This window comes from Acanthaster planci, linkage group LG15 (assembly GCF_054643075.1).
Source record: "Acanthaster planci isolate LZ-2023a linkage group LG15, COTS_SCS, whole genome shotgun sequence".
Taxonomy (NCBI): Eukaryota; Metazoa; Echinodermata; class Asteroidea; order Valvatida; family Acanthasteridae; genus Acanthaster; species Acanthaster planci.
Window position 1 is genome coordinate 7,608,135 of NC_141791.1, and position 72,089 is coordinate 7,680,223.

General features: G+C 38.8%; 4 protein-coding genes and 1 pseudogene across 12 annotated transcripts in view; 3 read left to right on the forward strand and 2 right to left on the reverse strand.

The window, feature by feature from the left end:
- Window positions 1-3,954: 3,954 nt before the first annotated feature.
- LOC110984647 (guanine nucleotide exchange protein smcr8a-like) lies at window positions 3,955-40,320 on the reverse strand. 4 transcript variants are annotated; one of them, XM_022245023.2, is made up of 22 exons: window positions 40,238-40,320; window positions 35,453-35,777; window positions 34,932-35,032; window positions 34,763-34,832; window positions 34,149-34,231; window positions 33,598-33,728; window positions 32,903-33,066; window positions 32,006-32,174; window positions 31,050-31,228; window positions 30,699-30,823; window positions 28,161-28,239; window positions 27,428-27,525; window positions 25,830-26,005; window positions 25,101-25,262; window positions 23,570-23,680; window positions 20,201-20,309; window positions 19,628-19,681; window positions 18,622-18,802; window positions 17,516-17,676; window positions 16,204-16,236; window positions 8,096-8,195; window positions 3,955-6,717 (listed from the first exon to the last, which is right to left on the reverse strand). In XM_022245023.2, the coding sequence occupies exons 2-22, from the start codon at window positions 35,666-35,668 to the stop codon at window positions 6,595-6,597; spliced, it is 2,625 nt and encodes an 874-aa protein (XP_022100715.2). In that variant the 5' UTR covers window positions 35,669-35,777; window positions 40,238-40,320; the 3' UTR covers window positions 3,955-6,594. The 4 variants fall into 4 exon arrangements, with proteins under 4 accessions (XP_022100715.2, XP_022100716.2, XP_022100714.2 ...); XM_022245024.2 differs by having other exon boundaries at window positions 32,903-33,063; window positions 40,189-40,303; XM_022245022.2 differs by having other exon boundaries at window positions 40,189-40,303.
- On the forward strand, window positions 29,212-30,017 carry LOC147796650 (uncharacterized; annotated as a pseudogene).
- A 283-nt stretch (window positions 40,321-40,603) lies between the features above and the next one.
- LOC110984666 (uncharacterized) lies at window positions 40,604-55,762 on the forward strand. Of its 2 annotated transcripts, none has more exons than XM_022245063.2 (5): window positions 40,604-40,710; window positions 46,449-46,556; window positions 47,229-47,303; window positions 47,893-48,008; window positions 48,911-55,762. In XM_022245063.2, the coding sequence occupies exons 2-5, from the start codon at window positions 46,458-46,460 to the stop codon at window positions 52,977-52,979; spliced, it is 4,359 nt and encodes a 1,452-aa protein (XP_022100755.2). In that variant the 5' UTR covers window positions 40,604-40,710; window positions 46,449-46,457; the 3' UTR covers window positions 52,980-55,762. The 2 variants fall into 2 exon arrangements, with proteins under 2 accessions (XP_022100755.2, XP_022100753.2); XM_022245061.2 differs by lacking the exon at window positions 40,604-40,710 and adding an exon at window positions 46,070-46,342.
- Window positions 55,763-57,569: 1,807 nt separating this feature from the next.
- LOC110984683 (uncharacterized) lies at window positions 57,570-67,128 on the reverse strand. The gene is made up of 9 exons (XM_022245099.2): window positions 66,941-67,128; window positions 65,221-65,472; window positions 64,198-64,245; window positions 63,579-63,655; window positions 63,242-63,296; window positions 62,505-62,691; window positions 61,274-61,380; window positions 60,359-60,463; window positions 57,570-59,433 (listed from the first exon to the last, which is right to left on the reverse strand). The coding sequence occupies exons 2-9, from the start codon at window positions 65,419-65,421 to the stop codon at window positions 59,395-59,397; spliced, it is 819 nt and encodes a 272-aa protein (XP_022100791.1). The 5' UTR covers window positions 65,422-65,472; window positions 66,941-67,128; the 3' UTR covers window positions 57,570-59,394.
- Window positions 67,129-67,345: 217 nt separating this feature from the next.
- The window catches only part of LOC110984628 (D-beta-hydroxybutyrate dehydrogenase, mitochondrial-like), a 13,407-nt gene continuing 8,663 nt past the window's right edge, over window positions 67,346-72,089 (forward strand). For all 5 annotated transcript variants that reach the window (XR_015427778.1, XR_015427779.1, XM_022244989.2 and 2 more), the window contains exons 1-3: window positions 67,346-67,500; window positions 68,631-69,003; window positions 69,947-70,099. Coding sequence is in view for 3 of the 5 variants with exons in the window: in XM_022244989.2 (XP_022100681.2) it covers window positions 68,652-69,003; window positions 69,947-70,099 (505 nt within the window). In the remaining 2 variants the exon portion in view is untranslated. The remainder of the gene's footprint in view (window positions 67,501-68,630; window positions 69,004-69,946; window positions 70,100-72,089) is intronic.

Here is a 72,089-nt window from a genome sequence, read left to right on the forward strand (position 1 = left end):
TTTACCCAACACCTAGGCCTACATACGTTGGGTAAGGGTAAAACCCATTATATAAATTAACATCTCCCCAATGCAAAAAAAAAAAAAAAACACACAAAAACAAAAACAAACAAAAAACAAATCTTTAAAATAGTTTGCGGTACCCGCTCCTTCACCTGACTCGGACCGGCCAGCCGACCCTAGCAAGCTCGGTGGTGGAGTGGTTAAGACATCTGCACTAGTAAGCAGGAGGTCGTTGGTTCCAGTCCCACCCGAGTAAGCTTGTGACTTTTTTCGCAAGCTCTCGGACAAGCACTGAGTATACAGTGTTTATTAATATATACGTTGGGTAAGGGGAAAAACCCGTTATATAAATTACCTATAAAGAATAGGCCTAAATGTTGTCATTTAATCTTGTCCAGAAATTTAGTTTACCCTGTATATCCATTGTATCTGAATTAATTTCTACTCGTTTGTACAAATAATTTTGTAACTATGTCAGCATTTAATAAATGTCTCATCATCAATTAATTACACATTTTCATAAAGACTCAATTTAAGACAAATGGGTGAAAAAAGTAAATAACGAAAAAAAAAGACTTATTGACATTTTCCCTTTGAAGGTGGACTTTGATGTCAAGTTATCGTGCCATATTGCCTATCACATCTTAAGAGTGTAGCTCATGTGCCCCATTTCCTTGGCGAAATTTTGATTTGAAGCATAATTCGACTGACATCTACGCTGATTGGTCAGAGCAACATTTCCGCACTGGCTATCAAGGCCACATCTGATTGGGTTTGGGCGGTTCTAGTCAGAACTCTAAATTAATCCATTTCGTTTGGCATTTTGTATTTACTTCTCTGCCACATGGTTTCGACACAAGGTTGTAAAAAGTGGGCTTTCACGATAAAACGTGCATGGTGTTTTCTTTGTAGTTAAAACAAGTTCATGGTTCCAAATGCATTTCAGGGAATATGAGCACGGAAGCTAGTAAAAACAATAAATATATATTTTCTGACTCAAAGCAGAAGTTCTATCCAAATAAATCTTGAGTTTACACATGTATTTCAATGATTAAATTAAACTATATTATACAATACACAATATTATACGATTTTTTAACACCTCCGTCATTATTATAATCATCATCATAATCGTCGTTTCTTAATCCATGTTTTAAATTTGTTATAAAATGTTTAATTGGATTTGTGTGTTTTTTGTGCATTTGCTTTGTCCTTGTCTTATATGTAATATTTTAGCTGACCTCTTTTATTCTGTATTTTATGGATAAATGTTGTATGTGATTCATATTTGTAATTTTACTTATTGTTAATTTTTTATTTCAGTCTGTACCAGTTTATTTATATTTTAATGTTTGTAAACTGTCTCTAAATTCAGCCATCTGGCTGCAATTAGCAGGTTTTTAATAAACCAATAATAACAATAAAAACAAACGCTTCTGTATCTCAGAGTAAAACATGCATGCCGTGTTCTCCTTTGCCTTAAATTTCCTCGAGTGGTAATAATTAAACGGAAACGGGTATGCTCAAAACAAGAGCTGCCTCAAATCTGAGCATATACGAAGAAACATGACGCCCTTATTTTCACTTGGTATTGAAGAGCAATTGGTGGGAATGATTTGATGCTTGCTTTTGTTTATTGGGTGTTAAAATCTGAATTTGTGCAAGAAACACAAGGTAACTTCTTCAACCTAGCCCTAAGGTGTGTATGTATGTGTAAACGTAAAATTTAATGGTAAGCTTTTGTCGTTAAACAGTGCATTATTGACAAACAACTTTGAGACTAACTCGTTTCTTGTATGCAATTATTTTTTTGCTAAGATTGGTATTTGATTGGCAAGAACACATTTTGCAAGCGTGTGGCCGACAGGTGCATGACTAGAAGTTATATACCGAACTGTTTTGCATTGTTGATTAATTACATGCTAACGAAATATAACATTATATCAGCTGAGATAAAAATTTCTGCAAATGGGGTTTTTCTTTCATTGCAAATTTCGCAGTTTGTGTATTGTCTGCGTCGACTTTACTGTGAATTAAAACGCATTTGGAATGATTCGTTTTTCCTTTTTTTCTGGTAATTCTTTATTGTACCCTGAATGCAACAACCTAGGTTTCGTGTATGATCGTTACACCCCACACAATAAAGACTAATACATCATAGGCTAATTCATCGTTTGCATGAGCGTTCGGTTGAAGGGGGGGGGGGTAGAGTGAACGGGAAACAGACCTAGAACATTATGACAGAATGAAGTGACTGTGATTGGGTGTAGAGGGAGGAGGTTGAAAATGTTTATTTGGGTATGTGCGTGTTTATATGTTTATAAACTCCAAGAACCACATGCCATGTGTAGGGAACGTGAAGGTTATCTTTGATTCGGGTTGGCTCAAGACACGAGAGGCTGAAGAAAAGTGACACAATACGAGCCAGTCAGTACTCAGGGGTTGATGCTACATTCCTTTCATAACGTGACACGTGACTCTTCCAAACCAATGACACTGCAGTATTCAAGCAACGACACAACTGTTGTCAGGCGGGCTCTTTATATAGGTTTACATTACAAACTGCAAGCATTCTGGACCAACTTACGTCAAGAATTCAAAACTACGGCATCATCCCTTTTTAATTTCAATTTTAACCTGCACCTTTAATTCCAGATATTCCACAACACTCTTATCCTTCAATGAACTATATTCAGTTCTCGAAGCGGTGTTTCCTTCCTAAGTTCCTGAGAGCCTCTAGGCTGAGCGTGTCTTGTCATTTCACGCGCTAACTGCCTCAGAGACCTCCCTGATTGCTAGCAAATGGCTGTCACTGATCCCATTACTGCATCTCATTTTCACGAGCGATTGGCGCCCCGTGCGTGCTCTCATGAAGTCAGCCGAGGGTCCACGGGCTTGATTTCCAGGGCCCGCAAGATAGATCTTCTGTCCGGCGATCCTCATAGAACATTTTCCTTTGCTTGATTTGGTGCGTTGCTTTAATTTATCCGGTGTTTCCGCGCGGATCACTCCTTCAAGTTGCCAACCCAGGGCGGAAATTGACTGTTTGCTGAGCCTATTTTCCGCCCAGTAGCGTTGTCAAGTGTAATGCAGGCATTTAATCCAAGACTGAACCGTTGGATTTACTGATCTTTATTTTTCTGTCCTGCAACAGGCAATGATATTTTGACTTTTTTGGTTAGTCAGCACAATACAAGACTGTTTGTCAATAAACTTCATTTATATAAAACTCCCCCAACGCATGGGTCTGTGAAAATTCTTGCGGAAGTGTTTCAACAGGACCGACGTAGGGCCTATATACCAGAATGAAACTGTGATGTTTGGAAACGTTCGTGACTGAACTGGATTTCATTCGAAAAGATATACATGTATAATTCTCTATGTGCATGCGTGTTAATTGTTTACGCTGACAAATACATTTCAATGATATTCTTTTTAAATCGTGTTTGTTAGTAAACCTCAAAATTTCGATAACACCGGCACGATCAGATTAGATACGAGTGACGTCAATGGTGAAAACTTCTCAAAGTAATACTGTTCACCATAAAGGAACACAAACACCAATAAAGGTCTGCTAAAAGGAATCACCAACGGTAATCTGTGATCCCACACTGGGAGTCGCGTATTTTATAAGGCCATACCAACACGAACTGCAAACACGTAACTACAGAAATGAGAAAATTTCACAGAAAATCCTGACGTGTATACAGGCGGCTAGGGTAAGGAAACCCAACAAAAGCCAGTTCATGTTACATGCAATTATGCGGAAGGCAACGCCAATTCGATTTAAAGCAACATCGGCAGAGAGGTCATACGTGTTCTGCTTTGGCGAATCCACGACGCGTGAGGTCACATTTTCGCGTTGAGTTTACTTTGGATCGGGCAAAATATTATAGTATTTAAGGCATCGACTTATTCACGCCAAAATAAGCCAGAATGAACATGTAGCAATGACAGTTTTTGTGCGGCAAAAAGGCCTTATTTATTTGCTACTTAAAAATTTAATTAATCAAATTCTAAATTAGTTAGAATCACAAGTCAAGAGTTACAGTACTGGAAGGATAATACTGAGTATTTAAGGAATGCACAAAAATATATTTGTTTTTAGAACAATTTCCTCAGACAATTAATTCAGACTTTTGGTAAAGCAAGCCGGAGCACAGTAAAAAAATATACGGTGAGGCGGCTAATTGAGTGGTAGCTCAGTTTGTATACCAAATCTGGTTTGTTAAAACTGCAGGAATATCCAAAATATTCATCACACCTCATTAGCCCATAAAAATAGTGTGTTTGGGCAAGATAAAACGACACCAATTCCAATAACAAACACACTTTAGGACGAGTGAAAGTGTTGTACGATTACATTTACAGATTTGATTCGGGTGTCTCGTTTCAGCATAGCAGGGCTCTAGTTTGCCTCATATTTTTCTTCTTATTAATTCAGTGAGTGTTTTCAGCTGAAAACAGTCACTTTCAGAAAACTCAAAATTCCAAAAAAATTCTCATTATGTATTTAATAGAGTTAAATTTGAAATGAATTAGCAAAATCCGACCCATACCTGCCACAACTGCATTGTGTGTTATATAGTGTTAATTAACTATGTTTGATTTTGGACCTAAATTTGGGCAAAATTGGGTATATACACACGCACAGTTTGTTGTGCATACACGAATCTCATTTCTTTATGAATTTCAGATAGTTATTTTTTATAACACTTTACAGTAATCCCAGGTGTCAAATGCATAAATGTCTAAAGAAATTTCACTAACCTGTGGTCAGGAAATTTTTTTTAATTACCCAGTGAAATACATTATTGCAACAGCTGGAAGGCTAGAGAAAAGTGCTTTCTGTCAAAAGAAATTTCATGGAGATGTATACTATTCAACTTGAAAAGAAAAAGCATGATTTCAATACCTATGCCCCAGGTTTTTTTTATACATGTACACAACCAGTCAATTAATACAGCCTCAGGAGATGTAAATCGAGCAGAGCATGCTAGGCACTTTGGGTAATGTCTCTAAGGGAGCTGTCGCAGCTCACAGGTATTAACTGCTTACGTCATTGTGGTCAGTTTCCTGTACAACATGGGACAGTTGCATGGCAGTCTATACTCTAGGCTCATCACTACCATGAGAATGCTGGAAGAGGGCTTGACATTTAAATGTCATCAAATAGGAAAACACATGTCTCGTCATGAAGCCAATTTACTTGAAGGGTTTTTCCTTTTTCTTATGCAAAGCAAATCGAAAATTAAAAATGACTTCCATTTTAGCACCATGGCGTTTCGAAAAGCATCAGCAATCACAATCAAACAATCCAACATAAGCGGACAAAGTCACTGATGTTTTAAATTTTAGGAAAAAAATAAGAAAAAGTACATTTCATCATGAAGTTACAAAACCAGTTAGCTTGTTAATCAAAACAAAGTAATGACATCAGTCAGCCAACACATAAACAGACGTGAGAATTTCTGCAGCTCAATAGATCGTTGCAACTTGATAATGATTGATGTCAACATGGTTGCCACTCTGGAACAATATGAGGGTACACATGGACCACTTCTTTTGCTAGTGAATTTTCTTTTTTAAAGTCAACTGACCATTTCTGTTATCAAGCAACCCTGCCAGGCAAGTTAACAGCCACTGGATTATTTGTTTTCCCTCACTTCCCTTTGTAGGGAGGGAAACAAGAAATTAAATGACAATTACAACAATCTTTACATCATTGGCTGCAACACAGCCTCAAAATCTCATAATCTACATGTATCACAGAGCGCTTTGTGAATTGTGAATCTGGCTACATGCTGAAGGACTTCAACAGTAACTCAACACAGCCAGCCATTGTGGGCTCGAGTCGCCTTGCCCGGCAAGTCTAAGCACCAAACTACTCCAACAATCAAGAGCCTCTAGCAAACCCCCATTAACTGTGGAACATACTCCATACAAACATCAAGGCACTGATTAACTTCTGAAAAGACAATAATGACAAATTGAAATACTGTTGATCAACCGTACGAGTTTCTTTGCTATCAAACTCCAATAATGATGACAATTTAAAAGCAGAGAATTCAGTTACATGTGAAAATGAAATATCATGCTGCATTTCATTACTTAATGCACCATTCTTGCTATGATATAAAGACTGAATGATAAATTTCTTTGAAAAATCACGTTATGATGTTGACAAAGGAAAACATTTCAAAATTGACGAGGACACACGTCACATCTTGTCATTGCATACTATGTCAATATTTGAGGGGCTCCGTCAGCCACCAACAGCGCATATGAACTCCCTCAATCTGATGTCATGAAATACAATACCACGTACGTTCAACTCAATTATCCAACATAAACAAATTTCACACTTTCAAATACTGCAACCTGACAATTTAACATTAGGAATTTCACAGTATTGATTTCAACCAGTTTCCAGCAAAATTAAAAAAGACTTACTTTCCAAGAGATTATCCTTTATGTATAAAAGGAAACATGAATCTTTGCACAGATTGATTGGGTTACTACATGCATGTCATTGCACTGGAGGGAGTAAGTAAGATCCACTGGACTCACTTGTTGAGAGCAGTGCACTCTTCAGACCTGGAACATCTTGCACTCCTTATGTTCTACATGCACAGAGGGTGGAAGTATTATTGCTGACCCAGCCTGCAGGCCCAGCTCATCATCAATCTGTTGTTGGATGATTTCCACCCAGTACTAAAAAAAGGAAAACATGTACCAAGGGAAATAGCCACAAACAGTTAAAGAAATTCTAGAGCTTCTCTACTCTAAAATTTAATGAGTAAAAGCCCAAAGTAATGTGATCAAAATCTTATCAAAACATGGCACAGCCATTGGAAATTGTGTATAGAAAAACAATAGGACAAAATGTAAGTCTTCAATTTTCAGCTCAGTGACAGGGATTTGAGTTCAATTAATATCTTTGTAGTTCCTTTCTTGGGTAAGTTACAAACAAGCAAGCCAGCTTGAAGCGGGTAATTTACAAACAAGCAAGCCAGCTTGAAGCAGGCAGTGGTTACTTTTGCAAAGACATGGAATGTACAGTATGTGGTATTATGCATTTGAAGATAAAACAAAGGATGTAGTGATTGTCACATAATACACCAAGGCAACCTTATGAACAAAAGTTTGAGTTGGAACATGATATATGTGCAGTATTGTAAAACCAAATTAAGTTCCTTCAGTATCCCTAACCATTCTGAATCCAACAAGCATATGCATGACGTCAGTGATCCCTAGGGGTTCAGGGGTATTAGTCAGGATATCTTGTTCTTGATACAATAAGGTGCATTTTGAAAATAATCCGTAAATACATTCAAGTGGCACTGTACATTTTATTCAATCTGTCATGAATTTCTTAAAATACACTTATTAAATGGGTCTTTTGTTTTGACTTGATAACAATGCTTTGTGACTAAACTTTTTACAGTTCTTTATATAAAAGGTTTCACTGACTACAGAAAAACAGCATCTTCATATAATTTGTCCTATGATCAATCCTGAATCTTCCCAGGCAAGCAAAGTTGTATTAGACAGGTTTCTCCATGATGCATCAATCAAAGACAGTCTGCGTGTAACTGGGTTATTGTTACAGAATCCTATCTTCCATTGACAAAAATCTGCCATAACTGAAAATGAAAATGTGGTGTTTCTTACGGCCTTCCAGCAGTTCATAACGCCAGCCTGACAGGTACATGCAACTATTGAGCTTGGCAAGAAAACCAGTGGAGCTTTGTAAAGTGAACTTTTTTCTGGACACTGAGACATTTTAATGGCAGAGTAACTTCTTCCAGGGAATACTGTCTAAATTACTGCAAAAATCACTCAAGAATAAAACAACTCTGATTGAAATGTAAATTGACCTGATCTTTTCCTAACTCAGTACAGCCTCAATACAATTCAATACAAATTGAAAGAGAGACAACTTCCTGCTTGCTTACTTGACTGTCATTTTTGGGGGGCTAAATTTTGTTGTATTAAATTGGAATGCACAAGATTCTCCGTCCTATGCTTACGATAAATTTCACATTTGTTTTCAGAGATAACAACTACATTGTTGATTTCATTTGCTTACCTCTACAATGTCTACATCTCCATCTGATATTCCCAACTTGCTGAGGTAAGCGATGGACGTATTTCTCATTTGGTCAGTTCCCGTCTTTGACGTATCACTCCTACATGTAACAGGTAAAAGAATGCACAGTAATTTACTGAGCATGGAAATTTATGTGTTTTCAACAGTGTTGGTCAGATAATGATTGTGAAAGAAAATTAGAAAACAAATGCTTTTGAGAGTGATTTAAAAATTTTCTGAAACTTCCAGAAATATTCCTTCCTTTCTTTCATTTTTAACAACTAAACAGTCATTATTAGCAAATACACTGTTCACTGGAAATCCAAAGACTTTATTCTGATGAGGTGGTGAGACACAATAGTTGAAAATTTAAGACATCGAATGGCGAAGGACTTAAGATGACATCACTCATACCCACATTCACTATTACCAGCTTGGCAGTCATGAAAGAATTTTACACTGGCAGGATATATGACAGATTCATGTTCTCTCTGCATGATTGATGAGAACTAAGCTCCTTAATTTCAAATTTAACGAACAAAGTCATCGTGACTATGGTGATGGGTCGCCAAGGCAACTGGCTAAGCCCACATCAATCTCCCAAGTGCTAATGCTATTTCCTCAAGCCTCAAGATGGTGCAAGCATTTTTATGATAACCCTACATACATGTATGAATGTACACTGTACATGTACCATGTGCAGGTGCTGTGATTTCTTCAGCTTTATGATTGATGTTGACAAATAGTAACATGAGATGCAATGACTGGCAATCCAGGTGCTCTCCTGATTTAGAGGTTTGATTAATGAAAAATCCACCCTCTCTCTCCTGACACCATGACACCATCACCTTCATCAAACTGATGAAGAGAGCCATTCAGGTAAATATGACTATGAAAAATGTGACTCAATTGTAAGAGGTTTAAAATATTCTGACGGAGTCATGACATAAAACTCAAGCACTAAAACCTAAGGTAATGGGCTTAATGTGAAACTTCTGTTTAGATACAACAGACAGCCTGGTGCCAAACACCACAGGTATAAGTATGCTACATCTGAGGTGAGTCTGGATGTGTTGAATATGAGCCAGACTGCGGACTCCTTTTGGCTCTGGTTATTCTATTCACAATATCTAGACATGTACTTCTCACAAAGAGCAGACAACATCTTATACAAGGAACATATGGGCTACGAGATATCTGTGTTGACCAAACTGTTAATGTAGATGTACCTTTTAAGATAAAGAAATAACCAAATCTAAGAACAGGACATTAAAACAATAATAAAAACATGCACATTTTTCAACATCAAGATTTTACAAGACTTTTTGACATAAATCATTTGACTGTTGCTCAATGGAATATTTTTTTCCTGCATGTAAATGAAATGCTTAATGGAGCTGCAGGTGCTTGTATTATTTTGGAAAAAAATTAACTCAATTCTACTACACAGTTAGTGCAGGATGTGTTTATGATGAAATCTGTGGCTGAATTCGACACTGAACTGCTCTAAATGTAAGTACATGTATATGTACGTGTGTTTGCAGAGTGCATGCATGGGGATGTGCATGGCATTGCACCATGCTTGTTTGGCCAATGTTTAGCCTGAGACTTTGACATCACAGTGAGAATGGCTGTTGAAGAACCGCTGTGAGTGTACACAACAAGATTGATGAGGGGGAGTCTCGACTTGAGACATCCACCTGATCTTTACTCTTTTAAGGGGTTTGGCGAGATGTACCATTTTTGTCTTGGACAATGTAAATTTAATATCTGCCTTGCTAAACATAATCAACAGCAGGTGTATTGGTACAGTTTTCACGAGTTTACAGGCCACACATCTGTTTTGTTCATAAAAATTTGCTTGTGGGTTCGAGGCCCAGCTAAGTAAACAGTTTTCGAAATCTGCCATGTTACAAATATACATGTATATCAATGAAGGGTTAGAAACTCCAATATAACATTGGTACCTCTATGATGCAAATTAACATCATAAAGAAATGTCTGCTTGTAGTACCTACTGCTCATCTGACTTGAACCAGCTAGCTGGCATCAACAAGCTTGGCAGTCAAAGTGTAAGGCGACATCGCAAAATTGATCAACTGTTCCATGCCGCGGACATCCCACGGGATCATGGAGAGCACGCCAGTCCCTGCCAAACAAAAGACCCCTTGACAACCGGGTACGCCCGCAGACGGAACGCAATATACAAGGCTTATGTAAAGTACTAGTCTCATGAATACGCCCGATATCTGCACCAGTAAAAGTAGGTTATGGGTTCAAGTCACATCCATGTAAGGTTGTGAGTTTTTTCACGAGCTCCTATGTAACACTAAACTTAAGTATGCAGTGTTGTAACTCAATTTTCTGTTTCTAAAAGTCAAGTCACAAGTCCTCTTTCCATAATTCAAATCACTGGTCAATTTTTCAAAAGTTACCTCACAAGTCGACATTTCCACAGTCTGGAGTCATTTTTAAACCTTCTGACATTCATCCTTAATTATATGACCTACATGTTCATGTATGATGTTTAGCAGAACAGATAAGACCTGTTTGCCTGATGGTTTACATGTACATCATAATGTGATGGTATTTCTAAATATTTCTGATGGTAACACAGTCATCTTGTCTCAAGTCAAGTCTAAAGATAAAAAAATTGACCCAAGGCAAGAAAACCCAATACACAAATTAACAAAACTGAAATGCATAGCTGCAAGCCCTCGCCTCATTTTCAGAAATATTTCTGTAGTTTTTTCAGCAAATATCTCAAGAGAAATGTAGCAGTTTGATGAGTCACAAGGTCAGGCCCAATTTGATGTCCAAAATTGCCAGCATATATGCCACACAAATGCAAGAGCCAAAGCAACTAATTCGGGCAAGCGTAAGAACAAAAAACAAAATGCGTGCAATCTGATAACTAGCATAAGGTCACTGATTTTAAAACGATCTCTGCTTCTTATGTGGAGAGAAGAGGTCTGCCAATATTTTGGGTAATCAAAACTGAGAAATGGGACAAGATACGTGAACCAGCCACTTTTGGTCAAGCATCTGGTACTGGGAAGCCCATCCACAAGCCCTACACTTTATCCATAAAGAGAGTGTAATGTATGTATGGGGACATGATAAAGTGCACATGTACTTTCATAGTAAGCCCTGTTGTACACTGTACTTTCATCGCTTTATTTTTAGCAGTTAACTCTGTCTTGGAGAATGAGTATGAGAATGGACTGTTTTTGAAAATGAAACCACAATACACGCTGCGATACTGTTCGGTTCAACTCTCTTACTCCATACATCCAGGCAAACAACTTGTAGGATGATCAGCAGTCTGCCCATACTGTGTTGAGACCCTTGTAATAAATCTACCTAATTACATCTTGTCAGAAATGGATATTGCAGTAGTGGTAGAGGGGGGCTTGTTGTACAAGGGAAACTGGCCTCCGCTTTTAGCAGGTTCTAAAATAGGTTGGGGCTGGGATCAGTCTATAGACGAGTCACCCGATGTTTCATTGGACATTCCTGATGGCCCCCTTGAATGGCGGAAGGCACGGTGTTGGGTTTTGTATGGAATGACTGTCATGGAACAGTGGATCCTAACAATACATGTAGCTGTTGCAATGCTTACCATCATTAAAGGGGGCCACTGCAAATACTCAGTAACAGTGTTACCATAGTTACTGAAAATGTCTATGGCTGATGCTTGATGGTCTCACAACTTTCCCCCCCCCCTACTTTGAAAATCATTTTGCCACTGCTGGGATGTTGGTAGACTTACAGCAATCATTCTACTCTGCAACATTTGGCACAGTGAACCACAACAAGCTGTAACATTCACCTTATCGTATGGTATTAATTAATGGCCAAACCCTTGACTGGTCATGTCAGGTTGGCATGGTGGTTTTTTCCCTCACCTTCCACCTCTGCAGTCCAGGTTTGATTCCTGGCTCAGTCTACATGTGGATTGGTTTTTCAGTCCCTACCTGATTTTATGAATTTTACCCAGAATATTCCTTTGGAGTTTTCCTCCCACCTCTAAAACTGTAACTGCTTCTCAATGTCTCCTCTCTACAGGTTTCTTCAGGCTTTGCGAGATACAGTGCCTTGGGTACTTTTGAGGAATCTTTGGTGTCATTACCAGAAATAAATAATAATAATAATACTTGAGTGATCATCATCAGCTGGTTTGTGTCAGTAATGCTAAATCCAATATTGTTACATTGAAGTACATGTAAGTATGGTTTACCTTGGGGATCGGTTGGTGTTTACCATCTATCTCTGTAGTCTGAAATAAGTCTTACAGTCTCATGTATGTTGCCGCTGCTACACTAATGATGTCAAAATCAATATGATGCTCTGTCAATTCCCAACAAACTTGAGTTATGCATTGATGATATAAGTGCATGGACGGCCTCTGATGCAATTCAACTCAATACTTGTAAAATAAGAATTTATACCATTTCCAGGCTCAAAGTCACAACTTGAGGAGATTAATCTTCATAATGGTAGCATCAACATCAAGGATTCTCCTGTTCATTTCTCAGCATCAAGTATCTCCTCATGATTGTCGATGGCACATCATGTTTCTAACATACAGTACATGTATGTAAATCAGTCCGATTTGAACAATGTACATGTAACTGGGAAACATTTGGAAGTCCTTGACCAGCTCAGTCAGAGAGTAACTTGTTCAGCCCTCATCTCCCCGTGTTTGGATTTCCAGAACTCTGTTTTATCAGTTAGCTTGTAACCAGCTTACTTTTCTTCGATGACTCCAAAATTCCTTGGCTAATATTGCGACCTTGGTTACTTTTACTTCCATAGCTGAGAAGACTACATATACACATGCAGCAGTGAATAACAGTTATTGTGGGACAAACTCTTTATGGAGTCAAATTTTCATCTTGCACAACTCCGTCCCAAGTTATCGTTTAAAAAATTTTCCCCTTAACACCATGCCAGCCAGGGCAAACACCAACTCACATTTAAATTACATACATTACATGTGGGCATTTGTTTTTCTCGTGAATTACTCATTTTCTTGAACTGTGAACACTATTTTGAGCTGGATTTTTGTTTTGGTTATCCTAATACTTCCTCTTCCTTTTTACTAAAATAACCATGACTCCAAAATGCCTAGAGCTAAACTCTATTTTCAGTGAGGAGAAACCCTTATGAGAATCTGATTTTAAAAGTCCACACCAGGTTCACACTAACTGCATTATGTGGACCTCTTTGAACTATTCACAGATCCACACTTAGTATACAAGGCTGACACATCCACACAAGAGGAAAACGTCTGACAAAAAATTCATCCTGCTATTGCAACTCTTACAATTCTTGTCTTTTCCACCACACAAACTACATGAACATGTACATGCATGTACAATGTACATGTACATGCATGTACAATGTACATGTACATGCATGTACAATGTACATGTACGTACACATCAAATACATGTACATGAAATTGTATGTCCAACCCTCACTCCTTTCACCACCTAGGCACATAATGAAAGGCATGATTTGGAAAATCCTGATGGCAAACAAATCCATCTAGAGTGTTAAACTGTGCTGAAATGATTGGTGAGGTTTTAGTCAGCATACATGTACATGTACAGTTGGTCTTTTCCTTTTTTCAAAGTTGAATAACGTGTTGTACTGCTAGGTGCCTTTCATCAATTAATGACTGTGATAAGGTTGCTAGTTTCTTAAAAGCAACACACAGATACATCTTTGTGTGGACATACATGAAGTTTGGGTATCTGCAGAAATTAAATCTATCCAGATTAAAAATATAAATGAAAACTGTAAATCTGTGGAATGCTGTGGCTCATCTGACTTTAATTTCTTGACATATTCTCATTATTTAGGAATACAGCTTTCTTCTATGTCTATGTAATGTCTGGAATTTCAGAGACTAATGGAGTTGGAAATATATGTGGAATTATGAAAACATGTAGTTAGAAATAATGAATGCCATTATTTGGTCTTGGCATTTAAATGTCAAGAACAAGTAGCTCTGGTAATATTCTTTGCATTCTTTTGAAAAGGCCAAAAAGAAGGAAATGGTATTTTCAAATGAAAACCCTACCCCATAAGATCTTAGTTTCCCATAAGATCTTTCATGGAAGCCTTCAGAGCTGTACCTAAATCCATCAATGTGTCATAAACCAATAACTTGTTAACATATACATGTACTTTGGTCCAAGCCTCATAAAAAGCAATAGTGCCAAGTACGGTATCTGCAGCACAAAATACATCCTAATTATAAGTTTTTCACAATAAAGCAAATTCAGGTCTTTGTGGAAAATTTAGAGTTGTCCAAGTTCTCAGGTGTATTTTTTTCTTACATTTTGTTGGAAAGAACATTCATGCTCATGTATACAACTCTTTCCATTATTCTTTTCTTTTTCCTTCCGACACCACTCAAAGTGTTAAGTGCCAAAACATGTTTACTTACATATCAGTGTGGACATGTTTGTTTTCGTGTAAATGTAGTTGTACTAGGACAAACTTTAAAGCTAGATTTTTATTAATAGTTTCCTTGACCGTTCCTTTTCCCTCTGACGCTGATAACCTTGATCCCAAAACGCCTCTAAATCTGTTTTTTTTTAGAGAGGGGAAACCTTGTTACACGTGGGCCTGGCTAAGTCCACACAAAGTTCACATAACCTGCATTACGTGGACCTCTTTTCTTCTTGGGTCCACACTCGACACATGTATGTAAGGTTGCCTCACGCACTTGCAATTGCACACATAAACAATCATGTTTATATTATAGAATGGACTCTCCTTGTTCCGTGTAGTTAATAAAACATGGTGAAATATCTTGTTTTTCTTGCACAGTGAACACTCTGTTTGTTTGATACCAAGAACCCTCACCAAAAAAAGGCCTCTTAAACTCTTTTCCATGGAAGAGGTAACCCTGTGTGGACCTCCCTTAGGCCATGTCTGAATTATGTACTTGGCTGCAGCTTGAAAATATACACAGTTCCATAAGACATGAATCAAAGTGGCTGTCTACTAGCCACTACCATTGACTCATGAGAGATTTCAGCTCCCATTAGTTTTGTACATGCCTTCAAATTGAGGATGTCCTTAATTGGACTACTGACCTTGATTTCAAGAGAATGTTTCACATGATTATTCTCAGTATAGAGGCTTTGCATGGTAGCTATCTTGCAGGCAGTTCATTTGTTTCACAGGAAAATTTCCCTTGTGCATACCCTCTTGAACAAAAGAACTTTCCTGTAATATGGCTACCATGCAAAGCATCTACGTACATACACGTACATGTGCATACTGTATATGGCACGGTATATTGTAGGCCTACATGTAGGCATTTACAAAACAATGTATTGGTAAAATACATGTACATGAGTAATCTCCTTCACCATCTTTTTAACATGCATAGCAGCTGATGTGTGATGTACAGGTATCACGCCATGGCAGTTACACGTAGACAGAGAATAAAGCTCATGATTTCAATGTGTCCCAAGTGTCTATGCAACTACTACATGCAGTACTGTACATATGTATGTTAACTGTGACAAAAGAATCAAAGGCACACACTGTACACTCAACATGTCATCCAATATTGAACGGCAGGTGCAATGCATTTTAAAGAGGTAACAGTCCAGCAGCATTTGTGACACAATGGTTGTAACGAAAGAAAGGAAAGAGACTAATCCTGAGAGAAATCACAGTGTAATCTTTTATGAATGCGAGCTTCCCTCTTGAATGTGAGTGCTTGCTGATAAGCAATGTTGAGGTACTCCCTACTGTGCATATGTGTTGCATACAACATATCTGTGTGATACGAATGAGTTGAAAACCCATTCAAGCTTATGAGCTTGCTTGCTCTCATCAGAAATGCACTGTGTTCTTACAAGTTAGCCCACAAGCAACCAGTACATGTAGACTGAGTTGTAAGAGCTCTCCTTGTAAGTTTTACCCATCTCTCGCTGCTTATGCTTTTTATCATGTCGCAGGCATCATAAGAGCACAGCTAGAATGCCGTCTAAAAAGCAAGAAATTAGTATCCAGCAAAAGAATAGCTGATGAATGAAAAAATCTCAAACAAAATGAATTGAACAAACCAAACCAACCTCAGTGTGATCTTGGTTTTAACTTTGTCAGTTCTTTGAGAGACAACAGAAAACACAGATGAAGTGAAAAAGACACAGTAATGAACTTGAGGAAAAAGTACAGAAAGATGGTGAGTGTTGCAACATGAGAATCCAATAGAATTGATGCGCACATTATCACATGAAACTCTCCGGTAAGCCCAAAAAATGTTGGTCAACAAGAGAGGCTTCAGTGCTATTTCCAGCAAGCAGCCACACTTAAGCATGCTCTCCTCATGTGGAAAAATTATGGCTTTGTACGCATTCCTTTGAAAATTGGCTGCTCGCTCTCTGCCACTTCACACAGGAAAATCAATACAGTTATATGCATCTGTCACCACCGGCCATCATAAATACATGTAGTATGTGTCCTACAAACCCCAAATTCACTTGCATTTCTAAAATTACCACTGCCAGAGAACTGCAAACGTATACTTTAGTAATGTCTGCATCTGGTCATGTCATCAACAAAACTTTCATCCCACTTTCTTTTAATAGAACTTGCGCTTAGAATGTGTGCAACTGTTTATCATTAATTCTCTGTTTCCCACTTAGTTAAACACCATGAACAAACAGTACTGTATTTAACTTTGAGTCGACTTGATTTATTTAAGGTTGAGGGAGGCAGCAAAACAACTTCTTAAGTGGTACTCTCTAAAAAGTAAAAGTAGTAATAGTTAGTAAACATTATTCATAAAGACCTGGGACAGTTTTTCTATTCCCATTGGTCTAAATGCATCACATGACCGTGTATTAATATTTGATAATGCCCGCTGAGAAGTGATAATGCCCGCTATGTTAATCATGTGCTGGCACGTGGATATGAGACAGTTTAATCAGGACTGACTGGTCAGAAGTTTGTCTACATGTAATGCACCACACAAGTGCCAAGTTCATTGAAGGGGATGCTTTTGGACAACTTTCAGAAGGAATATATCATAAAATGGACAGGGGATGTTCGGGTAAATGAAAGTAACATTTTAGACCAAAATCGTTGGAAATCCATCATATATTGACTTCTTTTGACTTTCTGAATAAAAAAGTATTTATGAATGGGAATAACTATCTGCTTGGCCAGTCTTAAACTAACGTTTCAGATCTTGCTCAGGAGAACAAACGCTGATAATGCCCTCGCCTGCGGCTTGTGTATTAGTCAAGTCCATTCTCTTGAGTCGGTCTTAAACGTACATTTAAGACTGGCAAAACACATTGTAATGACCTGATCACTATCATGCTGATAAATAATGGACCCAACTAGAGAATTTCCAAGAGAAAAACTGAGGAATGTACTCACCCTGAGATCAACTGGAGGTTTGGCGAGTTGAGGCAGTAACTGTGATAATATACAAATGTATTTTGTGCTAGTTCCAAGAGATGACTATGGATGAATGCTATGCACGCTTGATCACTACGGAAATGTTTACACGTCTTAATCATGTGGGTCAGATGAAAACCCTGGGGAAGACAGGAAAATTTGGAAAGTAAAGTTAAGAAAGTAAGATTGGTTGCCACCTGTAGCTGTCACCTGGCCCTATCATCCAGAAGTCAAACTGACCAAATAAAAAATGTCCTTAACGCTCGAAAATGGTATTACTTGGCAAAAATGTTGGCAAACACAAACAGAAGATTTGCAGTAGAATCCGGAGAACTCAAACCTCAGGGAAATAGATAAATAATTCACATTATCCGAATTTTCAGCAAACGAAAAAGCATGAGTCAGGGAGTCATAATAGGCTTACATATTACACATACGTCTCGAATGTGATCAAAATCAACTTGCTCCCAAATGGTAACTTTTATGTGGCTATTTTCCCCCTTTTATCCATTCAAATGTTATATAAATTTGTTCACAAATAGTCATTTTTCTGAGATGTAATATTGCTGTGACCTAAAATTTCCTTTTTATTGATAGATAAGCAAGAAACCACTTAAACGTTGTACCTTCACTGGGAAAAACTACTGAGTTGTTTGCTCAACCACGCTTGCAGTGTGATATGCAGTGTATATAGTCAGGGTTGTTTTCACTCAGGGTTTCCTACGTGTGGTCACATGACCTTTCCTTTTGCTGTCACATGGACACCCTAAATTGGACAGCATGCGCACAGCTTCGGTTAAGTCCTTGGTAGCAATCAAGCCTACTGAACAATATTTGCTAGCACAACTGGCTGTTTACAACAGTGAAGTTTAAGTTCAATATGTGGTCAGCCTCCACAAACTCTGCGGCTCACTGAGTTTACAAACAGGATATTTAGACATGCTTGACGCTGTGGCCTGTCAGCTGTGCCTACATTTACACGTCCTCTGGAACAAAGTAGTTCAGAGAAGTTATGTTTCTGGCATGTCTCTCCTGTAAAAAGACTTTAAAAAAAGTCAAATTTTCTCATTTAATGCCCAACTGACCTTATATGGAGGTGTTTTGAGAGTACTTTCATCATAGTCAAACACAGTGCTACGGTCCTGCACTTCATGAGGTATGATAGGAGTGGTTGATTTGTGTCTGGATAGACCAATCAGCTTCATGTGACTCAAATCAGAGAGGCACAGGGGTTGAGTATGCCAGGGGACCACAAGGTGATGCTTACTGAAAAGAGACAAATAAGAAACACTAGAGGACTTACGTGAGTATGACTTTACCTCATACTAAGCCATGACTGACGCAGAGGTTAATCTACAATCCTTCATCCATTTTTCCTTGTAGGTACAAAAATGCCAAAGGGATGCCATACACAGTGCAAAATTACTTCTGCACATATACAAAACCCCAAGTGATAGTTGTTCACATCTTCATTTTACAAAGCAGTCATGAAACTGTTGCAAGGGTTGCCCGCTTGAATAACATGGCACACAGTGTGCATTTTTACTGCAGCAAAATTAACACATAAAAAAGCTATGAAAGTGGTTATGGCAGTTACAACTTCAGCTTGGGAGCCAGTCTGTTGATTTCTCATACCTCAGTAACTACTAAAAGGTATCTCCCTTCAAACTAGTGCATACCGGTCCAATACAACAAAAGAAGAACAGTTCTTGTTTTCTGATAATACTTATCCCCCTGTAAACATTCAGGGTTACAAGTTAATTCTGTAATAATGTTGAACAATATTTCTGCATGGGAATAGCTAAGCACGTTGGCCATTTTGAACTGTATCAGATTTTAAAGATGGAGAGCCCTGTAATGTTGCTGTTACTGTACATTGGGCTTGACAGACTATGAATCTTGAAGCTCAACAAATTTGCCAGTAGACACCTGCACACCAGCTGACTATGGATGATTTGGTAAGGTTTGTGGCCAGAACTGCCTCTAAAGTTACAAGTTGAAGGTACGTTTTTGCACATGAAACGTTGGCAGTGTGAGGAAAATCAATCTTATTCAGACTTACAGGGCTGACAGAATCTTTTGTGAGCCTACCTGGAATGACCTGGCACAAAAAGCCAAAGAGTTCGTATCACAGCTGTCACCTCTCTGGGAAAAAAAAATTTGGTAGAATTGTAAAACCCCATTGATGGAATGGTTATAAGCAGACATGTAAAATCTTTCATGATTCCTATTCAATAAGCAATACAGTTGAAGCTGGGCTTATCCCAAGTCAAGAATACATCAAATCTCAAGTCTGACTAATAATACATAGGGACAACCAATGACGAGGCTATTTCTTCATCACAGCTCATTTTAATAGATTCTGACTTGAGCTATTAATGATTGGACCTATGCAACGAAAGGATTAGGCAACTATATTTACTTGCTCAAGTACCACTTATTTCAGTCAAGCATTTAGTGACAAAAAACTGTATCAGCCTTGAGAAGCACCCCCTCATTGGTTGAAAAGAGCCAGGTTGGTAGGGAGTGTTCATTTTGGGAGCTGCATCTTTTCTTAGTCCTGCTCAGGAGGGACACAGTGGGCCATGCAGTTACAAATCACAAGTATGGAGCTACATATTAGATAAGATAACAGGAGAGCAAGAACAAAGGATGATTCCTTACTTTTCATATTGTGGGCTGGCTACAACTATGACAGTCCTCCCACTGAGTAAGGCATAGACAAGATGAATGGCAAATGAGTAATGACCGATGAAATTACGGACACCAGATCCTGGGGAAAAATGCAAATCAACTTAAGTCCAAGAGTTAACAATGTGGTCAGATCAAACTAAATTTTTCCTTGCAAAAGTTCATACAGAAGTTTACTAAGGGTAATCAGTTGTATTGGTAGGGGCTGCTTAGGTTAGATTGGGTTGATGGCAGTGTGTTGCGCGTGGTGTGGTGCTTTCAGAATTGTATTGATGTGGGTTGGGTTGGGATTGGATTGGGGTTGGGTTGAGCTGGGTTGGGGTTGGGTTGATTGGGGTGGGTTGGGTTTGTGTTGGGTTGAGTTGAGTTTGGTTACTACTGAGAGTGGTGCAGTGGTGTTAGAGTTGAATCAGTGGTGGTGGGTTGGCTGGGTTACATTGGGTTGTTGAGGGTGGATTGATCGAGTTGAGTTGGCATTGGTGGGGCTGCCTGGGTGGGGTTGCCTTGTTGGGCTGGGCTTGTCAGGTTGGGTTGGGTCTGTTGGGATAAGTTAATGGGGTTGGGTCAGATGATGGTTCACAAACCATCAATGTCAGTGAAACGTCCAAACTTGGTCCTCCAGAGTTGGCTATAGAGGACATTTAGCTAGGCCTGTGCCGGGTACCCGGGTACCCGCCCGTCGATTTCAAAACCCGGTTCCATTTTTCCTGGCCGGGGACCCGTAAAAAAGTAAATAAATTAGGAACAAACATTCATGCATAAAATGTCTGCGAAATTTCTTACTGAAGGACAGACTTCATGGAAAACCACCGTGCCGGTGAAAACCCGGTCCCGCGGTCATACATGAAACTTGAATTTGGAGATCGACAGCTAATTTTGTTACCCACTCCGCAAGTACTGCAAGTCGTTTTCCTAGTTCCGGAATTTCCTAGTTCACAAGAGCGAAAAAAACCACTAAAATTCACGGGCAATAGGTCACTCGCTACGTGTGATTTTAATATTTCTTTAAATTGAATAGTCATATAAACCTTTGCATCTAATGTCTGCTTAATCAAAATGACTTTTTTAGAGTTTCCGTTTTTGTAATTTACCGAAAACTGCAAGCTTTTCCCCCACTCTCGGATCGCGCGGCATTACCACGCAAAGTCGTTGCGAATTCAACTACACGGGCGCAGCAGAAATGTATGTGACGTAATGGGTTTGTCAACTGTTCGGCGCGGGGACGGTAACGTTGATAGCTCACTGTACAGTTGAAAAGTCGAGTCAAACCTTACGCAATTTCTACCTTTTTAATTCATTGGAATTCTTATTTTACATCTAATTTTCTCAAAATTAAAAGATTCTCTATTAGAAAAACAACTTTTTACAATGGTTTTGGCTGAAAATGGATTTTTCGTATGGTTGCTTTTTATTTGTGAAGACGTTTTTGTCTCAATCCTAAACCGAACCAGAAATAGGAAAGGTGTCATCGTCACTTTTGTCGATCGATCCTGTGAGTCCAAATATAAAAGCTTAGATTTTGAAAAAAAAATTGAAGTATATCCAAAACACAAAGTTGACTTCTGACCATATTTCACTGGAATTTGAGGATTTTTTAGCTGCATGCTTACTGAATAATTTTCGCGATCTGGAACTAGGAAAATGACTGTAGCAAACCTATATGAACAAGAGACCGAAGGAGTTTTGTCTTATGAGGGTGAAGCGCTGTTGATGTACACTTGCATGACTGTATTTGTAACTATCAAACCCTGTCGGCCTAAATGACTTTTGTTCGGAATAAGTAGTGCTTACTGTTTGAATTAAGAGTATTTTTGTCAAATAAACAATATGAATGAAAATTACTTTATGTCGGAATTGACGACGAAGCGAGAGCGGACTGTGTAATATTCCAGCGGTACTGGGACTCCACACGGCATGCAGTAAGTGGTGATCACGCACAAATTGTGCAGTTGATCGGCCTCTTTTCATAATCAAAGCACTAAATGTGCGCTACAAACCCAAAGAGTCAGAGAACCAGTTTAGTTAAGTTTTATACCAAGAAATATTCCATTTCAAAATTATTTTTAAATTAAAGCAACTTGAATTTCCTCAGTGATTCAGCGGAACTGTGGATGAGGAATTGACCAAAAGAGCAGGAATGATGTTTTCTGTATGTACTAAAGCATTTCAAATCCAAGTATTTTTTCATTCGAAAAAAAGGAAATGTTGACAGGTGCAAGTCATAATACAGTCGGCCAATCAAATGTCATTTGTCGAAGTACTTATACATTAAAATCTCGACAACTGAACCTCAGGGTAATGGAGTTATCCCGAAAAAGTATCTATTAAACTAAACCACTTCATCGTGGTACGTACCTTCGTGTGGCAAAACTTTCGTATCGCTTAGTCATTTAACAACGTGAAGCGCTGCTATTTTTTTCACTTGGACTTCCCTATGTGTGGTCACATGACCTTTCTTTTTACGGTCACATGGCCACTGCAGTGTAAGCAATTGGACTGCCTGAAGGGGACTACAATTGGGCCCGCGTTGCAATCAGGTTAGTTCCAGTGTCTTGAAAGCCAGGATTACACAGTTGCAGCTATGATGATTTATGCAACGTGCTGGTCCTCGTCAGAAAAGAAATGAACTTGCGATGACTCCTGACCCTATTTAGACTTCAGATACTTTCAACGGCGTTTGAAGCATTTTGGTGGCGATTTTTTGAATCAGAAACTTCAAAATAAGTGGATGTAATGGTGTGGGCACTGTTCGAGTTACTGTGGTATTTTTGTACATAAAACTTTAAGCCTTTTAACCTGTGACGTACATAGCACTGATCTGGTCTGCACGTGACACGACCAGCGCTCACCATTTGTGCACGTCACATGCGTTCCGCGTGTACGTGGTCATGCAACATCCGGGACATTTGCTTTGAGCGTTTGCAGGTGCGTATATCATGTAGGTGGTTTGCAGCTCTGTTCTCTTTTCTGACGTTCCCCGTGAAGATTTGTTTGTCTGTTTCATACACCCACAAAAAATTTGCAAACTGAGGGTAACAATTTCGTTTGATAAAAAGGTAGGAGAGATTAACTCCGACGTTTAGAACAATGTTTTGCTTGCTTCCTATGTACCAAAAAGAACCGTGTTTTGGGCACATAATCCACTGGGTCGCGCGCAATGCCATTTGTTATTAGGCGATCTCTTTTCCAGGTACTCGGGTACCCAATGTTAACAAAAAACGGGTACCCGGTTCTAAAAATACCCACAAATGCACACCCCTACATTTAGCAGTTTGACCACAGAGCTTTAATAATTGAAGGTTTTAACTTGACACAGTTTGTGCTATATTCCCAGTTACTTACCTGGCAAGTATTTATTGAAGCTGTTGATTCTACTGGCATAACTTCCTACAGTTACTTTCTTATTTCTCCTAACAACATATGTGTCAGCATTGATTGTTGGCAAGTTGGCGTCTACAGATGAAAAGGAAAAAAAATAACCGCAACAGCAATAAGAGACTTTGAGACGCTCGGTGGAGCCAAACATATCGGTCCTTTTAATCAGTTCTGAGCATGTGTGCATTGTTCTGAGCATGCCTGCATAGTTCTGACCACGTGCAATACCTTGAATAAGGACCAGTATGTCTGCTGCCACATTGTGCATCCTAAGCAGTGATTTTGCTATCACTACAAACTCCAAGCAATAAAAGGGGGCAGTCTGGAGGGCCTTATGAACTGAATGACATGGCATACGTGTATACACAATTCAAGCGCAAATGAAGCAGGGTGTGAGTAACCAATTATTGCCTACATGTGTACAAGACTTGCACAGAAAGAGTACAGCCATGGCAATGACCTCTTAATGTTCAATACACAAACCTCATTCATATGTAGTTCACAGAATGCAAACATACGTGTACACATAACTACACCGTCTGTTATAAAACAGCACTTAACATTGACAGCTGCATCCTTGACTTGTGTGCTTGCTTACGGTATGGTAAAACAACTTGATCTACTATGTTTTGTAGTTGTAGTTGAATTCCATGAAAGGGTTCAATGACTTGATTCAGGAAATTCTCAGTAACCCTCAACTAGATGCTGAAAACTTCATGGTGAATCCCACTGAGATATGATCAGTGGTATGTGTGTGGGGGGAGGGGGGCTCGAGACAGTTCCCCTCCCTTGAAAAATGCTGCGAATTTTTCTGCCCTTTTAAAGGGGAGGGCTGAGGATTCTTCCATGAATAAACAGAGTTGGATTTCCTTCAGGAAACAAATTCCCCTTCTTCAAGACCTGGATATACCACTGGTTTTGTTTTTAAGATACAGAGGACGGGCGCAAGAAGCACCACTACACGGAGCCCCATTCATTACCAAGGGTATGTGTGGCAATTTTAACAAAATGCAGATGCAACATATCTATCATAACATACTTTGAAGAACACTAGGCATTTGGACATTCCCAGGATCAGAACCCAACGATATAGAGTACTGAAGAGTGACTTGACTGTGAACCCAAAAGTACAGTGCAAACAAATGGAGTACACATGCGTGTTGGCTCACGCCCTGGTTCTCCCGCTAATGCCTTTTACACACTAATTGTGTGCGTGGCATGTTCACTTTGGTACTATATGGGAGATCATCAGTGCCAGCCCTGATCAAAGCACTTAATGCTGTGTTTTAAATGCTATTTTTGGTTATCTTTGTATTATCTTTTGTGTCACTTTTTACTTATCAATGTGTATTGTACGGTAATTTGAAAACCAGAATGTTTAAGTCTTATGACTTTATTTTTGTATAAGTGTTTTAATAATAAATCTGAATGAATGAGCAAGTGAATGCAGTACAAACATAATTCCAACGGTAATTCACTTACAATGCAGGTCACTTACGTTCAAAAAGACAACCCTTGTTTTGTGGGTAACATGTCATGTTGAAATCTGCCCTGTAATTAACAGATGTAGCTTCTCTGACTAATGTAGTGTTATCCATGTCATCTACAGGGGCACTGTCTGTTTTGCTGACTGATCTGCCCTTCCGCTTCAGGGTGTTTGCTGTTGGTGAGATAGTAATCATATCAACAGTATTTAAAACTAGAACTTCAATTCAAAGTTTCAATGATATGATATTGCATTGGGTAACTCAGTAAAATAATTGTTTTGCATTTTATATTTAAAAATCTATCATATTTATGAGGCAACTCAAATAAAATGTAAATAAATTAAAACACTGGTTATTCATTCATTCCTTCTTACATGTAAATATTCATGTGTCTGGTAGTTCAAATTCAAATTTGTGTCCACATTACAAAAATATGGACAATTGCTTTCCATTTAGGTAATTCACTCACTAAAATCTTATATTAAAACAAAACGCAACATAAGACATTTGAACCAAAAATACTAAAACAGGATAAAATTGATTAATTACAGTGGGTAATTCTTTTACTTTAGAGATTAAAACCAAAATTATAGCCCTAAACCACACCAGATAACCCCTCTGTGTATATATAATGTTGCCTACCATATAGCTGAAGAGTTAAACCAGGTGAATCAATTTGGGCACAAAAAATCGACTGCTGGGTATGACGATAAATATCACTTTCGTAAAGAGCTTCTTACCAACTGATGAAGTGATGTCCAATTCCTTGGGACTGACATCTAGATCCAGCCAACTGCCATCATCAGATGTGATAAACACACCGTTGCCTAGCAACTTTTTTGGAATCTCTGTGATGTCATTATCATCATCATCACTACTTTCCTCAAGGCTCTCATTCACATCATAGTACAGAGACCTACAAATCACAAAAGATTCATATATACACTGTAGTTAGTAAACTATATTGATGTAAACTTTGTCACAATCATTTTCATGAGAGGCACAAGTGACTCTTCAAGGAAACTACAAAAGCCATTATTAGGAAACGATTAACTACTGTTGACTGTTGTGATATGGGATATGACGTTTTGAAAACCCAAGGAATGTACAGCAACCTCAGCTTTGACTCTGGCACTATGCATACCAGAGTGCATTCAAAACATCATATCCCACATCAAAGCAGTCAACTATCATTTTGTTATATCTCTGTCTTAACCACATCCTGCTGGGGACTCCGAAATCGGAGACGTATGGTTTATATGCATGGCCGGGGTCTCCGAACTCGGACAAAGGAAGGTAACAAAAGACCATACTCCGAACAAAAGAGCAGGCTGCTGGGCATTACCTGCATTTTTCACTCTCAAAAGTGGCGATAATCCAGCCTTGTTTTGAAACCGTATACCAGGGTTTGGGGCTTTGAGAGCGAGTGGATTACCATCGGGGACAAAAGCGCTCCACCACCGCAGCGATGAGCCACATAGCACCGCTGCATGCTAATCTGGCCCCTATTGAAAAGAGGTCAGCAGTGCACTGAGCCAGGTTCGGGAACAAAAGACAGTTATATAACACCGCACAATCTGGGCTCTGTTTACAAGGCTGCTGGCTTGGCTGAAATACTCGGGCGTCAATGAAGGTTACCTGTCAACTTAGAGTAGTGCCTAAAGATTACTTCGTGCGGCTATAAATGACTGTTAAATGAAATGATGAATTTTTGAAGTATTTTGAAAATGGAAAAAATGATAGTCATGTCGGCCCAGCATCATCAACATTGAAAAATACCCCGGCACAAAGTGGTTAATGATGTTTTGCTTGTTTTTTCCAACGGGAATTAAGGTCGACAAAGGAATCTTTGAACATTAGTGATTAGCAGTCCCGCCATGATCTGGCACATTGCTGAAGCATGCATGTGCATGTGTGCGTGTGATATTATGCAAACTGGCTTACGTGATATCTAATGGTAAGTGTGACATATGGTTATGTCGCCCGTCATGTGATCATTCAAGGCCGATGAAAAATCAGTTCTTAAGACAGATACATGACAAATTAATTGAAACATTTTCTAACTCAAATATCTTTACTGTAGTAACTGACTCAACCAGAGAAAGTACATGTACAAAATTGAAAATGATTGCACTCATGTTCGGGTTATTAAGTTTCATGAAATGCCTCTTCAACCAACAGAATGCTGTGAGTTGATGCCAAAATCCATACATGTGCCCAGTTTAAAACTGCACGAGATATACATGAGCATGATGCAACCGCAGTAACATTTTCTTGTCATGTGTAGTGCATGTGTAGCTCACGCATTGAGCCAATACAGCACAACAGTTCTACTTACTCCATGGATGCGTATGCCGTACCAGGCACAAATCTCGCTTCATAGGCCAGCATTGATTCATCGTCAGGAGAAGGGCTGACACTTGATGTTGATATCGTCTGGAAAGTCAAAACAACCCAAACGACTATATTCATGTGCAAACTGAAAGCTTTCAATGCCATAACGGTAAACTAAGGAAAGTTCGTGGATGTGCTAGAAAACACTTCTGAAAAATTTCCGAAGGCTTAGCACTCAGTAGACCAAGCAGGTATAGAAAAAATAGACCATAAAGTCCAACAAGAACACTATCTAAACATTTGTTATGATCTGTGCTTGTTACAGATACATTTTCAAACTTTTTTAATTTGAGGTTTTTGTAGGATGGACATTTTTTATTGTTACATGCATGCCTTACTTTTGATACTTTTGATAGACTATTTCAATACTTTTTCAGAATTTTTTGCTTTTGAGATTTCGGTACAACAGAAGCACCAGACTTTTAAGTAATGATTTTATTTTAGGGTGATTAATTTTTTCCTTGAATCTTGAACCAACTGAAGAAAACTCTGTTGAAGAAGTTAAGTTCAACAAGCAGGAAAAACAGCCCCCCAAACTGGGGAAAAATTAAACAGCCCCCCAAACTGGGGAAAAATTAGTTGACAATGATAGAAATATTTGGCAATGATGGTAACTTTAGGCACATATAGGAGGTGCTCTGCAACTAATCAATGGACCAAAGTCAAATTGTTTTTACCGATGCTAGTCGCTCCAGGGGTGTATGGCAGGGTCTGTCAATCTCATCTTGGCAAGTTCCACTGTCGGATACACAGTCCCTGTGCAAAACAAACTAATGAACCAGTTTCCCATACACACTACATGTACATTCATAAGATAATTCCCCATTCATCATTTTGGGATGTCACCCAGTCTAGCAAATATACACGGACAGTCTCAACTGATTTCATCTGTGCATTGTAACACTTTGCACCCTTTGAAATAAAAATCTGCATAAACTTTGCAATCATTGGTTCGTGCGCGGTCTACAGCTTTGTTCCTCTCTCCCCTGCAGAGATTGAACTTGGATAAAAGCTTTAAACTTAAAAAGCACTTTGGGTGACTTTGCATAAAAGTTGAGGCTTGGATCATTAGATTTGTAGACTTGCATGGTGAAGTTCTGGTAGCAATGTGACAAAGTATAAAGTAACACTGTTTGAAGTTATGTTTCTTTTCATTATTGGACGACAGGTGGGCTGGGCTCTTCGTAGCGCATCCTATTACAAAACACATCCCTGCATTCCACTTTAAATGCAGGGATTCCCTGTGTAGCTTCACCCTCACTTGAGCAGGTAACCTCACTGACCCCAAAACCCTCCCACCCAAATCTTTCCACGTCACATTATTCCACCAACCCACTTTTGTGTTTTCTTTTCCTTTTTCAGTCACTCGAGAAATCAAACTGTGTGACTTTTGCCAATCATCCAGGTTGTACCCACGTTTCTTCCACGAGTTGGGGGTTTTCAAGGCCACAGAGCACTGAAAATGTCTGACAGATGATCCACACCAAGCATTAATCCCTGGTAACAAATAACCACTGCACATAGAGTTTGTTATATTTATCATATGAGGACTGAGATAATAGGTCTCTATAATTATGTTTATTGGCAGGCAATTAGATTGAATTCTGTCAGCCTTAGCCTCGACCAGAAGCATTTTGCCCTCCCACATGTTGCACTTTCACGCCTTTGTTGTCAGCATATTGTTGCTTTTCCTGGTCCATATGTTTTTCAGACTGATGGTCATCCCTAACCCATTCCATCAGCAACCCAGAGCTCCATGATCTTGCCGACGGTCTCCTGCGTAAGCTTTTCATTGCATCCAGGACAAAATCCTCAATAAAAAGATACAGTGCCAGCTGGAGACAGTGGAAGCGGTGAGCTTCATCCAAGACCAACGTCCAAGCTTTCTCGATCAACCCAACAGACTTTGCACTTTATATATCTGCACCTTCCCGTACAGGTACATGTAGAAAGTCTGGAGCAGATTTGTGGTGGCAACAGCTACTTGGGCACACAGCTTACAGGCCTGCCATCACCAACAGAGCACCCTCTGGTCAAAATATTTCTACCAGGCTAAAGAAGGCTAACCTCCTCAGCTCCCAACAGAAAGGGGCTGGTGTCTCCAGAAACAATGACGGAACTTTATAAAGCTCATGGGCACCCAGATGCTGCTGTAGACAATTTACGCATCCTGTTTGTGTTTTTCATTTGTTATACCAATTTTCTCCGATTTAATGACCTCAGTAATGTTACTCGTTGGACCATAGCATTTAAAGCGAAAGGCTCCCTATTCATGGTCTCATCCCAACAAAACATAAGCTTAGTTACACTAGAACTAGAGAGGTTGTTTTTGCAAGCACTCAGCCCTTTGGTTCCAAACACCGAGAACTTTGGTTTACACAACCTCGGATTAGGAGGACCAACCACTGCTTCCAATGGACGGATACCGTCACTTAATTTCATGTATTTAATTTCAAAACATGGAAGATGGAAGAAGAAACAGAGCCAGAAACACATATATTAAACCCGATCAAGAAACAGTTTTGCTCCCCTAAAACAGCTATGGGCCTCTAAACAAAGAGCTCACTCTCAACAAATCTCCAGGACACTCAACCATTTTGAAAGATAGTTTGCTGAGATGTTTCGGTGCATAATCAGAGCATCATATTTTTTGATGTAAAGTTTTTTATTTGGGCCTTTAAGGCCACAGAAGGTGCAGATTTAAGCTCTGTTTGATGCTTGATACTTGATGCTTGATACTTGATAGAAGAATAAAGACATATATCTTGCGGTGTGAGTGAGGTAAGCACCTTGGCCTTACCAATGTGCTCCAGAGTTTGTGTCTGTCTGTGTCTATCTTATTTATGATTGTCTGTATTGCACATGAAGGAGATCTAGAAAAGAAAATTATTTTCTAACTAAAGTATGGAGAAAGAAAATATCTTTCAGAAGAGAGTTGGGTTCTGAAGCTCAATTTTCCAAACAGACTGCTGTCCATTCTTTTCAATACTTGTGAGTGAGGTCCTAAGAGAGAAATCAGTGACATCAACCTTTCAGATAGCATGATCTGTCTCCTGACAACGGACAGCGTCATACTATCCAAGCACTGAGATTATTTTCAGAACCCTACTCATTTCAGATGTAAAAGAAATTTACATAGTGCTACCGCAAACTTCCCCTTGGACAGTTGGACCATGTTCCCCAAGCACCATATTGTGAATGCATTTTGCACTTACCAGTTGATGTTCTGCATAAAGTTGATCACCACTGTTCTGCCAATGGACAACAAAGCTGAGGTAGGGTCAACTAATTGAGCTTCTTTCTTCTCCATATACAAGATCAGAGGATTCCTACTCAGATGCTGGAGACATGGAAGCACAAGATTCGAACATAATTGAGAGAAAGAATAACTCTATAAAACAAGAAGCTATGCTAATGCTGTACTTGGAAACTTTTTTGGACATTTTTAGCACGTTAAAAGATGTTCATGTTCTACAGCTTTGCTTTAACCTTACCAATTCAATATTTGGCAGTAAAACTGGTATGCAAAAAGTACTCGACTACAACACTGTAACAGACTGACTTACTTTATGCATTTTGCGGACCTTGCCTAACGCAGCCTTGTAGCCCCACCCACAGAGCTCATGAAGAGTTCGTAGTCGTATATCAAACTTGCGATATCCATCCAGTCGGATGATCTGTGGTGTATATGACGATGGTGTATCTAGCGATGACTGCAAGTCACTCAGACTATCACAAGTACTGACTGCAGAGGTTGCAAAAGGAAGAAAGACTACTTCAGTAGTTAAATACTGGCTACATGAATTGCGCATTTTAAGAGCCAACTGGAAATCGATGGGTTTCCTTTTAGCTTCAAGATCATACACAATTTAATATTGAGGCTTTGCCAGGTTAATTCAGTTTCTTTGTCCTAGTATACAGGTGCTCCTGCCTACATGGATGAACTCCATGGAAGCAGGTTTTTGAAACCTTCCTAAAAGCTACCCCAAAACACTGAGTATACAGTGTTTGAGCACTGTCTGTGAGGGTAAAAAGCACAATATTCCTAAACATCAGCAGAGATTGAAAGTTTACGACAAAAAAATGCAAAATGTTTAATTTGTCTAATTACATGCATCATGTTGTCTGATTGGTGCATTCTTGATCATGTGTCACTGAATTATTTATTTTAACACACAGCAAAAGAAGAACAGGAAAAACAGGAATTTCCATTCCACAGGAAATGGAAACTCCAATCCACAATAAATGGAACAGTCACATAATTGGCGGAACTATACCATAGGAAGTTCTTCCACAAAATGTAACAGGTGAGAAAATTTCTCAACTCATAAAGGCTGCAAAGCCTTTGTTTAGGCAGAGATTTATTAGGGATTTAATCAGGCCTTGTAAAGAGAAGTAATAATGCTTCAGATTTGTGTAGTGGAAAGAATATTTTCATTCAGTGATGGATGTCATGTCATATTACATTATCATCACATTCACAGATAAACATGCTGACAGAATGCATGTCACCAGCACTCACTTCTTCGGACTCTTCTCTGATGAGAATCTACTGAAGGTTTCTCCTCCCCGTCGCTGTGGTAACCTTCTTCATGGATACTACTTGAACGGTGGTGCTGTCTAGGCTTACATTTTCTTCTACTTGACAGCTGTTCCAAGTTTTTGAAAAGGGTCTCCAGTTTGGGATTGGTCTATATGAAACAGTCAGGCCAAATGAAATCAGGAGAGGCTCCTTTTGGATTGTTTGTCTGCCAAAATATACTGCTAGACAGTAAACCCAGGGAGCAAGCTTTATTCTTCATTGAAATTCTAGGATCATTGTTGGGGTAAGGTAATGGCAGTGGCATGCTCATTCTTGGATTTGTGACATGCTACAATACTGGGATCTGCATTTTGGTGGGTTGAGACGATTTGGAATTAACAAGATAGAACAATTCCAGCAATAGGCTAGGAATCAATTCAAGATACAGATGGAGCAAACAGGTACAACAGAAGGAAAACAAAGTCAGGACAAGCAGTGTTCCTATCTATGGACACAAAATGGGAGCTATACGTAACAGGCACTAATCTTCTGGGCCTCTGTTTTACACGGATCAGAATCTCGATCGAGATTCTGATCCGTGATCCATCACTGATTCACTGACGCCACAAATTGCCTGATGGACGAAGCGAACCAGTTTGGGGATCACTGATCGAGACCAAGATCCGTGTGAAACAAACAGGCCCTGCATCTTTTTACTGCACAGATTCATTTGAAGCCATTCAATGCTGCATGCAACTCTACTTATCTACTGCTATGCAAAACATAATGATGAACAACACCCTCAGTAGCTTGTGTGAAGTTCAGGTAACTTGTTGGTGTTCCTCATATCAAATTCTTAAGGAGTCCTATGATTAGTCAATCAAAGGAGATGTTTACCAGCTCTGGCTCCATTAATTTCATTATGTCCTGAATCTCACGCAGTCCCTTCTCCAATGCAACATATTTTTGCTTGGATCTGTGTTCAGCGCCAGTGTTTTTTCCATCTGATGGCATGACCTGCGTTGTACCATTGACCTTTGACATCTGTTTTTGCAAGTCTTCTGAAGGCAACAAATTCGATATGACAAATTCACTTCTAATTTAAAAAGTCTCTTTAGGATAACTCTGTGCACTTCCTGATGGAGACATCATACTCTCAGCATATTAGAGCTTAGCATAAGAATGCTGTGACAAGAAGGTATACTACCCAGAGATCTACATTACGTGTACATGCATGTGGGTAATTCCAGAAATTAGGGGTCCAAAAGTGTGACATTATTGTGTCCCTGTTACATCTGACCTTTGTTATTTGACAGTGAAATATCACGAGAATTGATTTCAAACTATTACTATCTGTTTGGAAGGTAATTTGCATTAATTCATCACTCATGGAAATAAGAATATGTGTTCCGAACTTACAAAATCACGTCACATGTGACAGGGACACACCAAAAAATGGACCCCTAATTTCTGGAATCACCCATGTATTAATCTAAATCCAAAGGCAGAATGTAAGTTTGCATGTATTCAACATAACAAATGAGAAATTTGTTCTTAACACTCTCCCTTTTTTTTTGCAAAAGTAGACTTACCCATGGTATAATGGATGTCTGCTAATCGGCATTTCAGGTCTCCCTGAAATTGGCACCGATTCCCAAATCGGAAAAGTTCACTTACTTTGCTGAACCGTGTCATCAACCACTCCAAATTCCTAATTATTTTTCTGTGAAACAAGGTGTGGGAACAAGAAACTATGTTATGTTTGAGTGAACTCTATCAATCTGTGGGCTTGCGAGGTATCCAAAAATGTTTCCTTGTTCAAGGCACTTGATGGATATCAACTACATGTACATTTGCTTCATGTATCTGTTTAACTGTTGTGCAGTCTTAATGCCTACATCGCACAGAGTTGGAAAGGCTGGTTTCAAAAGGACATGTACTATAAGACTGTTAAAGCTCCTGTTATATTCATTGCATTCCACCAAGAATTTGTTGAGTGCGAATGAGAATTATTACAAAAAGTCATTTACAATACTGTTAATACAAAGGGGTTTGGACAGAGAAGTTCTTTTAGAAGAGAGAATTAGAGATGTGACAAACAGATCAAGGGTCTCTCTTCTTTTCATCTAAGTTGATGACATACCGTTGGTCTGAGGTGACGTATGCTATGCAGAAGGGTCGTACATAGCCCCTTGCTATGACATCATATAGTGTGAAATGATGAACCTGAATTAGAAACACCAATCGCCAGATGAGAAACACATTCAAATCAACTTACTATGAGTACTTCTGTTGTGAACAGTGAAGGAGCTTTGTGTGACCTAAAGTCATGACAGATATTTGAATTTCAGATAGATTTACCTGTTCTTGAACAACAAACCTTCCTGAACCCTTCAAAATCCTCCATCGTACAGAATAACAAGAGCAAATTCTTTCTAAAAGTACCTTTTCTTTTAGAGCAATAAGCCTCATGTGAAATACAAAAAAAGACATTACTTTATTTCTGTAAATCTTCTACTCTCTCCTGAAAAATTTTGAGGGATCTCGGAAGGCTAGGGTTAATGGACATTTAAATATTATTGGAAGTTGGAGTTTGTACTGTTTTGAAAGTATTTCACGGGATCTATGGGAAAGACATGTATGACTAAGATAACAGCATGGTTCATGACTTAATGACAAATCTGTACACCGTAACACCTTTTGAGAAAAAAATTCGAGATTTTAATTCAAAAGAGTGAATTCAGGCAGAAATCTTACGTAAGCACATGCTGACTCCTTCGGTTCTTCTAAAACAACACCAGTGTCTTCAACCAATGAGAACACGCCCCTGTAATAAGGAATAAAAACAGAACAATGTCCATCACTGGCATGTTTATCCAGGGGCAGGAAAACAGTCTTCAAATGACTATCGGTTCCTCAAACCTACCCAGATCGGACAATGTTGGTCGCATTGTAGTCAATGGCCATGATCTTCAGTGCAAAGTCATTCAGATCAAAATCGCCACTGGCATCTTTGGGTATGGTCATCTGAAAAGACAAACAAAATGGTGGCTCACACAGTGATTTGGACTCCAGAAAGGCAATTCCAAGGATTCCACATGTGACCAAAAGAAGTAATGAACAACTCTGTTTCTGTCAGGATTAAGCACTTCATGCTTGAACTAGTTCATATTCAAGACCTGATTCAATCAACGTCCATCTGTTGACCAGTGATCAATTCTGCCTGGTAATGCATGCGTAAAATATACCCTGGGTATATTTCCAGGTACCGGTAGTTGCATAGTTAAAAATTTTGGAAAACACATGGCCATAGGAGTGCACATATAATTACACAAGAGCAAGCCACTACATTTTTAAGAGAACCCGTTTGAAATTTTCTAGATCAAGGTGGATAGCTGGATGTACAACTATTTTTTGTTTGGTGGAAGTAAACGTTTAGAATCTTACCACTGGTTTTGGCCCCTCCAGCTCGGAGAATTCACACACCAATACAAAATCTTCATCAAAGGTTGGACTAGACTGCCAAGGGTTTTTTGGTTTGTAACTCTGAAAGATCTCTTGGGAAAGTGGTGGTTTAGCTTTCAGGAAAGCCTCTTCATCCCCACGGGCATCATAGAAGCCAACATCCCCCTGACGGTGGCCCAAGGCTGGATAGCCAAACATCTTGACTTGGTTGGCAGAACTCTCATGAACATCAAGAACTTACAGTTTGCTCGGCTCAAGCACAGTCAGCAGATGAATTGGGCCATCACCCATACTGTGTCTCTGAATGCTGTTTCCGTAAAACAAAAACAAAACAAAACAAAACAAAACAAAACAAAACAAAACAAAACAAAACAAAACAAAATTAAAATGGCAGAGTTGTTAAGCATAATGTCCCTGTCATAAACAGGCAGCTGACTCTATACCGCTCTGCAGTATAAGCTGTTTCATGACTGTCAATACAGTATTTACATGAAGGGAGTGGGATGGGATTCAGGTACAACTACACAATGTACATGAATGTACACTATGCATACAGATATTGGACACTGGTACAATGAGGGGTCATAGTTTAGTCATTGTATACATGTGTGTTGAATAATCTTTGCCTGCAGGGGTAACAAACAAACTTGAAAGAGACCATGGATTCATATCTGATAAGTGCTTCAACTGTGCACATTAATTGCTCGGGCACATGATCACTGGGTTATGGAAGGTGAATGTAAAACTTTATGGTATCAGCTCAATGCTAGCTGTGTAAAAAAACGTGACTCGGTGATGGCAAAACATAAGTACACTTAGTTGAAATGAAATGCTACATGCACACACATATTGCACTGCAGGATCTTTCACTTTCTTTCATAATTAATCACTTTAGACAATATTTTAAAGGGAAATATGCCCCAGTCTTTAGATTTGGAAAAGGTGAATTAACAAATATGGCCATGAGAATAGAAGTTATAGATTTGATAGAAAAGATAGATTTGTCCACCGCCCGCATGTTCCACAACCCCTCTGCCAAAAAAACAATCATTATTTCCAAAAGATTTCATTATTTTCATAAAATGGCCATCAAAGATACATTTCAAATCCCAAATCATAAAGCTGCAGTAAAAGGGTATAAAATGCACATACCTACGTGTACATGTACGTATACCTACTACACGAAAGATTAAATTCTCTGACACATGCATACTCACTGCTATGGGTATGCACCATGACCTGTACATGTACATGAATATGTACATGTATGTGCGAAAATGCTACCTGAGTGTATGTGTTCGCGGCAGTGCAGTTTCTGTCAACTTGCCTTAAAGTCGAGTAGTACGATATGCGGAATGCAGCATCCAATCAAAAATGGTTTTGTTTGGCCTCATATGGATCGTAAGGGCGTGGCTATTACTAGGTGGCTGGCATGCAAAAAATTGGACTGCATAAACATTCATAAGCACACTTGAATGTAGTGAGAATTTAGCAGAGTTCATCATGCACCAAGGAATGCAGTACCGTAATTTTTGGAATATACATGTACATGTAGGCCGCCCGGTGTATAAGCTGCAGCACGCAAAAATCGGCAAATTAAGATTTAAAGTTGACTTCTAAGCTGAACTGCAATACTACGATCTAACCAAGGTCATCGTGCTGCATGCTCAAGCACCAAGACAGCATGTCGGCCTACAGTTAATCAATGGTTCCACTACACGTGCAACCCTAATAAAAGTAAGTCAAATGCGAACGAGTGGCACCACAAAAAGTGAATTTTAAGTCCTCGAATTCAAGTGGTCGATGGTCCTGCGTGGGCAATGCATCAGGTCTTGCAGGCCAGCAAAAGTTATGCGGTTGAGGACGTACAATAAAATCTTGGTAACTCGAAGTATGGAGGTAGAAACGAAGTCAGTAAAGTCGAAACTCAAAAGATTGTTTTATCTCATAGGCCGACTAAATTTCTAACCAAAAGAATAGGCTTTTATGTAAAGAAAATACCTCTATGTCTACGACACTACATCCAGCATGTCCAGTTATCTTGAGGTTTTTATTGATGCCAACCCAAAAACACCGTCAAATCGCTTCAAAAATGAATAATCCGCAGTGAGACCCTGGTTTGAGTCGTCACACTTGAACCGCATGTGTTGCGTACAAGCTGCACATGGCACATTCACTGCATGCACCACCGCAATTACAACAAAGCCAGTTTTCAGGCTAGCCTGACTGCTACCACAGACCCATTCATGGACAGTCCAAGTGCTGACTCTTTCTGATAATATCCAAAAAAGTGTTTTCATCAGAAAACCCAAGTGAAAAAACCCTGCAATTCTGTGGCATGTCGCACTGAACGCTATCGGTGAAAAGACAAATGATCTGCCACACGAAGGTACATGTACACCACTGAAGTGGTTGATCTTTGTTTTAACGGTAGAAAGAAATCTTTAGGTTACAAAAATAAAAAATCTTTATAAAATGACTGTCTGCAATAAAAATACACCATGAGATTGAATAAAAAGTGGGAAAATATAATCACTGAAACATGTTGCCACAGCAGAGCATGTAAAGTTTAAGATTACGCACACATTTTACGTATGTGTCGATGACTTGGGAATTCTGTTAATAACTTGAAATCTGGACAACTCAAATTTTTATTCATTCTGCAAGGTTCGGAAGTAAAAATCACTTAAAGAGAACATGACTGCGCCACATGCATGTGGTACTTGTGGCACGGCTGGGACTTTTTTGACTGACTTTATCCTTCAAAGTTTGCCGCATAAGCCACCCGGCATATTAGCCGCAGAGACATTTTTCAGCATGAGAATCAACATACAGGTATAAGCCTTCCTGAATTTCTACCACATGCTTTACATGTTAATTGCGCATGCACAACACAAACTGTCTTGCTAAAAATAAAAACTGAACACACTTTTCTAAAATGTTCCAGACATACATGTACATGTAATCTAACACTTTCATTCTCATAGCCTGACATACCATATTTGTCACTTGTAAGGAGGGAAACAAAGATTGGGGATTGTGAATTTGGGAACCCCCCAAGTTTGTGTCATTTTAATCTGTGTAAAACTGGTCATTCCCCCTAAACCAAAGGCAACGCTGTCTGAACTGCCCTGACCCTGTTTTTTTTTAAGTTCAAATTGTAAATTGTCAGAAAATGTGACTTTCCTACTGATAAAACAAGTACAACTGTGTGTGTTATTGCAACTGATTTTGTTTATTTTGTTTCTTTATCAACAATCCGCCATCTGAATATCTTCGGTCCATACGACTGAAGATATTCAGATATTCGATCAAATTGAAGGTTGAATATTCGAGTAGTGAATTATTCGAATTGACTCAGTTCTATAAACCAGCCATGCAAATTTGACTCCACCATGCGTCATGTGTTAAAACACTCCCAGTTTCCCTCACAATTTCCCTCAAAATTCAAAACCCTGAACCTTTTTCACAACATCAACCATACAGTTATTGAGAATGTCACAGTCATCACCTAGGAGTATCCAAAAGTTAAAATGTAGGTCTCTTTTCTGTTATAGGAACAGGGTCCCCCAAATTCACAATCCCCCAAAGATTTGTCACGCAAATAATTTCTACATGTAAGTCCCCATTGTCCCCAAAACACACACTACACTTGTTTAATTGCCATGCTTGTAAAACAGCCAATGTGTGATTAGTGTGGTTCCGTGACCACAGATTTCCAATGTGTGATTAGTGTGGTTCCGTGACCACAGATTTCCAATGTGTGATTAGTGTGGTTCCGTGACCACAGATTTCCAATGTGTGATTAGTGTGGTTCCGTGACCACAGATTTCCCATGTGTGATTAGTGTGGTTCCGTGACCACAGATTTCCAATGTGTGATTAGTGTGGTTCCGTGACCACAGATTTCCAATGTGTGATTAGTGTGGTTCCGTGACCACAGATTTCCCATGTGTGATTAGTGTGGTTCCGTGACCACAGATTTCCCATGTGTCATTAGTGTGGTCCCGTGACCACAGATTTCCAATATGTGATTAGTGTGGTCCCGTGACCGCAGATTTCCAATGTGTGATTAGTGTGGTCCCGTGACCACAGATTTCCAATGTGTGATTAGTGTGGTTCCGTGACCACAGATTTCCCAGACATCTCTATACATATCTTAACGGGAGTAGTCCGAATTATCGGGACTGGTATCTAAAGCAACATAAACGATCGTTCCTCGAATACGCTGCGTTTGTTTTTGTCACGTGACATACGGACAGAGCAGAGAGACTGCAGATGTGTTGAGGGATAAGAGTTAAGGATGGTAGTAAAAACCTCATTTTTTTGCCAATAATACAGGGTAAATGCAACAATCATGCCTGGTTGTGCCATAGATTTAGTTAGTTATTATTATACTTCTTTAAGGGAAGATTTGCTTCAGAAAGTGCAACTGGATGTTTCATCTGGTTCTCCGACGGGGCAGCTTTCAAAATGCCAAAGCGTGCGAAACCGTCAAAAAGGTGGAAGGCAGTGTGGCCTACCATGTCCACCAATATACCAATTAGGCTACCATGTTTACAGAGGGGCTGGCAGTGGTACTGCCTAACCTAAGTCATGTAAGTACATGTAGACCTACACAAGGCCGTAGCTTAAAAACAGTGGAAAAGGTAAGAGGCATTTAAATTTTGAGTGAAACTGATGAAAAGTAAATCCCGGTCCAAAAACAAATTTGAGCACCTTGTTAATCTCCCTAGTGGAGAATTCAGGAGGAATTTCTACCAAATACCTGATCACCCGTTCACGTCCGTTTACGTTTCTCAAGTGGCTTATCTGCATCCGCCCAAAGGCCCAAGACACGGCTGGCACGTGATTTGTGATTGATGCGTCAGGGTAACAGACAATATGCGGCTCTCAACATCGTTCTTTGTTTACACATTTTATAAGAACCAGACTACTGACCTACTTTCTAAAAAGGTCGTGACCTCCAAAGGTTGCTTCCAAAAGTTCCAAAGTCATTTACACATGAAGGTAGGCCTACTTCCAGTAATTTTTAAAAGAAAATGAAATTTAAGTTTTGGAATTTCTCATGAGTATTTTTTATAAAACATATCAGGAGAAAATATGTCAAAATTTGATAAATGTTTAACTCATATGAAGACTCAATAGAATATCTCTCGGAAGAGGTAGAATTTCGCGCTAGGCAAATTGCGGGAATTCAGAAATTTTCCCTGAAAGGAAGCAAGAGTTTTTTATCTTAAAGTGAGTAGTTCTTATATTTAAGTGAATAAGTGATAATGTTTGCCATTTCTTGTTAAAATACAATTGTTTATTCCGTCATTTTTTTGCCCTGCTACGGCTTTGTGCTGCAGTTACATCGTGTGCTTAGCATGATAAGGCTTTAGCCATGTTGTTAATGTTAGCTCTGTTACGCCCCAACTATATAGCATCAGTCCCAACTATAGTTGGGCCCGTCCCAACTAGAGTGCTACAGTTGGGCCGGCCCAACTACAGCAGAGAGGTCCTGTGTGCATGATGTGCCCAGCATGTGTCAAAGTCATATTGTTTACAAATGTCATGTCATTGGTCATAGGGCTAGATGAATAGATGAAGTGCCACATTTTAGATGAATTGTGTCACGTGTGAGACACATTGACGTGGATAATATTGAGACATTCCCCACAGACATTGGTCAACAATAGTTGGGCCAGCCCAACTGCAGCACTACAGTTGGGACTGTCCGAACTATAGTTGGGACTGATGCTATAGTTGGGGCGTAACAGCTCTATAGGCCTAGGGTTTTCTGTTTTTGTTGTCACAAGAGACGTTTTTATATAAGTTTGAATTCCATCCATCCCTTCAGAACAAAGAAATACTTTATATTACAGGTTTTGCCCTTACCCAATGTATACATTAAGAAACACTTTATGCTCAGTGCTTGTCCGTGAGCTTGCGAAAAAAGTTACAAGCTTACTCAGGTGGGACTCGAACCTATGACCTCTTGCTTACTAGTGCAGATGTCTTAACCACTCGACCACTGAGCTTGCCAGAGTCGGCTGACCGGTCCGAGTCAGGTGAAGCAGTGGGTACCGCGAACTATTTTCAAGATGTATTTTTGTGTTGAGGAGATGTTAATTTATATAACGGGTTTTGCCCTTATGTTGGGTAAATATATAAATTAACATATCCCCAATGCAAAAATACATCTTAAAAAAAGAAATACTTATTTAAATGTAAAAAAGGGATATTTTGAGATGTTTTTGGACACTTTTTTGTGATGTGTAATGCACAGCAAACTGTGATTTCTTTGTAGGCCTACTAAATAAACCTTTTTGACGTTCGCAATGCATTGTGGGTTTGGGTGACATACATGCAGTGCATTTTGCACAACCCTATTGGAGAAGTGTACCTGCAGAACGTTAATCTGTTCCCATTTTATTTCATACTCCAATTCAAGCCACTCCCTTCTGACAAAGTGTTGCATTTTTTATTTGGGACGAAGATCTTCACAAACTTCGAAGTTTAAAGCTTGGCAGAAAAGGAAAATTTTCAGAGAATTCCTTCCAACAACACGACTTTTTATCACAGACCATGCTTTGACTAATTCAAGAATATTAATGTTTTAGTATTGTCCAATCAAAATTACGACTTGCAGCTCACTCATCCCGCTTTGATCAGTCACGTTCATTTTCAGCCTGTAGAGTGACTGGTGCCCTTAAATAAAGGCAATTAAGGGTGATATGTTCTTACAAATATTTGAAAACGTATTTGAAAATGTTTCTTGTATTATCTGACAAAACGCATGCATCTGTGAGTTGATGAGCAGATGGTAGGTTCCTCAAAATATGGACCATTAGATATTGTTCAACTTTGGGGGTTCATTTTTCCTGAAGTGAACAGCAGTGAAGTGAATTAATTTCCAATGTTTGATGTAATGAGGGAAGTCATGGCTGATATCTGGAACAATGATGACCGTGTCGACCTTTCAACTTAATTGGAGTTAATTAATTAAAGTCTCGAACGTTAGCAGTTTTGAAGGACATGAACCCCCTGTTAAAATCTGAGGAGTGATAATCTCTGAGGTTATTTTACACAGATTTATATGTGGTGAAAGGTGATAATATTTACACATATTAAAACCATAATCATGAAATTAAAAAGTACCTCTCACAATTAATTCGATTCTGTCATTAGTGTCAAAAAAATCGACTGCAAAAAAGCGAGTAAAATCCATATATCGATGTACAACACAAGCTTTAAAAAAGAGTGCAAGAAAGAACCCCAAACCATCCTTTTACGACTGGACCGATCACATTTTCTTCAAGTATGCTCCCAAAACGCAGTCCAAAATACCGATCGTGGCAATTTTGTGGCTTCCATCAATCTCTCGCAGTGACGTTAGAGAAACATTTCGCTGCATCGTGGCCTGCTTGACCTTTGACGTCAACCCAGATAAGGTGCCCTCTTTTTTATTCAATATTCATGAACCCCTCCATGGAATGGCGACGCTCCGCGATTTTTCTCTTCGGAACAATTTTTCTTAATAGAAAATCTGTCATTCTGAATAACGTTTGCAAAAAAATAATGGTCGAGACATAAAACACGATTCATGATGAAAATCTAATGCTCAGAGTTGTTAATTTTAATTTTATTTTCAGCGGAGTTATCTCCAAAATAACCGGCAAAATGAAAATTGCGCATGGAATTTTTATGTGACAGCATTTTCGGCATTCTCGAACGTTATGCAGTTTCTGTCAAAATTCTCAAACGTGATAAAAATTCTGTTAAATATAACGTTTGCAACGAATATATTGTACTCATTATGAATTTTTGATGCAGCCAAACTTAAAGATAATTTTTGGGGGTCGAAATATACAAGACCTGGCAAATATGTTGGTATAGTAAGAGTGATTATAAACGGTAAGAGAATGAAGAGAGCCAAACTTTTTCTCATCATTTTCCGTCAATTTTGTGCTCTTTTTTTCGTGGCTTATATTTTTTTAAAGTTATTTCTTAGGTGCTTTAAAATACGTCAGTCGAAAAATATACTGAATTCTCCTTGTTGAGAGAAGTTTTGAAATCAAGTCCTCTGGTGTAAACACTTTGACCTAAAACTTTAAATGAATTCAACTTGATTTGATTTGCACTGGTAGCCAACCAGATGTCCATCATAAGAACTTATTATACCTAATTATCCCCATATAATCATTTTTTATAAATCTGAAGGTGCTAATTTTTGTTTTACATGATCAAAGTCACACTTTTAGAAGTTTTGAAAAATGACAGTCGAGGTTGCTTTTTGGTCCATTTTATGAAGAACATGCCAGATACATAAAAAAATATTTAGTTGAAAAGCGTAGTCTGATTTGTGACTGGTTCACTGCCCCCACAGGGTTGTTCATAAAATGCATCGCTTGTTTGTCATCCACGCCCATAATGCATTGTGAACGTCGAAAAAGTTTTTTGTAGGCCTAGTCTACACAAAACTTTTTATCAAATCCATTGTCACGTGGTAATCAATCCACGCCACCTGTAAAAAAAGGTGTTAATGCCAGAGTTTCCGCACAATTAAGCAGAGCTTGGGTGAAGTGGTGGCAGGAGAATTGGCAATGGGACGAAGTGACCGACACCTGACGTTTTCTATCCAAGCAAAATCTTTCTCGAAGGCAAAAGATAAAGATTCTGCTGGAATTGAAGTTCAGGCCCTCCGTCAGCAATCCATTTGCAGCAGTTTTTGCATTATTATGCAGTATGTTAGAGTTAAGTTAGACTCTGCCAGTCTCATCCTTTTTTTGAGCAGGGGGTTGAGCATGTTGAGTGTGACCATTGACTGTGGACATGATGGAAGAATGTGTGTCATTCCTCCGTACCATGGGGTGACTGAACAATAACGTTAGCATTTTTTTTAGGCATGGCGAACACGGTAGAAGTGGGTAAATCTGGAGTGAACACAAAAGATTTTGCCAAAACCAAACCTTCTGAATAGCACTCTCCTATTTCTCTGGGTTCAAGTCAACTCGGACTCAACCAATTCAGATCCTTGACATGCAAACTCAGACCATTTCAACTCAGCCCAAAAGCCAACTAGGACCCACGCCAACTCTTACCCTACCTAATGCCAACTCAGACCCGTGCCAACTCGGACCCAATACCAACAAGGACCCCAAACCAACTCAGACCCATAACCAACTCGGACCCACCCTTAACCGACTGGAACCCATTCTGGGAAAGATGTTACTTTCATACCCCCACCAAAATCAGGTCAGAACAACAAAATCTTTGAAAAGAACTATCCAGTTACCCTGTACATGTACAGTGTATGTTTAGAGTGATATAAATGCTTGGGACTAACCTTCAGTCACTGTCAGTTTTTAGACTTTATCTTTATACAGTATGCTGAAGAAAGTACACAGTCATGTGACAAACTTGAATGAAAATTATTGATTGGTGACAATGCAAGAAAGAATTCAGTTCAAAATCCTTCTTTACATTTACAAGTCTATTCATGGAGAGGCACCCAGCTATTTATCTGAACATCTCAACCTGTACAATACTGGTCGCCCGGAAGAAGGTCGTAGACTCCGGTCTTCGTCTGATGTCACTCGGCTAGTTGTCCCATGCTCCACCAGAAAAGCTGGAAATAATTCTTACTTTGTTGCTCCAAAACTATGGAACCAGCTGCTGTGGAACCAGCTGCCGTGTGACATCAGGGAAGTGGCGTCAACCCCTGTCTTCAAACGCCTCCTCAAAAAGTTCTTTTTCCCGGACTGAGGGTATTCAGACACATTTAGTTTACTGTTTCAACTTCATTATATTTTTGTATGTTAATTTTTTAATTTATTTATTATTTTTATTTGTAAAGCGCTGTGTTCTTAGTAGAGCGCTCACTAAATGCTTATTATTATTATTATTATCACGAAATGAAAAACATTTCATCTATTGTACATTCGGCAATTGCCAAAATAAAAATAACTCCAAGGAAAAGTATGGTATAAAATTGTCTTATAAAATGAAAAAAAAAGATGAAATTAAACGTGAAAAGTGAAAGATCATGACTCTCAAGACAAACACATGCAATGTCCATTACATTAAAGCCAACGCGGCCCCCCCTGCTGTTGGAATGCCTTGGGATATGCCAGGCAGCTCCTAATCACTCTGTAATGTGACATGATGTGCATTTAGTAAGTTTGCTGTACATGGACATGTAGGTAATTGGGGATTTGTCTGCCGTTAGCCACGATGTGGATGCACATTTGCAATATACACGTAATTTTCAAAAATGAAGTTCTGATTTTTTCAAACAATTTACCGGCACAGTATTTTATGAAAAAAAGAAAAATTGCTTTATTTGTTGGAATATTTTAACCTTAAAAATTTGAGTAATTATTTTCATATTTGTTCCACTCACTGTACCTAAAAAATTTCATGCTATTTTAACTTCATCAGTCTTTGATAGGGTGGTAGAGTGGATAAAACATGTGACACTGGTACTTGTTTCCAGTACAACATGTACATGGGTCCTGTTTCAACATGTTCAAGACCCACCCTTGTCCCAAAATCATCCTTATGTTGCTTTAAATGGAGTCCTACATTAAATTGTAGAAAAACTTTCTTTTTTGTTATTTGTGGCTTTAGAAGATATTTTTTTACAATGGAAATGAGGTCAAAATGGCACTAGGTCCTTATTCCATCTTATAATTTTTTTTACTTCAAATCAATGGCACATGAGTTGTCATAGTAAAATCCCTCCCCCCCCAAACATCCAGGTTCAAATTATTCTCAGTCTGACATTGATTTTTCCCCTGAACTCATTTTCAGTGACTGACTTCTGCTGGAAATGGAGACGCGGCATTTAGCAACATCTTTTGAGGAGATGGTTTACATGTACTTTCCTGTAAGAATTAGGCTTAAACAAGAAAGCATACCATGCTTAGTTGTGAACTAAATCCTGTGAAGTGTTGGAAAAATTCTTTATTATTTATTTTTGTGCTGCCTTTCAGTGTAGGACAATGGAAGATGAGACAAGTAATCTTTCAACTTTTGACATCTATAGTGACCTACTTCTTGAACAACAGGAAACTGGTAGCGTCCAAGCATCTGTTGAACAGGTACATTTATGTTTCTTTTTCCTCTCATGGAATAGAAGCAATTTAGAAATACTGAAAAACATCCTTCATTATATACTAGGTTTTGCCCTTACACTGATGTACATGTGTACATGTACATTCACATTGTAAACTCATGGTTTGAGAGCTGCAAAAAAATCACAAACTTGCTCAGATTGGATTTGAACCCACAACTTCCTGCTGAGTAGTGCAGAGGTTTCAACCACTCAACCACCAAATTTGCCAGAATCGGGTGTTTGGCTGAAATCCAGTGCAGCAGCAGGTACCGGTACTGCAGGCAGTCAAAGATGTGCATACTGTACAATAATTGTAAGCTATAAGATCAATATTTCCAGATCCAACTTGGCCAAATTAATGCAGGTATCTTCCCATTCATCATGTACAGTACATGTGAGCCATGGTTCACCTTTTATCATCGTTAAAGTCACCTAAGTTTACAGTGACAGGCCTATTTTTGTACGTTACAAATATCACTTGTAGAAAAGTACTTAGACTCATGTCATGGGATCAAGTCACACTTTGTGATAGAAATGAGGTTAAATATGTGCCTGTCTGTCAAACCTTTAAAAGAAATGTTTGGTACTTGTTACCAGACTTGTGAATCCTGTAGATTACTTGCATATCACTTTTAAATGCCTTTTTCTTCCATGACAGTTGGAGAAAAACAATGCTGAAAATGAAGCCAAGGTGAAGGAGCTCATGCACCAGCTGCAGTGTCTGCAAACACAGGTAAATTCACTTCATCTCGCTGGCTTAATCAAGAGAGTCTCTGTGTTAATGGTCAGTTTCCTGGAGCTTAACTTGAGTTTTGCTGGATCACATTTACGTGTCTGTGGTTTAAGAACGAGGTCCATGTAAAGGGCATACATGTACATGCAGTTTTACTGTTGCTAATTCCACGTCTGTGTGCGTCTGATGTGTGTTAGTATACTGAGTTGGCTTTTACAAGGTCTTTTATGTTTGATTTCTTTGTTATTTGTTTCCTAAGTTATTAGTGATGTTTGATCGTTGCTCCAAAACAGACAGCATATTGCCAGTGACAGGAAAAATAGCATTGCAGTTGGTTGTTTAGATACATGTACATGTATGTTATACATTACTCATGTGCAGTACTAAAAAATGCCATTTTAGGCACAAACTCTGCTTCAGAAAAGGTAAGACAACAGACACAAAAGCCTCTTTAGGATGTTTTCGCAGTAACAAGAAGCAGAAGCAGAAGTTGATCAGTTTAAATGTGGGATTTAAACATACATTCATACCCAGTGTGGTGATATTTCTACATCTACATGTACAGGTACATTCTAATCCAATTTTACAGAATGCAGCCATAGTCCAGGAGAACAAGATTCTGAAGACAAACATCTCTGAGTTATTTAAGACAGCAAAAGCAGAGCTTAGAAGAAAAGACAGGCAGCTGGAAGAACTGGCAAACAGGTTTGAAGTTGCCAAGAGTTCTTGCGCGTTGAATTGGCCAAAGTGTCTGTCACTGATTATACACGTTCTTTGCATCAAGTTTGCCTTCTGGAAATTTCAGTAGATTGAATTATATTTTGGGGTATCCTTGGACAGTATTTTATTTTTTAATACTGCAATATTTGTGATAAAAATAATGCAATATACGCTACTATCGTGATATTCTTTGAAGCGGGGTATTGAGTGTGCGTCATCAAAAGCAACAGAGATAAGCAGTGACATTCACTGGGCATGCCAGTCAGACTCTAAAAGCTTCATGTACACCAAACCCAAAAACACAATGACGAGGGTTAAACTTTAAAGGCATTTGGCTGGTGGGTTGGGGGTTGTTTAACTTTCATGTTACAAAGTCCAAGTGACAATGCAGATACTGGTTGACACTGGATGACTGGTGAAACACGACAATATGGTGGTTTTCCTTTATTTTCAAAGCAAGAATACCATGGTATTGAAATTCCATACAGGATTTGCCAGTATTTAGGTGTTTGTAGACCACCAGTTGGTATTTTTTCAGTATCGCTTAAAAATTGCCACTATTTGATAATATGGAAATACATGTACTGTCCAAGCCTATTGGGGATGGAAGTGGGTATTGCATTATTCTATCTTTTACATGTATTTACATTTGTTTACTAATCTGTTATTTCATTTTGTCATAATTTTTTCGTCATTCAAAATAAAATTTGATGAGGTAAGCTCTAAGCACAATTCTTGGCCTTCATTTCAGTTTGTAACTACCAGATGAGACCCTTGTTTCACAAATTTTTATTTTACTGAGCTTTTCACAAAAGATTTGCATTTGTCGAAGAATATACATGTGTATGTGTTGCTATAAAAGGTTTTTTATTCTTGTTTGTTTTAAGCGGTAGGCCCAGACATTGGCAGCAGAGAGATTACAAAGTTTCCATAAACGACAGGCTGCGTGACCTCAGGAAAAACACCGAAACCTATCGTAGACACGCCAGTGGTGTTGAGCAGAAAGCCAGCAGGGAGGAGTCCCCACACAGGCAAGATGGACCTTCAGGTAAGAGCGGTGGCACAAGGAAGCCTTCTGATCCAGAAAAAGAAGAAGGAATTACTACCTCCAGCAGGGGAAAGAGATATGATCTGCCAAGAAATGAAACAACCACAACCGGAGATTCCAAAGAGAATATTTGCAGGAAGATGAAAGACAATTATGAAAACTGCCATGAAGAACAGCTTGCTGTGCAGAAGGACCTTGCCAAAGACAGTGATAAGTTTAGCACAAACTCAGATAGTAAAAGCAAAGACAATGGGATGTGTAGTAAATATAACAGTAGCATGTATTCAGAGATAGTCCTAAACAGGCAGTCTTTAAGTAACTACAGAATACCTAAGATACCAAGTACATCTAGTAGTCACGACCATCCTGGGTTGAGTATAGAAGAAAGTGAAAATGGTACATCTTCAGAACTAGAAGGTACTCTCCGTAGAAATACCCATTCAAAAAGGTCAAATGATAGATCAAGTCCTTCAAAATATGCCAGCAATAGAGAGAGGGTTCATCGTAAGTCCAGTCATAGCTCAAAGCATGAGCCATTAAGCGAACACTCAAGAGCAAAAGCTATATCTTCTCGATGTAGTAGGAGAAAAAGAAGGCATAGTTCAGAGGGACAAGACTCTAGTCATCTGGATTCTGGCCATCAATACCAGTCTTGTGATAAAGCACCTCAGAAGAAACACAAAGCAGAATCAACAGTAGAATCCAATGATAAACATTACAGAAAGTGCTCTGATAGGCGAAGATTGCAAATACACGACATTGGTGCCAGCCCTGATAAGAAGGCGTCAACAGGAGAGAGTAAGAAGAAGAGACACAGGTCAAAGACTTCCAGTCATCAGAAAAGTGAGACAGCAAGTGTGGAAGACAAGAGGGATTGCACACGTAAGAGACACCAGTCAGATCGTAAAAACAAGTCACTGAAACGAGCCAAAGAAACGTTGTATCGAATACACAGTACTCCAAAGAAACACAACCAAAATCAGACAGATGATACCAGGAAGCACAAGGACAGGAAACGACACAGCTCCAGTAAACACAAGAGCAAAAGAGTGGCTGGCAGTAGGGATAATTGCTCCAAACATACAAGTAGCAAAAAAGAACAGGAAGAGTTAGAAGAAGGAGAGGTGCTTGAGAGTGATATTGAGGATGAAAGTGGATTGAAACAAGGCTTTACAAGTGAAAAGAGACATGAAGTTTGCACTTTATTCCCACCCACAGATTTGAAGTTGTCAAGCACTGCACAAATTAATGTGAGTAAGAAGCCCTGTGAGACGGATCTTCCTGAGAACATTGAAAGCTCCATGCCAACAGTACCAGACATTGACTGGAAAAGCAAAAGTAAGAAAAAGTTGATGACTGGATCAGATAAAAATGCAAGTCACTGTGCTATCATCCCCGGAGATGGAGGAAAGCAAGCTGATGTTCTGAATTATAACAAGTTTGGAGAAATACCTGAGAATCAAGACAACGCAAGTTTACTTGTGCAGGGATCACAGGCAATCTTGAAAGATGCTAATACTTCCAATAAAAGTCCAGTCAAGGTTGAGGGATTGTCATCCTTGAGACAGCCAGACCCTGAAAGTTGTGGCTACTCCTCTGAACATGAAACTGTTTTGATCTGTGCACCAGCAAGCCAAGATGATAGAGAATCAGTTGCTGACTCTGAATCAACATCAACCTCATCTGTATCTTTCTCGGCCACCATTTCCCTTAGTGCCAGTTGTCAAGATAAGAACCTTCAGCGTTGTCATAAGGAAGAGAGTAGTAAACTAAGACTTGAATTAGAACAAACTGTCACCTCGGAGGATGATTTGGCAGTCCAGACTAGTGATAATTTGATTATAGATTTCTCTGACAGTCAGTTGCAGGAACATGCTGGAGATGAAAAATTGGAACCAAGCCAGTCAGACTCCATTGTTTGTGATGCAATTGTGCAAGCTGAATCAAGTTCAAAGTTTCGAGATTCTTCAACAGGGAAAGCATTAGGTGGTTGTTTAAAGTCAGCACTGTCTAAAACAGCAAACACTAGTGATAGTTTTTCTGAAAGAATACTAGAAGTTTTTGGAAGCAATAGTTTTCTTGAAAGTGATGATGTAGAAAGCAGTAGGGAAGGACAGACTTCATTCCAAATCACAGAAGGTTTAATGCCGCGTTCTTTTCAAGGGTGTTTTGTTGGTGATTTGCAGCAATCTTTGGATGCAATGGAAAATGAAAGCAACCAAGGCACATTCTCTAAGACTGTTCCGAATGCTTTGGGTAGGCACAGCATCTTGCTAACAGACAGCAATGAGAGGATAAATTTTAATTCTCAACCTAGTTCTGGACTTGGTTCAGAGCAGAACATTCTTCATCAGAGGGACTTGGCTGAAGTACATATAGATGTATCTCCAAACCATGTGAATGATGAACAAGTGACATGCAAGCAACTAATGAAAGCAGGCAACTCATCGGATTCTGGTTCCCCAAATCGGGGTTCTACATGTAGTAGCTATGTTGAAAATAACAGCCAAGATGCTGGTCCCTCCGTTCCTGCTAGTGCTCAGTTAAACATTCAGTTTGGAGTCCTACCAAGTTCAAGTCCCAGTAGCTGTGCTCAGTGTGAAACTGAAATGGTTGTGCAATCTCATGATACAGAGGAAGTGCCAACAGATTTGGTGGGTAGTTGCAATATCCTTCAGGGGAAACAAATAAGGAAAGAATTACCACCCACAGATGATGGCAATAAAGTACCCACAAGGGTATCTCAATCCAAAGATGATTTAGGTTTTGAAATGGATGTTGGTGATCAGGAAACGGAATGCAGTCGACTATCTGCTGATGCATCTTCAACTGCATCCAATGAAAGACTCACCGAACGTGTTTCTTTTCACTCTTCAGTTATTGAGCCAAAACTTCCAGATCCCAACATTAGTAAGGAACCTCTAAGTTCTGATGTAACCCCAAAGCGTTCAACTAAATGCTCTCCAAGTCAGCATTGTCTTCCTGAATCAGACAGTGTGGCTGAGATATCCATTAATCTACCCAACTTTGATGCTCTAAGTTGCAGTGCCTCCCCTGCTCATGATAGTCTGTTGGGAGATTCAGGGAGCAGTTGCTATAGCAACCTGGATGATGAGGATAACTGTGATGAAAATGCTGATACTCAAAGAGACTCGGAGGAGAGTGGTCAGGATTACCAAAGTGACCAGGATACTTGCAGTGAAACAGCTTATAAAGACAGACATGAAGCACCGTCAGAATTACCAAGCTTATCAGATGGGGAAATAATCAGCAATTCTGATTCTGAAGAAGCTGTTCAGTTAAAAGCATCAACATGGAAATCTGACTGTAAGGACAGGCAGTCAAAACCAGCAAGACCCAGATCATCAAGAAATAAATCTCAATCTAAAGAGAGGAAAAGACACAGATCCAGAGAAAAGCAGCCATCAAGTCACAAAGACAGGCATTCCTCAACCAAACACAGCAGAGACAGGCATGGAGAAGATCGTGATAGAGCAGAGTTCTTCAAGAAGAAGATGAGGATCTTGGAAGACAGACTAAGAGCTCAAGATGAACGAAAACATTCAAGTTATGCTGGAAGTAAGACCAGGAGGGATACCTGTAGGTCACATGATTCACATTCAGTGAAAAGGAACAGATTGGAGCCAAAAGAGAAAAGGCGCTGTGACAAGAAGGTACAAAGTACAGTGCACAAAGCAAAATGTGCTCTGGTCACCGATAAGAGGCTCAGAGAAAGTAGACTTGTTGAGAGGGATGAAAGATCTAGCATTAGACACAGCAGTAAAACACACAATGGTAGCAGGTATGACACTGATCAACATGAAAGAAGTGCAAGGAAGTCTGAAAGAGAAAAGGTGTCAGTGAAAGAAAACCACAGAGACAAAAGGAGAAAAGATCATAAGAGATAAGATCTCAGTCATTTTATTAATTGAAATTTATTTATTGAATTGGTGACACTTTATGCTGAAATAGAATGTGTAACAAGTTGACACAATTAACATTCAACCCTAATTAATAAGAAGTCTGTGGGACTTTGCAGATTACCGTAAAATAACAGGAATCATGTATTATAAGGAATGAAGACTAAAGCATCGGAACCTAAAACACCTTGATATTAGAAAATGTAGTAATGGTGTTCTAATTAACGAGGTTCGACTGCAATTAAATTTTCTTTGTTGACAAAATTTGACATCTTAATTATAACACGATTACATATGTGTAGAGCTTATAGTGAAACAGTGTTTCTGGTCATTAATACTGTCAGTCATTTATTTTTCCTTTTCCAATCTGTGGTTGGTGGTTAATTTGTAGGTTTTTGGTCAATTTGTAAAGAGCAATCGAGATTGTACACAAGTTTTGCCACCGGGAGGTTGCCAGTTTTGCTGGGCATAAAATTGAATAACACAAAGCCTGAAAAATTCAATGTCATGAATGTCATGGCATGTCCCAAAACTAATTGCTTCTTCCTCTATCTCAGTTTTAACATGTATAGTATTCTCCATAGTGGTTGCTTGGAAATTGAGCAAAAAGTACGGAGTCCAGTGAAGTGACCTCTCTGAAATTTATATCTGTAACCAGGCAAAAAAGCCTTTATGATCAGTTTTTCTGATGTATTTGTGCACCAAATTCACAATTTTAAACATTGTTTTGGTTGTTTGTGATCCATCTTTACATCTATTTTGTTTGGGACCCCTACCGACGCTCTTTATGTTGTTTATGCAAAATTTCAAATGATCCAACAAGTTGATCACTGAAGAGTCTCGGGCACACAGTCATGTTGATCGGAGGTCCAAATGCAGTTTTAGTCTACATGTAAGTTATTGAGCAAAATTTAACTTCTTTGGGATAGTGGTACAATTTTCAAAGTTATTAACAATTTTTCTGTCAGAAATGACCCCCATACATGAATGAGACAATGAAACTTGGTATATAAAAGCATTTTCTGAAAGCTTTGATGTTGAGGAAAATAAAGAATGTGTTTCATGTTGAAAAACAAGTGATTTTCATGATCATGTCCGAAGGCAAGGCGGCAAAACTATGAACTCAGTTCACGCGATAGAGTACATACATGTATTTGATGATTTGTTTTCACTCTAAACAGTAACAACTTCCAGATGCAGAGTCTTCTCATGTATTACTGTGCATTAAAAGTGAAAAATAACCTTGTGAAATGCCAGCAATTTGAATATTTTTGTGAAAACAGTGTGATGACCATTTTGAGTGTCGACAACCAAACTGACTGTTGTGTATGGCATACCTTCTATTAATTTTGTATGCCTCCAAAGAAAAAAAATAGCTGTTATGCCCGTCAAAAATCTGGGTCCTGTGTTTCGTATCCTATAAGCCTACATTGAGACAGCTTTCCCTTTAGCCAAATCGTAAGCATGTTGCTGTAAATGATATCGATCTGTGCTTGTCAAGATTGTATCCCAAAGTTCAGGTTACGGGCACTATGCTGAAATGCTGTTATCAAATACAAATATGTGGGGTCTACTGTTGAATAATGCCTACAAGCTGCTTTGTTGCTTTGTCATTATGTGTCAGTGTCTTACAATATTGACCTCTTCAGTAACCAGAGTGGGAAAAACACCTTTAAGTGGTTCTTTGAGATTAAAATTTAGGGAAATTATTTTAAAAATTATTTTCCTTAACTTGCATTTCATGAATGCTTGCTTGTCAGAAAATTTGAAATACTGAATATTATGGAGTGAATTTTTTTTAAAATTGAATATTGATCTCCACATGCATTGAAAGCTTGTGTGGAAACAATTGGCTCAGGCATGTCAGGGTAGATTTTCTTTGAAATCTATGTTATGACCAGGAAACCTGAATTTTACTTCTGCAATGGTTGATAAAGGCACCATTTTTGTACACTTTACCAGAAGCTTTTTATCAGAAGCTCATCAGCTGTGCATCTTCCATAAAAAAGATACTTCAATCACAATTGCCTGTCTTTTCATAGATACATGTTTGGATGTCATTGTTTTTGTTATTACTTTTGAACCTGGCTGTGTGTGTATAATTTGCATGGATTTGTACTGTGTAAATACTCTGGTACGTGTACATGTGTAGTGTTTGTTTTTCATATTTGAAACAATTAAGGCAAGTTTACAGTTATGAACTGCTCATGTGTACATGTACGTGTATATTACGGTACATTCCATATATTGTATTCAATCTCCCACGTTTTACTAAGGAGTGTTTTTATAAAGTGATATCTTTGCTTATTGTGTGGATTACTAGAGTCAAATAGGTTTTGAATGCATTTTTCTCTCTATGAGTCATGTGAATTCCACCTTTGTGGATATTCATTTTACCCACCATCAGTATTAGGGTAGCCTTTTACACTACTTATCGACAGCAGAGAAAAAATGCCATTGGGGAGAGCAGCTCCTGGTTCATGGATTAACAGAACACCAAGCAAAAGTTCTTTTACTGATGTACAACTGTTTTTGTTATTGCTCCTTTTTCGTTTTTGTTTTTTGGTTGTTTTTGTTTTTTTGCTTGACAAACAAAAGTCACAATTTCCTTTTTATAATTTTCTGCTTCGGTGTACCCTGGAGTTTACATGTAAAAAGCATAGACGCTAAAGGAAATCAAATTTCCATTTATTGTCTTTATCCATGTAATGTTTGAGAGTGATACCAACATAACTTAAAGAAATAAAGTGTTTAAATGGTGAGAATGTCAACCATTTCTGTATTTTTTCAGTATTACAGTACTAAAAGCCAAAGAATAATTCACTAAATGCTAAAATATCTGATAACTACAAGTACATGCACGAACACTACCAAATAATGCTGAATGTGTGATTTCCTTCGGTCCCCAACTTTTGCCGTATTGTCTGCCCATCTCCAGTTTTTCCATATTTTCTGTGCATCTCTAGCTTTTGTTATGTTGTCCCTACAGCTCAAACATTTGCTGTTTTGTTCTACCCTCTCCAACTTTTTGGATCATGTTCAGTCCATCTCCAACCTTTTCCATGCCGTCAATGCCCTTTCATTTCCAATTTTTGCCCTGTAATTCCATTTCCATTTAGTGCCATGTTGAACTTTCTGGAGTGATGTCCTCCCAATTGAAACTTTTGCTGTGAATTTTTTTCTGTCAACTTTTGCCAGGTTATTTCCATCTTAAACCTTTGCCACATTTTCCGTCCATCTCCAGCTGTTGCCATCTTGTCCTTAACACCCAAACCTTTGCCATTTGGTTGTCCCTTCTCTGACTTTTACATTGTCTGTCCATCCCAACCTTTGCATGTTGACCTCCCATTTGACATTCCGTCTGTCCTTCTTCTGATATTGCTGTGTTGCTGTTCAAATTTTGCCATGGTTTCCATGTCCATCTTTTACCATAATGTCTTGTCATCACGAACTTCTACCATGTTCGACCTCTCCTATATTTTGTAACAAGTGCCCCTTAATTTCCCCCACATCAAGTGCCCCCTTTTTCACAAGCATGACAAATGCCCTGCCCTTTACATATATTAATGTGTGAAGTTCAGAAATATTGCATCTGTGAGAAACATCTGTTGTCCGATCTACATATTTAACAAAAAAAGGTACTGTTAAGTCACCCCCCCATCGTTGCTACAAGGTGATGATAAATACAAGGAACAATCTCCCCCTTTTGTTTAACGAAGTTTGGGTGGCCAATGACAAATCCTGCTTACCTTGGATTATGAGTACCGAGTTTTGTGTTACCTTTTCCCTATCCTCCATCCCACCTCACCTCACCCCATACATGTACATGCAGGAATTGTTTGAATTGCTATTCCACTGTCTCCCTTTTCTAACTTTTGTCCTGGTCAGCGTGTTTTGGAAGTTCATATTTTTGTCTTCATCCCAACAAGTACACATTTACTTGAATCTATGTTGTTGGGCTCAGGTGTGGTTGAGACATCAGAACATTTAATATTTTCCTGGCCACTTTCATGCACGCCTGAACTATGTAACATTCCAAAAGCAAAATTAAGGCCAAGTAAAATGAAAAAAAATCATATCTATCGTCCCCGTCTGCAGCATTTCCTCCGCATGGAGTTTTTCTTTTTTAATAATTATTTTTGCCTTAGGAAAAAAGTAAAAAATTCCAACAAATTCAACCAAAGATGAAACGCGAGTTGATATCTGGCCATACCCAAGTCACTTTGTGCATGGGACAGTTGCAGTATCTTATCAAATCAATTGCAGCTATGGCTGCATATTGCGCACATGCCCATGTGTTAGCACCTTCGTTTTGGACTCTGTCAATGTTTTCAGTTCTCTTGTCCAATGTACTTTTCATTTCAATGTCTTTGAACAGTAAAAGCAACTAATGTTGGAAGAATGATGGCCGTCTTGAAAACCTATATAAAAGATAAAAACCCTGCCTCTTTCTTTTCAAGCATCCAAATGCTAAACATACATGTACTTATTTTTTACTTGGCCTAATTAGAGTTGTAAAGCAAATCTTATTTGCCGTTTTAAGGGAAGAATATAACACAACTGACCCAAAGAGAAGCATTTTGTCTTAAAATTTTTCATATTTTTGACTTCTTTATTTTGAAAACTATCTGCAAATATTTAAGGATTGCCAGAAAAAGAACTATCCCATTCAAACCAACAGTATTCATTACATGCACTTGGAATTTTGTTGTAATAGATAATTATGATAACACTGGGTCATGATGTTAGAAGTTAGGTCATTTACATGTGCCTTTCTTACACTTTGATAATTTACACAAGACTAGCAGGCACACCATGTATATATATTCTAGAGTCGGGCTAGGGGCTTGATTTGCAACCAAAGGCATCTTGCATGCAATCCAGTGTTCACAGTTAAATCCTAATTTACAAAGACCTGTAAAAACGTGCCTTTTGATGGAAGCTTGCGATAGGGTCTGATAAAATAAGTCTTGAGATTTCTTTTTCAGTAATTTTGTTCCACATGTACTTCAAAAGGGCAAAAGTGAGATCTTCATTTTTTATTCCACTCAGTTTGACATCCTGATGAACAAATGTACATTTTGGATGAAAGTTGGATTTGTGTGCAGTTTGTCATAACTTGCATTGTGCATGATTTCTGAAGTGGCTCTGGTGCCTTCAACTTTTTTTGTAAGATTGAATCACATTTTGCTTACCACTGTAAACCCTGCAACGATGCTCTTTTCTGCATTCACTCTTTTAATAAACCATTTACTTATTAATTTTGTTTTGGATCATTCTGTAAATTCCAGGTCCAAAAGTGACATTTTGCATCCCTGTTACACCTGACCTGTGTAATGTGACATGGAAATGTCACTGGGATTGATTTCCAACTATTTCTATTTGTTTGGCAAATAATTTGCATTAATTCATCACTTTTTGAAATTAGAGAATGTGTTCTCAACTTATAAAAACATATATTAGATGTGAAAGGGACAAAAAGAAATTGGACCCCAAATTGACAGAATGACCCTTTTTACATACAGGTGACGTAAATGGAAATGTGAAACTAAATGGTCTGTAAAATAGGCCTGTTATTAATACCAAGATATTGCAAATAGATCCATTATAGATTTCTCTTTATTTAGGCTGGCATAAATGTACATTATCTTCTTTAACCAAACAGATGTTTCAGTAACTAAGTCATTCAATCATGCATTCATAATGATCAACCATCATGATTTCAAAACATTCTGCCAACCCCCCCCACTTCCACTTTATTCCTTATTACATGTATCCACACCTCGTGTGACGATAAACTGACAAGACGTTTATCAACAGAATCAAGCAAAATATTTCAACTCTTCAAGAAGGGAATATGCACATTAGTAGCCTAGTAGGGAGTCAACCTGTGGCATTTACAATCTATTCTTTGTGCTCTTGGTCAACATCACCTACACAAGCAAAATTCCATGATCTCTTTGTGTGGCAATTAGGGAAGCTAAGTGACTCATATAGATAAATCTAGCCAAAGGTAAAAGATTGACAGTTAAGTGTCATAAATTTCATGAACAAACCAAGCAGCATGAATGAAAAAAATGTACACTTGCCAGTCCAGTGCACTGCAGTTTTTCAGCCAATAACAAGTACTTAGTTTAGGCTTTCACATCTCAACAAAGAAATGGGTAGAAAATAGGAATAACTTTTAAAATGTTGGCAAATAATTCAAAATAAGCTTCCAATGTGCTAATAATCCACACATCTTTGACTACATATTCCTCAAAATAAAGTATTTAAAAAAAAAGACACTTAATATAAAACTCCAACCAAGTTGGACCATGGGCAATTGTATTTGTTGATGGAGCCTTGCGGTATGCCTGGTAGGTTTACATGTATGTACAAATACAGGTTCTCAATGCTCCCATCAACTATCCTCTTGGTAGACAAATTCACCAAACTCTGACTGCAAAATAAATAAAACCAGATAATTAAGTCAAACAGGGTTTCACTGTCTTACTTGGTGTAAAAATGGCAACCTTGAGAAATGTCCAGATCATGTGTGGCAGACCAAGTCCACTGGTATCCGGTCATTTTGGGACAAATTAGGATAGTTATATACCCTTAGGTAGTATGTAATAATGGTTGTTATAACTCATATGGACTTGCCATGAGGTCAATAGTGCATTTCTATGTACCCCAAGGGCCTGTGAGTCCTCTTTATAGGCCCCCTTCTGGTCACTTATGAGTGTGTTTTTTAACACTGAAATGACAGCGTTTTAGTGGAGCTCAGAGGGTGAGCGTCATAGTATAATTATGCGCATTTGCCACTGAGCATAAAGTGTATGCGTGCAACCAATGTTGGAATGTATGGTCTTCATGCGTGCTTTGGGTGCATGCATCGGGCACGTGGACGAGCCTGGTTGAAAAACTTCCCACCAGCCAGAGCGGATACTTTAGAAAGACACGTGTATGATCTCATGATGCGTGTCTTTATCACTGAACCCAATGTGTCTGTGCTTCAGCTAACCAGAATTAAAAAACAGCAAGAGGTGAATTATGAAACGTATCAGAGACTTCTACAATCCTGACAGGTACATGTGCATGCTGCTGACATTCTCTAAACCACTTTCTCTGCTTTGCTTCAATGTTCAGTCTGGAGTAAGATATAGATTTCTTATCAAGCACAACTTCAAATAAATGACAACAGTCAAACGAGTCAAAAATACAAATACATGTTTGTTATTATCACACATGCTGCACATCCACTCCAAGATGCATATAAATGGAAGAATGAAGCATGAAGGAAGAAGGTACCGCTTGTGAGCATTTCAATTTATTTGGCTTTGGGTTCATATGGAAATCAATTATCAGTATGTGAACATACTTACAGAAGACTGCATAAATCTATGATGATCCCAGACTATTCCTAAGCTGTCTGGATTTCTGAGGTCATCCCTCATGCCCTCTTCATAAATATCATATGCATTCTTCATCTGAGGGAAAGATTATCAAGATCAATTTTGTAAAATCCGATTGACACTGATACACATGTGGAACCGATTGTAGAGTGTTCAAATCATGGCAAAACTGTCAGGGAAACACTGCTGACATGATGGTGACTTCCTGGCTCCCTTCACTGTGTTTGTGCTAAGTGTACTTACACAACAGGGTAAAATTACTGCAATTCAAACACTGAATGTACAAATGGTGGGATGTGTGCAGATGCATCAAGTCAGAAATATCCATTCTGTGAGTTGGCCAGGCTCTAGAAGCAAAGAACTCCACAACAGCTACATGGCTCTTTGATTCTTTTCAGAACTTGCCAACTCACAAAGAGATACTTTACCAATGGTGACATACATGTACATATAGAAGACAATTTTGTTGGTTTGAAGAATTTGTCAGACTTTCCCACTTTTGCTGATTCATCCTTTTATTTTGAGGCTCAGCGTACACATCTAAACAAATCCTAGATTGAACATGTCATCACACAAGCGATGCCCACCTCTTCTACATGTTAATAAAATGCAGATATGTATGATCCCTCATACAAGTGTGTAGACTATTTTAGGGTCATTTGACATATCTGTACCATGTACTGTCTGGTGTGTCCACATGTTCATGCACTGAAATTCCAAGAGAAGGATTGAAAACAAACAAAATGGGCTCTCACTTTGCTTGGACCCAATGACGGAAGATGTGCTCTCTCAATTTAATTAGCACAGCTATTTTCTGAAAACTCTGAATTACATACATGTACATGAGGAATAGGCAAGTGTTGTGTGGGGCTTCTATACATGTACCTGTTTTGCACATTTCTTGGGTGGCATGCAGCCTACTGATGTTGCTAGGCCTGAGCACAGCACACTACGAATGGGGATTGCACCAGGTTTGGAGTTGTGTTGTTGAACTGGAACAGACGATAAAAAGATCATGAGTGGCAACTGCTTCTTATAAGCCTGCACCTTGCTCAGGCTCCAAACTTGTGACGTTTTCACCCCAAATGGGAAATATATTTGATGAAGGGATTACTGCTATTTTTTCAACTTAACTTCATGATTCTGATATTCCTAAACTGCAGCCACAATCATACCATATTCACCTGAGAAAAGCCCAAATACTACATGTATGTACATGTAAAACACATTCACTCTTTCCTGTACATGTGTAAGGGAACACCAAATACATTTTTTGTGGCAATTCATACTAGATGAAGTTTATTTATTCTATCTTCATAAATACCTGGGACAGTTCTTCTATTCTTATTGATCGAAACGTGTCAATTGACCTTGCATTAACATCTGATAACGTCCGCTGAGTAAAATTAGTGATCATCAAAAATCTAGCTTAAAAGAATGTTTCCAGTGGATGCAACATGGTAATTTTTCCCTGAGATGTCTTAACTACACGCCAAACAAAGGAATGTCCACTTAAGGGACAGTGTATCTGCATGCACTGACTGCAACCAAACTGGGTGTCCATCTAAATGTGTATCGTGTGTTGTATGGGCAATGGGCAGATGATTGGAATTCTACAGGCATGTCCCTCAACTTGGGCAAGTGATGAATCACAGGCTGCTAAAACTACTGTACATGTACACTTTTAAACAAATCTGGCTATTGGATGTACAATGTTTTCACCATGTCTACATTCATTCATACATGTAGCATCCAATATGGTAGTTAATTCTTACACAGCTATACCAGGCCTCCCACATTTGGGGATTCCCAAGATTACTAGAATGCCAACCATCCTTAGCATCTGATACACAAAAAGACTAACGATCAAGAAAAAGTGCCATTTCTAACCCTCCCCATCCATGGACAAAAATGTCGAATTTTTCTGACTCAGTAGGGTCTCCACCACTATAGTCAAGCCTTAAATGTCAAATTCAGTGACCTGTCAATACAAAAAGGTGAGATTATTCCTTCAACTTCACTTGATAAACAAATAGGTAAATGAGATGTATCCATAATCTGTTTTACAAGCATCAAGTCACTTACACACTTGAAAGGAACATGAAATTCAGCTTACCTGTTAAGATGATGGCTCTAAATGCTAAGTAGGAATTGATAGTATTGGAGACATCTTCTGGTACCCTCATGGTTGGAGCTGAGATGAGAAACTTGATGGGGGCACCCTGGTTGTAAGCCCCCCAGCATGAATTACGGTCGGATTTCCCCCAAAACTGTTGGCAGGTGGGGACAATGAGGGCATCTCCCTGTCAATCAATGAAAAATGATCGCTGAAAACGCTGCCAACTCTGTGACACACTGCAAGGGGTGCGGCAGGTTGTCAGCCTGAAGGCAAATGTGATGAAGGATTTTAGGTATTTATGACCAGTTGTGGTCAGAGGTTTACATGCACTTGGACTGAAAGTATTTTATTACAATTTTTGAGATTTGCTGTGTCAGTTCTTGGTAGTTGCTCATCCAGTACATCACTCCAGTGTTTAAGCCTGGGTTACAATGGTAAATACAGAGTATACCGAGCAATTTCTTGGAATGAATCAATGGGATTTAAGTCAATAACTCAGCTTAAGTCCTCCTCGTATAACAATTTCTGGTGACTTGATTCAACTCAAGTCCTAACCGGCAACTGACTTGACTGGAGTCACTTTGAGAAGTTGAATGAATTGACTGGAGTCACTCAACTGTTACTCACATTCAAACACTGACCAAATGCCTTGATGACTCAATATACATTCTGACTATAACTCCAGTCATAAAATTAAGCAAATCCTTACAAAGATGGATTTTACGGTTACTTACTACTAACAGCTCCCCATTCTTCTCTGTCCTTATCATTTCTTGAAGACGGTCCATTCTGAAGGGGCAGTGTAAGAGAGAAGTGAAAGATGTAAGGTCACCCTAGCAGTTCTCTTAAAAGCTCTTTCCCTTGTTGAAGGAATCAATATGAAGAACTCCTTAAATCAGGGCCATATTTAGGGATTTGAATAAAATCTGAACAAAATTAAGTGGTTAACACATTGTAAATGCAATGATTAATTCAACTTCACTGTTGGCACCAAACTGCATCACAATGTCTGCACATGGAAATCAGCATCTGGGGTTGACAATTAAAAGGCACATAGATACATGTACTTACAATTGCCAACCAAAATGCCTTGACAGGGCCATATCAATACCACCATCCATGAAGCCAAAACTGTTTGCTGGGGACACCTGCAAAAATTAAGACTTCCAGATACATTATCCAGAGGACTCGCAAATGGCTACTCAAAGTGTGAGCTCCGCAAAGAAAGAAACTCAAGGAAGAAAGGTGCTGGCATGCATTTATTTTGTGCTTGGAAAAATTTATGTTCAAGATGACAAGCATGAAAATGTAAAGAATTCCAAAGCAGCCTTGGGAAGAAACTGAATGAATGCAGGGAATTTGCCTTTCAAATGCAAATATGCTTTATTCCAGTCCTATGCTGCATATCCAGCCACTGGGTATTGCTGACGTCAATAACTAGCTTCATTTCATCAGTCGGTCACCTGTTGGAACTAAAATGGGAACCCAGATCCCTAAATACACAGGCCTTCTGCATTCTTTTGCATTCATACGGGTGTCAAACGACATGAGTACACAAACAGGCTAAGTTCAAAGGTCCCAGAAAAGGACCCAAACCAGACTCATCTGTTCTGGAATTTTATTATTTCAATTTTAACACATCAAAAATGTTGCATTTGTGAAGAAAATAGAAATGCTTTGTTGTACTCACTATTGCATCTGCTGCAGGGGCATTTTTGAAGATGTCTCCTTCAGAAACCTGTGTGGAACCGATACAAAATGCCGAACTCTCTGAAATACTTCGATTTGAATGCAAATGAAAGGAACTGTTGAAAAGCCAGAACTGAATAAAGACACTGATCCAAGAGACATTCAAGCCTTCATGATGCCAACCTTACTTTGAACCAAAGGCATCTGGTTGAAATGAGCAATGAACAAGACAACTACGTTTCTAAAGAATGGCAAAGAGTTTCATGAAGTCAGCTACTGTCACCTTACTGTGATGCTCACCATTACATGTAGGCCTACATGTATCTTAACAAATCAGGTTTAAATTAGTCTTCAATTTGATTTAAAACCCTAAAAAGTTCCTAGAAACATCAAAGTCCACAAGAAGGTTGGAGAAAACTTTGCACAATTAGCTGATTAGTGAAGATACAGCCCTGTGCCTGTTATTTATACAAGGTTTGATGTCCAAGAAGAAAATCGTTTTGTTTCCCCTTACGGTATACATGGCATATGAAAACAGGGTACATGTACATGTTGGATTGTGCAGCAGAGTGTTACTGATTGAAATAACAACAAGAGAGGCTCAAATGAAATGAACAACACTTCAAAGGGTAATGAGATGCATGAATAAATAAAATCCAGTGACCCTTTCTACATCACGTTCAAATTAAAATAGACACTTTTTTCCTTCTTTTGTTTCAAACTTCACATTCCAAAATCATCCCCCAAAATTGCAGGATGGTGCCACCAAACTATGGTACATGTAGATAGTACAGAAACTACATGTACAATGTACATGTACATATACCTTATAATTTTGGCCAAAGCACAGACACAAAGAATGAGCCATAAATGAAGGACTTTGGAGAACTCCAGAATGTTCCTACCAACCATGTCAATGAAACGAAGCTACATGTATAAATTCTGAACCTGCCACTACATTTTGGTTAATTGTGCTGACTTCACAAGGTCTCTCAGGGTGATAATCTGTAAAACCAAAACTTACAATAACCCTCTCATATCCTTCAAACTCTTTTGCCCATGCCTCCACAAGCTCCTTGTTGATGTCTCGCAATTTGTACACAACACCTAAAGGTTCGGGAGCCAAGTTTTGAGTGCTATCTTCCAAGGCAGGTTTCTTGATCTTGATGTCTTTATGCTTGATACCCACTTTAAAATCAGAGTTGTCTGCAAGTATAGCATCCATGGCTGACCAGTTGTGGGGAGAGAAGCAGCCAATGTCACAAAGATGTGTAACCTACAACAGAAAAGACCAAATGATTTTAATATATCATGAACCCAGTCTGGGAACCTAAGTGCAACCACTTTAGCCGACAAACATTGCCCACAATTTAATTGGGGAAAGACAAGGCCCTCAAAATTTTACCAGCCAAGTGAAATGTCTCAATTCAATTTCAAAAAGGACACTTTTTCTCAACACTTCGCAAGTGCGAGTGAAGCCAAGTGCTCTTAAATTAAAACCTTAGACTGGTATACATTTACATGTAAAATATGTCCAATTATTTTTCGAAGTGTGACCCTCGGTTATCAAAAGTAATTGTTCCCTCGATGCAGTGCCAGCCGGACAGGGTTATTTAATATCATGAGTTTTTTAATAAACAAACAAAAATCAGACTTGTTTTATTTTAATCAGATCTGTTTTATTAACCCTAACACTCATCAGTCCTCCAACAGGTGAAGGATTGAGGAGTGTTAGGGTTAAATTCAATTTTTTTAAATCGATCTTGTTAGGAGTTGTCCAGGTGGTTTTGGTCCTGAAGTTCAAGACATGAAACACCATGTGATGGCTACATGTAAATGACCGACTGCTGAGGCTAAGTTTGTCACATGATGAACTACTTATTTCTAATAAAACAACAAATTTGCTAAGTACATGTACATCTACCTATACACCGAAAGACACGTAAACTCTTGATGCAAATTACGATGATAAAACAAAGATCAGCATCTTTGCTTCTTAAACTGGGATAAAACTCTTGTACTTGTTACCACATGCATATGCCTTATGTATCATTTTGAGAGACTGCTGAAAAAGCACACATCCTTAGTGTTCTAATTTTCATGATATTTGGAAATACTGCAATATATCTTTTGAATGAGCATACATGTACATCTTTGTTTTTCCAGTTTTCACGACATTTGGCAATACTGCTGTCTAAATGTATAAATGCATGTAAATGGAATGCCTATTCCGTATATACCAGTACACGTACATGTCGTCATCAGGTACATGTAAATGTCAAATATCTGTCATGCACGTTACACCAGTCATGACGTAGCCTACCATGATGACTAGCCTAGGCCTACAAAAGTTATTCCCAGAACTGTGGGGTATGACATCTGCCTCCACGTGGCCATAAGGGAACTGCCGTAAGAGCGGGGCAGACGTTGGACCCAATGGAGGTAGGCCCAAGGCATTAGTGGCAATACACAAATCTGATTAAACATGTTAGGCCTATTATTAAGTACTAGGCCTAAAAAAATGTTTAGAAGCTGATTAAAATTTTCACAATCCATGTTTGAAAATTGTTTTAAATAAAAAAATATCGCTACCCTGGATCTGACCTTCTACACGTACACGCTAGCATATAAACGACCTGATTTACATGTATCTGATTATACACAATGCTAGCATCATCAGCCTCGGCCTACTCAGGACAGCAAAGCGTGTCCGGAATCTGGGCGCCATTTGGTGACACTTTTACCTGTTTTTGGAGAGACAGTTTCAGTAGCTTTTCTGCTTCAGAAGCATTATCTCTTTTACAAAATCACACAGGTATCTCACTATATTCAATAAATATCGACTAACTGGAAATAATGAAGAAAAAAATTGAGACTTGACATCGCGAGAGACAGGCTACACCATGTATTGTTAAGATTATACTAATTTAGAATGGGGAAGGATCATTCATGGGAGTTTTTTGGACAGCAGTAGGCCTTGTTATTTTGAGCAATGAGCGTAACCTCAGAATCAAAGATTTTATATTCAGCATATATAATTTACCTGTAAGATATAATAATAGATGTGGATAAAAAATAATCATATGTTCTTTAGCTATTTTTCTTTAATCACACCCCTCAAACCAAATGGATGAAACGAGGCCGGGGTTTGGGTCACGTCGAAGGAGAGGTCAATGAGGTGACGAGAACTTTGTGACCTGAAGGCTGTATGTAGCCTGTAGTGCAATCGGCGATTTACTTTGGACCTGCTGAAGTGAACATGGAGCAGTCGACAGTTTTGTAATCTGTGGTTAAGTGCGTGGAGGTAAGTGAAAAGAATAATACATGTATTCCATTTATCAACGCTGCTCGACACCTTGTGCACAAACCCTGTGAGACTCTAGTCTTAAAAACTGTGTTTTCCAAGTAAATCCTACATCATACAAGTACAGTACTAAGTAGGCCTCTGCATGTATGATGTACATGTACATATACTATAGCATGGGGGTAAAATTCTACCTCCATGGACGTACATGTAGGCTTGCACAGATTGTATGTAGGCTACCTCAATATTTTTCACTGCTTATGTTGACTTTGCGGAACGTGTTATTCATTGCTTTCACGTTTCAGTTGATGGCTAATAGTGTACGTGCGTGGTTTACTCTAGTCAGAGTCGTCATCACTGTACTGCAGGGAAACTAAGTGGTGTCCATATTATACATTATATGTATGTACAACATATCTACTATCTGACTATTGGTATGGTATGATTGGTTGTGGCAAAAAATAGGCCTACTCATTGCATTAGCCACTTTAAAAACTTTTTTGAACTCCAGTGATTAAAAAAAAAGGGTGACAAAAGAAAAATCTTTGGGGGCTAGAGATGTGAAAGAAGGTTTGCAACTTACATGTACATGTAGAAGGACAGGTGTAAAAGGAGGGGCTGGAGTTACTCAGTCTCCTGTAAGGCTGTATGTACCTCAAGTGGCTGTAGCAACTTGCACTTTGATTTGCTTCATCAGATTCATGGCCTAATGCTTAGGACATCTCGAATTTTGCAATTACATGTAGGGGCTTGAGCTGAGTATGTGACTTTTTTCTTTATAATCAAGAAAAGTCAACAGACTGCATTTTCGGATCTGAGTTCATCACATGTACTGTAGTACACGTAGGTGTGTTATAGGCATTTGTCAAGAAACAGTCTTCACATAATGCACCAACTACACACAACATTACAATCAGTGATGACATGGATTTTCTTCATCACGAAAGACGGTGGTTTGGTGGCAGTTTCCCGGAAGTTGGGCTGAAATGCATTCTCCAGTGTGTACAATGTCGGTGATATTTTGGCTTACCGAATGTCATTCAGCAGTATTAGGTAAGTTTTATCAAGGTATTTGCGTAAGGTACATATGCAAAAATGTATGTAATCATGTTATTTTTTTCAACTGAAAGATTCCAGAAAATCACTGCACAATGATAACTGAAACTGTGGCCATCATCACAACACTGGTTGTTGTTCTGGGCATCTGCAAACTTTTCCTGCGGTCGGCAAAGATTAATCCCCGAGACAAAGCTGTCCTGATCACTGGCTGTGACACTGGCTTCGGACATGAGCTGGCCAAGTGCTTGCACAGTCTAGGCTTTGTGGTGTTCGCCGGCTGTCTGGACGTGCAGGGAGAGGGCGCCCTTCGGCTGAAGGATGTTCCATCTGAGTCAGGGGGCAGAGCCTCCAAGAAACTGCACGTGATTCAGATGGATGTGACGAAGGAGGACCAAGTATCTGATGCGGTACAGACAGTGTTGTCACTTCTTCCAAAGTCAACAGGTACATGTACATGTGCAGTACAGTGTATAGTAACTTCATAGTCCAGAAACTAGGGACCCTCAGTATTGTGTACATGTAGGTACAGGTTCATGTATTTTAAGAATCCTCTACTTACGGTACAACCACTGTACGCTGGAACACATGTACGTAGACATGCAAGGATTTTGCCCGGGTGAACATTTTAACACATCTTTGCACTTCAGCATGCTGCAACTGATGACATCTGCCATCATTCCTTCTCTGACTGACTCCCATTGTGTCTGTACACATTAACATGCTCAGAATATTGTGGAGGTTGAGCAAGTGTAGAGCCCTCAAGTGTCAATGTTCTACAGCCAAAAACTTATTACGTTGAGGTATAAAAAAGGTGATGATGTGATAAGAAATCTTGGATAGGTGACCACCAAGAATCAGCTACATGTACATGTACATGTACAAGTATTTATATGTAAGTCAGCTTACCTACATAAGTCAGCACAGTGAAGGACTGTGGTTTGGCATCACAGCATTTTAAGAAGTTGGAATTTTCAGGACCCTCCCATCACTTGTCTGCATGTTCTTGCATTTTACAGTACTTCCTTGCCATACCTGTATATTTCACCAAGCAAAATGATTGTTTACTGACATGACATGTTTTAAATGTTTTATGCACCTCTGATGTGCCATTGGATTAAAACATTCAAATATAAATTTTGACCCTAAAGTTGGATATAATAATTACTTGTATATTCAATGCTATATCCCTTTTCCTCATAAAGATAGTATTCAAACATCTCCTGTCTGACAACCTTGTCTCCATACATGTACATGTATTTTAGAACTAATGTGGCTACACGTACATGTGCGTACAGAAACATGTACGTGTGTGTTCTTGTTTCAAAAATATAACCCAATTTAACAACAAAGCACATGTACCAACAGAATTCAACTTGTATCTTGACAGGCCTGTGGGCAATTGTTAACAACGCTGGCATCTCCACATTTGGGGATGTTGAGTTTTGTGGACTGGATGTGTATCAACGTGTTGCTAATGTCAATCTGTGGGGGGCAATACGTGTCTGTAAGGCATTTCTACCACTGCTGCGGAAGACAAAAGGTGAGTGAATCATTCACTTGTACAGTAAAGCCAAGAATCATTCATACCATTCCAAGTGTACATGTAGGTAACGTAGAAGTTACAACCAAAAGACCATAGAATTGACAACCAAAAACTTAGCTCTTTGCCCAGATGAGCTTTTGCAAAGCAAATAGTAGGTTTTTTTGTGCCTGGGTTGACCATCAGTCCAGTTCAAATGTGCAAATAGCAAACTGCCATGACTGCCACAACTTTAGGCTGATCTGTACATGAAAATTACACATAGAGACAAAGGGTGTTTTCAAAACGAGTGGATTCGGCTTACACTTTGATTTTACGATTTTGCTGGTTCCTGTCAGAGTTTGAACATGTGGTTTCAAACGCAGCTTTTAAATGGATAGAACCAGCAAGACCAACGTCTAAGCCAAATCCAGTCATTTCGAATATGCCCATAGTCCAATCAGGCGAATAATAATCAATCTGCAGTCTTTAAAGGGACTAGAAAATAGAAATAAGTGTACATTGTATTTTACTAAAACCCTTGAAATGGCACCTTTTACCAGTAGTTTCAACTAACCTAATTGGAAATTTTTGTTTTGCTATTGTAAGCCTATTGAGGAGCTTTTGAGGTCTTTTCACTAATTTAATTTGCATATTCATGAGTAAAACTATGATGTCATCTAAAGCACTGAACCTCAGTGTTGCACTGATTTGTGCACAATTTACATGTAGTTTCCTATGGCAAACCTGTGAGCAACCTTTACTCAGAAATGTTTTCAATTAGCAACTTTGGAGTTCACAATTTGAACATGAAAACATGCTAACTGAACAGTGTCTTCCTGGATATACATGTATATCATGGCAAAAGCGCCCTCACTTGTCCAGAAATGCGTGGGCAATTTTGAATGCTTAAAAAGTGCACCTTTCATGTTACATTATGGAAAAATTGAAGAAGAGTACAGACATAAACAAAATGTGATTATTCATTGCGTGAAGCTTTTTAATTACATACATGTTGGTACTTACATTTCAATATTCTCGTATGTCACACCTATCGTAATAGTTATTCTACGTGTAGATTAGATGGTAAACTTTTAAAGTTTATTGGGATCCCAAATGAGCAACTTTATGTAATTAGTTTCATGATCATTGTTCAATTCTTGTAAGCTGCTATAAGTGTGTTTTGGAGGGCTTATTGTGAATGTGACCAGTGTGTTAGGTTGTCAAGCAATGACATCACTTTCCCAGTTGTGCTATGCTGTGACCAAGTATGCCATGGAAGGTTTCACACAATGTCTGTGCTTTGAAATGTGGAGATGGGGGTGTGAAAGTTAGCGGAAGTGTAAAAGTAGCACTGGGAAACTTTTTGGCTGGCCCTTGCCTCATCACAACATTATAAGTTGAAAGGATTGCTGAATAAATGTGGAGTACATGTAATGTGTCAGATGAAGTGAAAGATTCGTATGGAGAAAATGTTTTCAAGTCTCTTGATCGGATAATGCGGCGGATTGCTAACATTGTTGACAAACACCCAACCTGTGATTGATGCACAGACAGATGCTGCTATTGATGAAATCTCATGAGTTAGATAGGCACCCAAGGAGTTTTGTAGTGATTATTTTATCCCATCAAGTTGGAGAGTACTTTTTAATGTATCACAAAGGTTCAAATTGATATCTCAATTTCACCAGTGACTGTAGAATAATAAAGAGCCCTTATACAGCACCTGAATAAATCTTCTTCTTCTCATTAGTGAATTGCAGATCATGTGACATGAAATATTTAGACCAGTTAATGGCACATGAGAATAAAGTGCATAAATCATTTGCCCTGAGAAGTGTAATGCAACGGGCTACGTGCATTGGTTTACACGCTTGTCCTTGAGCTAATGCCTTTTACACAGATATTTGTGTGTGTGAGGTACGTTTAAAGGCGCCTTTCCATACATGTACATGTACATGTACAGTGTATGTATTTTTTACCAGTGTTCATGCATTTTACTTTCATGCAC

Excerpts from the sequence above, each read along its gene's own strand:
- LOC110984647 (XM_022245023.2), bottom strand. The coding sequence starts at position 35,668 with ATGTTTGGCTATCCAGCCTTGGGCCACCGTCAGGGGGATGTTGGCTTC. Across the intron at positions 28,240-30,698 it reads TTTATGCAGAACATCAACTG|GGACTGTGTATCCGACAGTG; the intron begins GTAAGTGCAAAA and ends TGTTTTGCACAG. Across the intron at positions 23,681-25,100 it reads CAAGGGTTGTCTTTTTGAAC|ACGCCAACTTGCCAACAATC; the intron begins GTAAGTGACCTG and ends TTTCATCTGTAG.
- LOC110984666 (XM_022245061.2), top strand. The coding sequence starts at position 46,286 with ATGGAGACGCGGCATTTAGCAACATCTTTTGAGGAGATGGTTTACATG. Across the intron at positions 46,557-47,228 it reads TCCAAGCATCTGTTGAACAG|TTGGAGAAAAACAATGCTGA; the intron begins GTACATTTATGT and ends CTTCCATGACAG. Across the intron at positions 47,304-47,892 it reads TGCAGTGTCTGCAAACACAG|AATGCAGCCATAGTCCAGGA; the intron begins GTAAATTCACTT and ends CCAATTTTACAG.
- LOC110984683 (XM_022245099.2), bottom strand. The coding sequence starts at position 65,421 with ATGGATGCTATACTTGCAGACAACTCTGATTTTAAAGTGGGTATCAAG. Across the intron at positions 63,297-63,578 it reads AGGCATTTTGGTTGGCAATT|AATGGACCGTCTTCAAGAAA; the intron begins GTAAGTACATGT and ends CTGCCCCTTCAG. Across the intron at positions 61,381-62,504 it reads TAGAGCCATCATCTTAACAG|TTCAACAACACAACTCCAAA; the intron begins GTAAGCTGAATT and ends CGTCTGTTCCAG.